At 42.4% G+C, this 72,089-nt stretch overlaps 2 protein-coding genes across 2 annotated transcripts; both read left to right on the forward strand.

Moving 5' to 3' along the window:
* The first annotated feature begins 19,595 nt into the window (after positions 1-19,595).
* Positions 19,596-35,559, forward strand: LOC124021042 (zinc finger protein 664-like). The gene is made up of 2 exons (XM_046336354.1): positions 19,596-20,170; positions 34,076-35,559. Exons 1-2 carry the CDS (start codon positions 19,825-19,827, stop codon positions 35,230-35,232), a joined length of 1,503 nt encoding a protein of 500 aa, XP_046192310.1. The 5' UTR covers positions 19,596-19,824; the 3' UTR covers positions 35,233-35,559.
* Positions 35,560-52,653: 17,094 nt separating this feature from the next.
* On the forward strand, positions 52,654-58,468 carry LOC124021043 (zinc finger protein 2 homolog). The gene is made up of 2 exons (XM_046336355.1): positions 52,654-53,193; positions 55,109-58,468. Exons 1-2 carry the CDS (start codon positions 52,863-52,865, stop codon positions 56,251-56,253), a joined length of 1,476 nt encoding a protein of 491 aa, XP_046192311.1. The 5' UTR covers positions 52,654-52,862; the 3' UTR covers positions 56,254-58,468.
* The last annotated feature ends 13,621 nt before the right edge of the window (positions 58,469-72,089 follow it).

Raw genomic sequence — 72,089 nt, forward strand, 5'->3', positions numbered from 1 at the left:
GACAGTAGATCTAATAATATAATAGAGACAGTAGATCTAGCTGGTCTGTCATAATATAATAGAGACAGTAGATCTAGCTGGTCTGTCATAAATATAATAGAGACAGTAGATCTAGCTGGTCTGTCATAATATAATAGAGACAGTAGATCTAGCTGGTCTGTCATAATATAATAGAGACAGTAGATCTAGCTGGTCTGTCATAATATAATAGAGACAGTAGATCTAGCTGGTCTGTCATAATATAATAGAGACAGTAGATCTAGCTGGTCTGTCATAATATAATAGAGACAGTAGATCTAGCTGGTCTGTCAAAATATAATAGAGACAGTAGATCTAGCTGGTCTGTCATAATATAATAGAGACAGTAGATCTAGCTGGTCTGTCATAATATAATAGAGACAGTAGATCTAGCTGGTCTGTCATAATATAATAGAGACAGTAGATCTAGCTGGTCTGTCATAATATAATAGAGACAGTAGATCTAGCTGGTCTGTCATAATATAATAGAGACAGTAGATCTAGCTGGTCTGTCATAATATAATAGAGACAGTAGATCTAGCTGGTCTGTCATAATATAATAGAGACAGTAGATCTAGCTGGTCTGTCATAATATAATAGAGACAGTAGATCTAGCTGGTCTGTCATAATATAATAGAGACAGTAGATCTAGCTGGTCTGTCATAATATAATAGAGACAGTAGATCTAGCTGGTCTGTCATAATATAATAGAGACAGTAGATCTAGCTGGTCTGTCATAATATAATAGAGACAGTAGATCTAGCTGGTCTGTCATAATATAATAGAGACAGTAGATCTAGCTGGTCTGTCATAATATAATAGAGACAGTAGATCTGGTCCTGGTCTGTCATAATATAATAGAGACAGTAGATCTAGCTGGTCTGTCATAATATAATAGAGACAGTAGATCTACCTGGTCTGTCATAATATAATAGAGACAGTAGATCTAGCTGGTCTGTCATAATATATAATAGAGACAGTAGATCTAGCTGGTCTGTCATAATATAATAGAGACAGTAGATCTAGCTGGTCTGTCATAATATAATAGAGACAGTAGATCTAGCTGGTCTGTCATAATATAATAGAGACAGTAGATCTAGCTGGTCTGTCATAATATAATAGAGACAGTAGATCTAGCTGGTCTGTCATAATATAATAGAGACAGTAGATCTAGCTGGTCTGTCATAATATAATAGAGACAGTAGATCTAGCTGGTCTGTCATAATATAATAGAGACAGTAGATCTAGCTGGTCTGTCATAATATAATAGAGACAGTAGATCTAGCTGGTCTGTCATAATATAATAGAGACAGTAGATCTAGCTGGTCTGTCATAATATAAATAGTAGACAGTAGATCTGTCTGGTCTGTCATAATATAATAGAGACAGTATATCTAGCTGGTCTGTCATAATATAATAGAGACAGTAGATCTAGCTGGTCTGTCATAATATAATAGAGACAGTAGATCTAGCTGGTCTGTCATAATATAATAGAGACAGTAGATCTATAATATAATAGAGACAGTAGATCTAGCTGGTCTGTCATAATATAATAGAGACAGTAGATCTAGCTGGTCTGTCATAATATAATAGAGACAGTAGATCTAGCTGGTCTGTCATAATATAATAGAGACAGTAGATCTAGCTGGTCTGTCATAATATAATAGAGACAGTAGATCTATCTAGCTGGTCTGTCATAATATAATAGAGACAGTAGATCTAGCTGGTCTGTCATAATATAATAGAGACAGTAGATCTAGCTGGTCTGTCATAATATAATAGAGACAGTAGATCTAGCTGGTCTGTCATAATATAATAGAGACAGTAGATCTAGCTGGTCTGTCATAATATAATAGAGACAGTAGATCTAGCTGGTCTGTCATAATATAATAGAGACAGTAGATCTAGCTGGTCTGTCATAATATAATAGAGACAGTAGATCTAGCTGGTCTGTCATAATATAATAGAGACAGTAGATCTACCTGGTCTGTCATAATATAATAGAGACAGTAGATCTAGCTGGTCTGTCATAATATAATAGAGACAGTAGATCTAGCTGGTCTGTCATAATATAATAGAGACAGAGATCAGCTGGTCTGTCATAATATCTATCTAGCTGGTCTGTCATAATATAATAGAGACAGTAGATCTAGCTGGTCTGTCATAATATAATAGAGACAGTAGATCTAGCTGGTCTGTCATAATATAATAGAGACAGTAGATCTAGCTGGTCTGTCATAATATAATAGAGACAGTAGATCTAGCTGGTCTGTCATAATATAATAGAGACAGTAGATCTAGCTGGTCTGTCATAATATAATAGAGACAGTAGATCTAGCTGGTCTGGTCTGTCAGTAATATAATAGAGACAGACAGTAGATCTAGCTGGTCTGTCATAATATAATAGAGACAGTAGATCTGGCTGGTCTGTCATAATATAATAAAGACAGTAGATCTACCTGGTCTGTCATAATATAATAGAGACAGTAGATCTAGCTGGTCTGTCATAATATAATAGAGACAGTAGATCTAGCTGGTCTGTCATAATATAATAGAGACAGTAGATCTAGCTGGTCTGTCATAATATAATAGAGACAGTAGATCTAGCTGGTCTGTCATAATATAATAGAGACAGTAGATCTAGCTGGTCTGTCATAATATAATAGAGACAGTAGATCTAGCTGGTCTGTCATAATATAATAGAGACAGTAGATCTAGCTGGTCTGTCATAATATAATAGAGACAGTAGATCTAGCTGGTCTGTCATAATATAATAGAGACAGTAGATCTAGCTGGTCTGTCATAATATAATAGAGACAGTAGATCTAGCTGGTCTGTCATAATATAGAGACATAGATCTACAGTAGATCTAGCTGGTCTGTCATAATATAATAGAGACAGTAGATCTAGCTGGTCTGTCATAATATAATAGAGACAGTAGATCTAATAGTCATAGATAATAGAGACAGTAGCTGGTCTGTCATAATATAATAGAGACAGTAGATCTAGCTGGTCTGTCATAATATAATAGAGACAGTAGATCTAGCTGGTCTGTCATAATATAATAGAGACAGTAGATCTAGCTGGTCTGTCATAATATAATAGAGACAGTAGATCTAGCTGGTCTGTCATAATATAATAGAGACAGTAGATCTAGCTGGTCTGTCATAATATAATAGAGACAGTAGATCTAGCTGGTCTGTCATAATATAATAGAGACAGTAGATCTAGCTGGTCTGTCATAATATAATAGAGACAGTAGATCTAGCTGGTCTGTCATAATATAATAGAGACAGTAGATCTAGCTGGTCTGTCATAATATAATAGAGACAGTAGATCTAGCTGGTCTGTCATAATATAATAGAGACAGTAGATCTAGCTGGTCTGTCATAATATAATAGAGACAGTAGATCTAGCTGGTCTGTCATAATATAATAGAGACAGTAGATCTAGCTGGTCTGTCATAATATAATAGAGACAGTAGATCTAGCTGGTCTGTCATAATATAATCTAGAGACAGTAGATCTAGCTGGTCTGTCATAATATAATAGAGACAGTAGATCTAGCTGGCTGGTCTGTCATAATATAATAGAGACAGTAGATCTAGCTGGTCTGTCATAATATAATAGAGACAGTAGATCTAGCTGGTCTGTCATAATATAATAGAGACAGTAGATCTAGCTGGTCTGTCATAATATAATAGAGACAGTAGATCTAGCTGGTCTGTCATAATATAATAGAGACAGTAGATCTAGCTGGTCTGTCATAATATAATAGAGACAGTAGATCTAGCTGGTCTGTCATAATATAATAGAGACAGTAGATCTAGCTGGTCTGTCATAATATAATAGAGACAGTAGATCTAGCTGGTCTGTCATAATATAATAGAGACAGTAGATCTAGCTGGTCTGTCATAATATAATAGAGACAGTAGATCTAGCTGGTCTGTCATAATATAATAGAGACAGTAGATCTAGCTGGTCTGTCATAATATAATAGAGACAGTAGATCTAGCTGGTCTGTCATAATATAATAGAGACAGTAGATCTACCTGGTCTGTCATAATATAATAGAGACAGTAGATCTAGCTGGTCTGTCATAATATAATAGAGACAGTAGATCTAGCTGGTCTGTATAATATAACTGAGACAGTAGATCTAGCTGGTCTGTTACATTATAATAGAGACAGTAGATCTAGCTGGTCTATCATAATATAATAGAGACAGTAGATCTAGCTGGTCTGTCATAATATAATAGAGACAGTAGATCTAGCTGGTCTGTCATAATATAATAGAGACAGTAGATCTAGCTGGTCTGTCATAATATAATAGAGACAGTAGATCTAGCTGGTCTGTCATAATATAATAGAGACAGTAGATCTAGCTGGTCTGTCATAATATAATAGAGACAGTAGATCTAGCTGGTCTGTCATAATATAATAGAGACAGTAGATCTAGCTGGTCTGTCATAATATAATAGAGACAGTAGATCTAGCTGGTCTGTCATAATATAATAGAGACAGTAGATCTAGCTGGTCTGTCATAATATAATAGAGACAGTAGATCTAGCTGGTCTGTCATAATATAATAGAGACAGTAGATCTAGCTGGTCTGTCATAATATAATAGAGACAGTAGATCTAGCTGGTCTGTCATAATATAATAGAGACAGTAGATCTAGCTGGTCTGTCATAATATAATAGAGACAGTAGATCTAGCTGGTCTGTCATAATATAATAGAGACAGTAGATCTAGCTGGTCTGGTCTAGATCATAATATAATAGAGACAGTAGATCTAGCTGGTCTGTCATAATATAATAGAGACAGTAGATCTAGCTGGTCTGTCATAATATAATAGACATAGAGACAGTAGATCTAGCTGGCCTGTCATAATATAATAGAGACAGTAGATCTAGCTGGTCTGTCATAATATAATAGAGACAGTAGATCTACCTGGTCTGTCAAAATATAATAGAGACAGTAGATCTAGCTGGTCTGTCATATAATATAAGTAGAGCTGGTCTGTCAGTAGATCTAGCTGGTCTGTCATAATATAATAGAGACAGTAGATCTAGCTGGTCTGTCATAATATAATAGAGACAGTAGATCTAGCTGGTCTGTCATAATATAATAGAGACAGTAGATCTAGCTGGTCTGTCATAATATAATAGAGACAGTAGATCTAGCTGGTCTGTCATAATATAATAGAGACAGTAGATCTAGCTGGTCTGTCATAATATAATAGAGACAGTAGATCTAGCTGGTCTGTCAAATAATATAATAGAGACAGTAGATCTAGCTGGTCTGTCATAATATAATAGAGACAGTAGATCTAGCTGGTCTGTCATAATATAATAGAGACAGTAGATCTAGCTGGTCTGTCATAATATAATAGAGACAGTAGATCTAGCTGGTCTGTCATAATATAATAGAGACAGTAGATCTAGCTGGTCTGTCATATATATAATAGAGACAGTAGATCTAGCTGGTCTGTCATAATATAATAGAGACAGTAGATCTACCCAATAGAGACAGTAGATCTAGCTGGTCTGTCATAATATAATAGAGACAGTAGATCTAGCTGGTCTGTCATAATATAATAGAGACAGTAGATCTAGCTGGTCTGTCATAATATAATAGAGACAGTAGATCTACCTGGTCTGTCATAATATAATAGAGACAGTAGATCTAGCTGGTCTGTCATAATATAATAGAGACAGTAGATCTAGCTGGTCTGTCATAATATAATAGAGACAGTAGATCTACCTGGTCTGTCAAAATATAATAGAGACAGTAGATCTAGCTGGTCTGTCATAATATAATAGAGACAGTAGATCTACCTGGTCTGTCTATTATATTATGACAGACCGACTAGATCTACTGTCTCTATTATATTTTGACAGACCAGGTAGATCTACTGTCTCTATTATATTATGACAGACCAGCTAGATCTACTGTCTCTGTATATATGACAGACAGACCAGCTAGATCTACTGTCTCTATTATATTATGACAGACCAGCTAGATCTACTGTCTCTATTATATTATGACAGACCAGCTAGATCTACTGTCTCTATTATATTATGACAGACCAGCTAGATCTACTGTCTCTATTATATTATGACAGACCAGTTGATCTACTGTCTCTATTATATTATGACAGACCAGCTAGATCTACTGTCTCTATTATATTATGACAGACCAGCTAGATCTACTGTCTCTATTATATTATGACAGACCAGGTAGATCTACTGTCTCTATTATATTATGACAGACCAGCTAGATCTACTGTCTCTATTATATTATGACAGACCAGCTAGATCTACTGTCTCTATTATATTATGACAGACCAGTAGCCAGCTAGATCTACTGTCTCTATTATATTATGACAGACCAGCTAGATCTACTGTCTCTATTATATTATGACAGACCAGCTAGATCTACTGTCTCTCTATGACAGACCAGGTAGATCTACTGTCTCTATTATATTATGACAGACCAGCTAGATCTACTGTCTCTATTATATTATGACAGACCAGCTAGATCTACTGTCTCTATTATATTATGACAGACCAGCTAGATCTACTGTCTCTATTATATTATGACAGACCAGCTAGATCTACTGTCTCTATTATATTATGACAGACCAGCTAGATCTACTGTCTCTATTATATTATGACAGACCAGCTAGATCTACTGTCTCTATTATATTATGACAGACCAGCTAGATCTACTGTCTCTATTATATTATGACAGACCAGCTAGATCTACTGTCTCTATTATATTATGACAGACCAGCCTCTAGATCTACTGTCTCTCTATATCATGACAGACCACCTAGATCTACTGTCTCTATTATATCCTACCTGTCCAGCAACCCACACAGATTCCACTAATCTTTATATTATGACAGACCAGCTAGATCTACTGTCTCTATTATATTATGACAGACCAGCTAGATCTACTGTCTCTATTATACCTATGACAAACATAGATCTACTGTCTCTCATTATATTATGGACAGACAGTTTTTCTGCAAACTGGACTCAGTACGACTGATTTGTGGAAGAGGCTAGAATGAATGGGGCCATGTATTGTGAGATTTTGAGTGAAAACATCCTTCCATCAGCAATGACAGACCAGATAGAAACTGTCTCTATTATATTATGACAAACCAGCTAGATCTACTGTCTCTATTATATTATGACAGACCAGCTAGATCTACTGTCTCTATTATATTATGACAGAAAACTTTGGAGGAGTCTACTGTCTCTATTATATTATGACAACAGCCTAAATCTACTGTCTCTATTATATATGACAGACCAGCTAATCTACTGTCTCAAAATATCAGCAACAGTGTCTCTGAAATATGAAGTCTCTATTATAAACTTACAGAAAACGTTTGATCTCTGTCATTCTATTATATTATGACAGACCAGTAGATCTACTGATCTCTATTATATTATGACAGACCAAATACTATTTTCCATTATAATTTGACAGACCAATAGATCTACTGTCTCTATTATTTTATGACAGATTTTTTAGATCTACTTTCTCTGTTATATTATGAAGTACCTACTGATGAAAATTACAGGCTTCTCTCATTATATTATGGGAGACCAGCTAGATCTGGTGTCTCTATTATATTATGACAGACCACTGATCTACTGTCTCAATTATATTATGACAGACCAGCTAGATCTACTGTCTCTATTATATTATGACATTCCAGCTAGACTAGTGTCTCTATTATATTATGACAGACCAGCTAGATCTACTGTCTCTATTATATTATGACAGACCAGCTAGATATTTATCTCTGTTATATTATGACAGACCAGCTCCATCTACTGTTTTTATTATATTACAACAGACCAGCTAGAAATTACTGTCTCTATTAAATTATGACAGACCAGCTAGATCTATTGTCTCTATTATATTATGACAGAAAAGGTTTATCTACAGTCTCTATTATATTATGACAGACCAGCTAAATCTACTGTCTCATTTATATCATGAAAGACCAGTTAGATCTACTGTCTCTTTTGTATTATGACAGACCAGCTAGATCTAAAGTCTCTAATATATTTTGACAGACCAGCTAGATCTACAGTCTTAATTATATTATAACAGACAAGCTGGATCTACTGTCTCTATTATATTATGACAGACCATCTAGAACTACTGTCTCTACTGTTTTATGACAGACCAGCAAGATCTACTGCCTTTTTTATATTATGAACGACCAAGTAGATCTAATGTCTCATTTACATTATGACAGACCAGCTAGATATACTGTATCTATTATAGTATGACATACAAGCTAGATTAACAGTCTCTAATATATTATGACAGACCTGCGAGATCTACCGTCTTAACTATATTATAACAGTCAAGCTGGATCTACTGACTCTACTATATTATGACAGACAAGCTAGATCTATTATCTCTATTATATTATGACAGACCAGCTACATCTACTGTCTCTACAATATTATGACATACCAGCTAGATCTAGTGTTTCTATTATATTATGACAGACCAACTCGATCTACTGTTTCTATTACATTATGACAGACCAGCTTGACCTACTGTCTCTATTATGTTATGACAGAGCAGCTAGAGATCTACTGTCTCTACTATATTATGACAGACAAGCTAGATCTATTATCTCTTTTATATTATCACAGACCAGCGACATCTACTGTCTTTTTATTATATTACAACAGACCAGCTAGATTAACGGTCACTGTTATTTTATGGCAGACCAGCCAGATCTTCTCTCTTTTTTATTTAATATGACAGACCAGCTAGCTCTACTGTACGTTTTATATTATGACAGACCCGATAGATCTACTGTCTCTATTATATTATGACAGACAAACTAGATCTACTGACTCTACTGTAATATGATAGACCAGATCGATCAACTGTCTCTATTACCCTTTGACATACCATCTTTATCTACTGTCTCTACTATATTATGCCGGACCAGCTAGATATAATGTACGTTTTATATTATGACAGCCCAGCTACATCGACTGTCTTTATTATATTACGACAGACCAGCTAGATTAACGGTCACTGTTATTTTATGGCAGACCAGCCAGATCTTCTCTCTTTTTTATTTAATATGACAGACCAGCTAGCTCTACTGTACGTTTTATATTATGCCAGACCAGATAGATCTACTGTACGTTTTATATTTTGACAGACAGGCTAGATCTACTGTCTAATTCTGGTTGTATTAGGGTCTCCTGAAATAACCAGCAAACCAGGCTGTCATTTTGTGAAACAGTTGGAAGTATAGAATCTAGCTAGCTGAAGAACTTTCTGCAAATTGAATGTACAATTTTGCAAGCTTTCCTTGCGGATATTTGCCATGCAGATAGATTAAATAACTTAGCTAGCTATGGTCTTGCTTATTGTGCAGTGGATGATCAAATACCTGTATGCCCATGGATGTGTAGCTAGATATCTAGCCGATCTGTGTATGGACCCAAACGTTTGATATACATATTAGTTCAGAACCTAGCTATGAACATCAGCTATCATAGCCAGTTGTATAAACTTCAAAAGAAGTTGAGAATGTGAAACGCTTTATTGAAAAGCTCTTTATACAAGTGTTATAAATACAAGTTCAATATGTACTTCAATGCACATCTGTTGTGAATTATAAAAACAGAGGAAAACAGAGGAAGAAAGAGGTGGAGAGAGAGGTGTAAAAGACAGAAAGGGAAAGAGGTAAACACATAGGAGCAGGGAAGGCAGCACATGATTAATGTGTCTCTCAGTGCTACCTAAATATTCTCTCAGTTCATCACAATTACATAACCTTTATCTTAAAAGCAGGTGAGGTGGCTGATGGGACTGGGGGTTGGCATCCTCTCACATCAAAACATATCTGCAAACGAGAGAGAGAGCATATTTAACCCTTGTTTTTTTTTTTTTTATTCTGACAGTGTTAGTCATCAATCAGGAGGTGAAATGTAAAACTGACCTTGGATCATTAACTCTGGGACTACTGCATCTCTATCTGTATTTCAATGTAAAGCATCTCTTTAATAATACTTCCTGTATAATATAAACTGACCTGGGATAACTAACTCTGGGACTACTGCATCTCTATCTGTGTCACGACTCCGACCGAAGGACACTCCCCTTCCCGTTCGGGTGGCGCTCGGCGGTCGTCGTCGCCGGCCTACTAGCTGCTACTGATTATTTCCTCCCCCTCCTTATGTGTTGATTGAGTGCACCTGTTTTGAGTTAGATAGTAAGGCTTTATTAGTCAGCCGGCTCGCAGGGTTCCTTGTGCGGGATTAATTATTGTGACCGTCTGTTTAATGTACTTGTGTGCACGTCTATGGGTTTTTGTGGTTTCCCATTTTGTGGATTTTCCATGGACAGTGTAAGTCCCCCTGTTCGGGGCATTTGTTTGTTCATTACGCCCTGTGTGTTCGTGAGGGTTGGCTTATGTTCGCCGTTTGTCTGTGCATTAAAATAGCACTCACCTGAACTCTGCTTCCTGCGCCTGACTCCTCACCCACTACACTCAGATCGTTACAATCTGTATTTCAATGTAAAGCATCTCTTTTAATAATACATCCTGAATAATATAAACTGACCTGGGATCATTAACTCTGGGACAACTGCATCTCTATCTGTATTTCAATGTAAAGCATCTCTTTAATAATACTTCCTGTTGACCTGACCAAGTGATCTCTCACCTCAGATCATGCTGTGCCCACTGTGTAGCCAGTTCAGATGCAGGAGGGGTTCACCGACACAGCTGATATAACCTAGAGGATTTAGGGAGAAGGGGAGAGAAGGATGAAGTGAAGGAGAGACTGTTATTGAGATAATAAGGTAGTTAAAGCGACAGTGTTCAACAGGAATCTGTGTGGCCTCACCTGGTGTCCACACCACACTAAGTGGCTGCAGAGTACTTTATGCCTAAAAAACATGAACGGACCCACAAGGACAAACAATTTAGCGTAGTTATAGAACTAATGAAGTGTCTTACTATTCTTCACGGTAGCCTTCACACACCTGAATTCCTCCAGGAGGCAGTCCCAGATGACCATGGTCACCCAACCTTGCAGTGCCCTACACGGTAACTGTAGGCAATAGTTTTGAAGGAATCTCCAGTTACAAGGTATCTGTAGGAATATGGAAGACAATGTAATTATTAGACTGTTACATCACCAGGTCATTGTGGATTACTAAAGTATAATATCCCTGATAACAAATCATGATAACATTGGATTGATAGATGCATGGACACACATATGTACATGTGTAGCATGTGACAATAACAGGATCATATCAAGGATGGCATCACAATGAATACATAAATACCACTTGAAGCTTGATGATGAGTTGATCATTTGAATCAACTGTGCAGTGCTAAGACAAAAACAACAATGTGCCTCTGAGTCCCAAGGACTGAGAACCACTGATCTTCATTGGGACCTCTTCATATGTAGACAGGCTTTCATGGTGCTCTTTATCTGAGGACGGAAAACCTCATAAGAAACAGACTTCATTATAGTCAAATTACACCACACTGAATATTATGTTACTATTATCTCCGTCCTCAATTCTTGGGCCAGGAACTACACAAAAGTACATGCCCTTTCCAGAATAGCCTCCGCTCTCACTGTCAGTTGGGGCTGCTATCCTTTCACCCTCCTCCATGGCTGTTAGCTAGCTACCTACAAATGCATTTGGAGTTTGTTTTTTTACAGTGATAAATACATCAAGATAGCTAGATAATATGAAGTTAGTTAGCTAGTGATATTTAATTCACTTAGCTAGCTATCTATACAGTATTTGAAGTTGTCTAGATAGCTCATTTGAGTTAACCTGCACTGTAGCTAGTTAGCTAATAATATAATCGTTTTTTTTTACATTTTCAAAATCTATTTACTTACTTGAATAGGTTCTCCCTGAAATGTGGACAACTGGAAACAGGGCAGCAAAGTTCATCACCAGACTGTTTTAGGGGATATTACTATTGAACTATGTACCCATTTAATAACCAGACCTTCATACAAACTTGCTCTGCTGAATTATTGACAGAGTCACAACGGGCGGCCTAAACCCCATCTCGTCCATCTGCTGACTGGAGCAGTTGAGGAAAATATAGATTTTATTTTCAGACAAAAAGTTAGTGTAGGAAGCTTGATTTTTTACTCACTAGTGTAACAATACAGTGTGGTTCAAGACTTAGTAACTTAGTTCTTATTATGAACACAACAAATAAAATAAAAACAGAAATATACAAACAAGAGTACATAAACCTAAAAAACAGGGGTATTACATATCAAGATTAATTTTCAATTTGTTAAATACTTTTATGGTCCGTATTGCTTTTTTGTTTTTACATTTACTGATCACTTCAAAATAATATTTATATTCTATCTTAAATAATGTGAAGAGGGGATTGATTGTCCACTTCATTTTATGGACAAAGAATCTTCCATGAAAGATAAAGGAACAATTAAAGTTAAATCAGGGTCCATATCATTTGGATCAAAATAAAACATAATATCAGATTAGCATAAATAGTTGCTTATTTTAAAATAAAATCTTCTGACATGAGAGCCGTCCCCCAAAAAATGGTCAAGAGTCTCTGGGTCACAATCACAAAATACACATTTGTTATCAATAGCTATTTTAAATCTGTGTATAATAAAGGTCTTTACAGGGTAGATTCTATGAATGAGTTTGTATGATATGATATTTCTTTCAGCTTATTAGATAGACAATATTTACCAGACAACAACAAGACTTTGTTCCAGTTCGCTTGTCCTAGGGCTGCATTCCAGTTCACTTGTTCTAGGGCTGCATTCCAGTAGACTTGTCCTAGGGCTGCATTCCAGGTCACTTGTCCTAGGGCTGCATTCCAGGTCACTTGTCCTAGGGCTGCATTCCAGGTCACTTGTCCTAGGGCTACATTCCAGTACACTTGTCCTAGGGCTGCATTCCAGGTCACTTGTCCTAGGGCTGCATTCCAGTACACTTGTCCTAGGGCTGCATTCCAGTACACTTGTCCTAGGGCTGCATTCCAGTTCACTTGTCCTAGGGCTGCATTCCAGTACGCTTGTCCTAGGGCTGCATTCCAGTACGCTTGTCCTAGGGCTGCATTCCATTACACTTGTCCTAGGGCTGCATTCCAGTACCGTTGTCCTAGGGCTGCATTCCAGTGCACTTGTCTTAGGGCTGCATTCCAGTTCACTTGTCCTAGCGCCGCATTCCAGTTCACTTGTTCTAGGGCTGCATTCCGGTAGACTTGTCCTAGGTCTGCATTCCAGTACGCTTGTCCTAGGACTGCATTCAACTCACTTGTCCTAGGACTGCATTCAACTCACTTGTCCTAGGGCTGCATTCAACTCACTTGTTCTAGGGCTGCATTCCAGTAGACTTGTCCTAGGTCTGCATTCCAGTTCGCTTGTCCTAGGGCTGCATTCAACTCACTTGTCCTAGGACTGCATTCAACTCACTTGTCCTAGGACTGCATTCAACCTACTTGTCCTAGGACTGCATTCAACTCATTTGTCCTAAGACTGCATTCCAGACACTTGTCCTAGGGCTGCATTCCAGTTCACTTGTTCTAGGGCTGCATTCCAGTAGACTTGTCCTAGGGCTGCATTCCAGGTCACTTGTCCTAGGGCTGCATTCCAGTAGACTTGTCCTAGGGCTGCATTCCAGGTCACTTGTCCTAGGGCTGCATTCCAGTACCGTTGTCCTAGGGCTACATTCCAGTACACTTGTCCTAGGGCTGCATTCCAGGTCACTTGTCCTAGGGCTGCATTCCAGTACACTTGTCCTAGGGCTGCATTCCAGTTCACTTGTCCTAGGGCTGCATTCCAGTTCCCTTGTCCATAGGGCTGCATTCAACTCACTTGTCCTAGGGCTGCATTCCAGTTCACTTGTTCTTGGGCTGCATTCCAGTTCACTTGTTCTAGGGCTGCATTCCAGTAGACTTGTCCTAGGTCTGCATTCCAGTTTGCTTGTCCTAGGGCTGCATTCAACTCACTTGTCCTAGGACTGCATTCAACTCATTTGTCCTAGGACTGCATTCCAGACACTTGTCCTAGGGCATCATTCCAGTTCACTTGTTATAGGGCTGCATTCCAGTAGACTTGTCCTAGGGCTGCATTCCAGGTCACTTGTCCTAGAGCTGCATTCCAGTAGACTTGTCCTAGGGCTGCATTCCAGGTCACTTGTCCTAGGGCTACATTCCAGTACACTTGTCCTAGGGCTGCATTCCAGGTCACTTGTCCTAGGGCTGCATTCCAGTACACTTGTCCTAGGGCTGCATTCCAGTTCACTTGTCCTAGGGCTGCATTCCAGTTTGCTTGTCCTAGGGCTGCATTCCAGTACGCTTGTCCTAGCGCTGCATTCCAGTACGCTTGTCCTAGGGCTGCATTCCATTACACTTGTCCTAGGGCTGCATTCCAGTACCGTTGTCATAGGGCTGCATTCCAGTACACTTGTCCTAGGGCTGCATTCCAGTTCACTTGTCCTAGCGCTGCATTTCAGTTCACTTGTTCTAGGGCTGCATTCCGGTAGACTTGTCCTAGGTCTGCATTCCAGTACGCTTGTCCTAGGACTGCATTCAACTCACTTGTCCTAGGACTGCATTCAACTCACTTGTCCTAGGACTGCATTCAACTCACTTGTCCTAGGGCTGCAGTCAACTCACTTGTCCTAGGGCTGCATTCCAGTTCACTTGTTCTAGGGCTGCATTCCAGTTCACTTGTTCTTGGGCTGCATTCCAGGTCACTTGTCCTAGGGCTGCATTCCAGCACACTTGTCCTAGGGCTGCATTCCAGGTCACTTGTCCTAGGGCTGCATTCCAGGTCACTTGTCCTAGGGCTGCATTCCAGTACATTTTAGCAGAGGGAATAGTAACATATTGACATAGTTTCCTTATATACATGTTATTACATTTCTAGTTTCCTTATATACATGTTATTACATTTATAGTTTAAAATGTCAATTCCTTCTAGTTGTATTGAGGCTACAAAATCCTCAACAGTTGCACTTGGAGTATTGTTATATTCTCCTAAAAGAAGAATAGCACCTTTAGGGACAGCCATAACAACTATGTGATACTCCTTGGGAGTGAATGTAACATTGTGTGTTCTAATAAATTCTGTATAATCATATAGTTGTCCATCATTATTCAATAATGGGGCAGCAGGGTAGCCTAGTGGCTCGAGCATTGGACTAGTAACCGGAAGGTTGCAAGCTCAAACCCCCGAGCTGACATGGTACAAATCTGTCATTCTGCCCCTGAACAGGCAGGAAACCCACAGTTCCTAGGCCATCATTGAAAATAAGAATTTGTTCTTAACTGACTTGCCTAGTTAAATAAAGGTTAAAAATAATAATAATAATAATAATAATAATAATAATAATAATTGTTTAACCCAAATAATGTTGTTGTCAAACCAGTTCTGGAAAATGTCTTTATTATGTCTTTATTATTCCAGATTGTATACCTATGGGGGGAATATTGTGTTTGTACATGAGGTTCCAAGTTAGAAGTACTTGTTATTAATGGAAGTTAGCTAGATTAATTCTACCCATATCAAAGTTACATTACATTACATTTAAGTCATTTAGCAGACGCTCTTATCCAGAGCGAGTTGCATTTGAGTAATAATTCTAGACCACCAATCTGTTGGAATATTAAATTAGGGATTATATTCCAAATGCAATCCTTATTTCTTAAATAGTTTTGTTTCCATTTAATCTTAAATATTATATCAGAGGTTTTAAAATCTAGAGCATTCAGCCCTACCTCACCTTGGTAGCTACATATTACCGCTTTTCGAAAATAATGAGGTTTATTCCTTCATATGAAGTTAAATCATTTAGCATCAACCATTTTAGTTACTGACAGAGGAACATCTAAGGCAAGGGAGGTAATAAACTAATCTGGACCTTCAGATTTTGTTAAAAGTTCACGTCCAGATAAAGACAGATTTCTTATTAACCAGAAGTTAAATCTCTTCCCAATTTTCTCTACAATAGGAGATACATTTAAGTTGGCCCTTTCTTTCTGATCTTTGCTAACTGTAATACCAAGATACTTCATCACATCTTTTACAGGGATATTACATACTGAGTTTAAGTCATATCTTTTCAACGCAAATAATTCACATTTCCTAATATTCAGAGATAAACCTGATACATGTGTGAAGGCATTAATACACTCAATTGCTTTCTTGACTTCATTATGATCTTTCAAAAAAATGGTGGTGTCGTCCAATTGTCTTGTATAATATCTTCGGCATCCATCTTGAAATGATCATCTTCCAACAGTCTACGATTGAGTTTCCAATAACTCTGATTCGGTTTAACTTTAGATCCATTCATCTTTAAATATAAGAATATAACTTTATGATCAGTAAGAATTGATGGTTTAATTGATACCTTGACTACAGAATTATCTAATGAATTAGAAATCAACCAGAAGTCAATTCTTGACTGTCTGGACACACGTCCTTGTTACTCCAAGTGAATTCCTTATTATCAGGATATTTACATCTCCAAATATCGACTAATCCAAGACCAAGACATAGATTATTAAACTCAGGATTAACTGGATCTGTTAGGAGGGGGATATCTGTCAATCGTCACATTAGGTACAGAATTAAAATCTCCACCTAAGATAATTTTGATATCCTGAAATACACCTATAACTCTATTAATTTCTTCTTCAAATTCTTGAAATAATATCCTATTGTTTTATTTGTTGTTGGATGCATAAATATTACCTAATAAAAACATTTCACTGTTGAAATTTACTGTTAAAATGAACCAATAGTCCATCTGTAAACAGCCCATCTATCTACCTACCTCATCCCCATACAGTATTTATTCATTTATCTTGCTCCTTTGCACCCCAGTATCTCTACTTACACATTCATCTTCTGCACATCTACCATTCCAGTGTTTAATTGCTATATTGTAATTACTTTGCCACCATGGCCTATTTATTGCCTTAACTCCCTTATCTTACCTCATTTGCACACACTGTATATAGATTATTCTATTGTGTTATTGACTGAACGTTTGTTTATTCCACGTGTAACTGTGTTGTTGTTTGAGTCGCACTGCTTTGCTTTATCTTGGCCAAGTCTCAGTTGTAAATGAGAACTTGTTCTAAACGGGATATTCGCAGCCGAGTGGAAATGGAGGAAAACTCGCCTCCCTGCGGACCTGGCATCCTTTCACTCCCTCCTCTCTACATTTTCCTCCTCTGTCTCTGCTGCTAAAGCTACTTTCTACCACTCTAAATTCCAAGCATCTGCCTCTAACCCTAGGAAGCTCTTTGCCACCTTCTCCTCCCTCCTGAATCCCCCTCCCCCCCCTCCCTCTCTGCAGATGACTTCGTCAACCATTTTGAAAAGAAGGTCGACGACATCCGATCCTCGTTTGCTAAGTCAAACGACACCGCTGGTTCTGCTCACACTGTCCTACCCTGTGCTCTGACCTCTTTCTCCCCTCTCTCTCCAGATGAAATCTCGCGTCTTGTGACGGCCGGCCGCCCAACAACCTGCCCGCTCGACCCTATCCCCTCCTCTCTTCTCCAGACCATTTCCGGAGACCTTCTCCCTTACCTCACCTCGCTCATCAACTTATCCCTGACCGCTGGCTACGTCCCTTCCATCTTCAAGAGAGCGAGAGTTGCACCCCTTCTGAAAAAACCTACACTCGATCCCTCCGATGTCAACAACTACAGACCAGTATCCCTTCTTTCTTTTCTCTCCAAAACTCTTGAACGTGCCGTCCTTGGTCAGCTCTCCCGCTATCTCTCTCAGAATGACCTTTTGATCCAAATCAGTCAGGTTTCAAGACTAGTCATTCAACTGAGACTGCTCTTCTCTGTATCACGGAGGCGCTCCGCACCGCTAAAGCTAACTCTCTCTCCTCTGCTCTCATCCTTCTAGACCTATCGGCTGCCTTCGATACTGTGAACCATCAGATCCTCCTCTCCACCCTCTCCGAGTTGGGCATCTCCGGCGCGGCCCACGCTTGGATTGCGTCCTACCTGACAGGTCGCTCCTACCAGGTGGCGTGGCGAGAATCTGTCTCCTCACCACGCGCTCTCACCACTGGTGTCCCCAGGGCTCTGTTCTAGGCCCTCTCCTATTCTCGCTATACACCAAGTCACTTGGCTCTGTCATAACCTCACATGGTCTCTCCTATCATTGCTATGCAGACGACACACAATTAATCTTCTCCTTTCCCCTTCTGATGACCAGGTGGTGAATCGCATCTCTGCATGTCTGGCAGACATATCAGTGTGGATGACGGATCACCACCTCAAGCTGAACTTCGGCAAGACGGACCTGCTCTTCCTCCCGGGGAAGGACTGCCCGTTCCATGATCTCGCCATCACGGTTGACAACTCCATTGTGTCCTCCTCCCAGAGCGCTAAGAACCTTGGCGTGATCCTGGACAACACCCTGTCGTTCTCAACTAACATCAAGGCGGTGGCCCGTTCCTGTAGGTTCATGCTCTACAACATCCGCAGAGTACGACCCTGCCTCACACAGGAAGCGGCGCAGGTCCTAATTCAGGCACTTGTCATCTCCCGTCTGGATTACTGCAACTCGCTGTTGGCTGGGCTCCCTGCCTGTGCCATTAAACCCCTACAACTCATCCAGAACGCCGCAGCCCGTCTAGTATTCAACCTTCCCAAGTTCTCTCACGTCACCCCGCTCCTCCGCTCTCTCCACTGGCTTCCAGTTGAAGCTCGCATCCGCTACAAGACCATGATGCTTGCCTACGGAGCTGTGAGGGGAACGGCACCTCAGTACCTCCAGGCTCTGATCAGGCCCTACACCCAAATAAGGGCACTGCGTTCATCCACCTCTGGCCTGCTCGCCTCCCTACCACTGAGGAAGTACAGTTCCCGCTCAGCCCAGTCAAAACTGTTCGCTGCTCTGGCTCCCCAATGGTGGAACAAACTCCCTCACGACGCCAGGACAGTGGAGTCAATCACCACCTTCCGGAGACACCTGAAACCCCACCTCTTTAAGGAATACCTAGGATAGGATAAAGTAATCCTTCTCACCCCCCTTAAAATATTTAGATGCACTATTGTAAAGTGGCTGTTCCATTGGATGTCATAAAGTGAATGCACCAATTTGTAAGTCGCTCTGGATAAGAGCGTCTGCTAAATGACTTAAATGTAAATGTACTATATAGCCTAGAAACCTGGTTAAATGATCATTATGACCTCATGGATGAATTCTAGAATATACTATCTGGCCTACCTGGTTTAAATAAAGGTGAAATAACAGATATGTGATAATTCAACAACATAACTGGTTGTGCTTATAGGTTACCAGATCTTCAATACAACTAAGTTTAAGTCTTTAACCACACTGTATCGTTACACTGGTGAGTAAAAACTCATGCTTCCTACACTTTAACTTGTCTGAATATTAAATATACGTTTTACTCAACTGCGTTACCCACTCCAGTCAACAGATGGCGATGTGGGAATTACGGCAATGCTGCTGGTGTGACGTATGATCTAGTGGACGGAACGCTTCTTTCAACAACAGCAGCAACAACAGTTAGTCAGACACTTCGGTAGCTTGCAAGACAAAATAGACGAACCAATGAAGTTATTTCGACGCTTAAGTGTTTAAAACCACTCCTGTCATCTAGTTAGTTATCCGATTTCATTTCATATTTACGGTGTTGTTATTATTAGTCAGCTAGCGGGCTGGTTAAGTTAGCATTAGCCTAGCTAGCTAACATCCCCGACCATGCGGCCACTAAGCTATTCCCCTGCTAAAGAAGAGAAGGGCTGCTGGACGGAGGAAGAAGAGGCTGTTACAATACAAAAACAAGTAGAGAGTGAGGCTGTTACAGTGAAAAAAGAAGAGAAAGACGTTTCAGTGAAAGAAGAGGAAGACTCGTTCAGAGTGAAAGAAGAGGAGGATGTTACAGTAAAAGGAGAAAAGGATGAATTTTATGGTGTGAAAGAAGAGGTGGAGGAGATGACTGTTACATCCACAAAGGAGGAGGAAACTGGATATCTGGGCCCGGTTTCCCAAACGCATCTTAATGGGTCCAATGGTTCTAACGGTGAACAGGCTCTGATTAACACTAGTAAGTACTGTCTTAAAAAAACAGTGGCACAAACTATACAGTTGTAGAACTGATGTTTGGTGTTAAAGCAGAAATATGCAATTGCTACATCCGTATTGTGACTTTTTGATTATTTATTTATAGCCATTGATTCTTGAAGTGTATTAACACATGCCTCATGAGCTCATGATCTGCTTTACCAAATACGTTTTTTAAAACTCAAGTGTTTAGAAACAATTCCCGCTTTAACACCACTGTATAACCTCAACATGGGGTTAATTAAAACTGTTATGTTGATATCATGGATGGTCAGTCCTTTCATCCATAGGTCTGTCTATGAATTTTGAAAGTAGTTACATTTCTCCAACCCCATCATCTTATTACCAAAATAGTTGTGGAATGACAGATTTGTTATTGTTTGAACTGCAGATTGCTGGGTTGTGTGTTTTTTTAAAACAGCAACAAAATGGCTGCCCAGATGCTTGGTTTGGTAAACAGCTGAGGGATGGGGGAAGGAAAAGTGTTACCACTCTCACATTCATAGGTTACGGTTACTACAATAGCTTTCTCTAACACCCAGCGACCTTGTCAAGAAGTTCAAAAAACTTGGCGTAACAGTTATAAGGTGTTGGCTTAACAGTCACTGGACCCAGGTTTGAGTTCAGCTCAGGACTACCCCCTGAATTCACTACACTATGAATACAACGACTGGCCATCCATGAGGTCAAAATTACTGTTTTAAACAGATTGAGGCTATATGATATATTCTATAAATGTCAGTGTCGATTTCCTGTGGGGGCAAATTATTAGAGCTGTTTAAGTCATTGTATAATATTCAGCTATTTTTTTTCATGCCATTACATTAGATTCAATTACATTAATGAATTGGATTTAAACCCTCAATGTTGGTGCCTTGACGAATTTGTATAAAATGGTTTGTCATGAAACATGTATTTATCTAAATGTAACTAGGCAAGTCTGTTTAAGAACAAAATCTTATTTACAATGACTACCTACCCCGGACGATGCTGGGCCAATTGTGCGCCACCCTATGGGACTCCCAATCACGGCCAGTTGTGATACAGCTTGGATTTGACCCAGGGTGTCTGTAGTGACTCCTCAAGCACTGAGATGTAGTGTCTGCTGCGCCTTCTGGGAGCCCCAAAATCATGTTCTAGTGTTGTCCCCAACTAAAATACATCTTGGTCAACCAAGAGTCATCTAATTTTTACCAATCGCCCAATGTGTTTTTATAAAATCTATATGTACTGAACGTATGATGCTTTATGTACACTGTTTGATTAAATAAGACATACAAATGACTCGGAGGGAGCCAGTCATCAATATAACCTGACTAGGAGGGAGCCAGTCATCGACATAACCTGACTAAATAATTTCAGAGTTTGCTAAATCCAATGGTTTTTAACTGAGTGTCATCTTGTAATCCAAGATGCGTAGCAGTAAGACGTGTTTGTTGTAAATGTTTTTTTTCTTTCGTCTTTTTGTATTAATTGCAATATATTTCAATCTCTTTTTCCATTTTTAAATTAAATATACCTTCCAATCTCTAGTGGCTCCTTATGTTAAGCTGGAAAAACTGTTTTCATGGGAACAGAAATACAAAATAATTTCGTAAGCTCTGGACCTTTGCACTGGAGTGGCTATAGTGGCTAATGCCCTGTCACTCAGTTAAAAACCGTTGGATTTAGAAAGCTCTGAAATTATTTAGTATTTCTGTTCCCACAAACTGTTTTCCCAGCGTAGCATGAGGAGCCACGAATTGATACATAGTTCAAGTGCATTTCAGTATACAAAAAACCGGCTTCCCTGGTTCATATATTTCTATATACTGGACCCTACTTGGCTACATAGCTGATGCCTGCTGGACTGTTCATTAATCACGGTACTCCATTTTGTTTATCTGTTGGCCTCAGCCTCGAACTCAGGCCCTGTGTGTCGTTAACCGACCCTCTCTGCCCGTTCATCGCCATTTTACTCCTCTGTTCCTCGGGTGATTTAGAGGTGTAGAGGCCCTGTGTGTCCCAGGCACTCTCATTTGTTGACTTCTTTAACCATAAAAGCGTTGGTTTCATGCATGTTAACATCAGAAGCCTCCTCCCTAAGTTTGTTTTACTCACTGCTTTAGCACACTCCACCAACCTTGATGTCCTTGCCGTTTCTGAATCCTTTGGAAGGCCACCAAAAATTCTGAAATTTCCATCCCCATCGACAACATTTTCAGTCTAGATATAACTGCCAAAGGGGGAGGAGATGCAATCTACTGCAGAAATGGCATGCAAAGTTCTGTCATACTTTCCAGGTCTACACCCAAACAGTTTGAGCTTCTAATTTTAAAAATGAATCTCTCAAGAAATAAGTTTTGCACTGTTGCTGCCTATTATAGACCCCACCTCTAAGTTCCCAGCTGTGCTCTGGACACTATATGTCAATTGATTTCCCCCCAACTATCTTCAGAGTTCTTTCTGTTGGGTGACCTAAACTGGGATATGCTGAACACCCCGGCCGTCCTACAAACATGGGCACCCTCATGGATATTATCCTGACCAGCTTGTACTCCAAATACACCTCTGCTGTTTTCAATCAGGATCTCAGCGATCACCCCCTAATTGCCTGCATCCGTTATGGATCCGCGGTCAAACGACCACCCCTCATCACTGGCAAACGCTCCCTAAAACACTTCTGCAAGCAGGCCTTTCTAATCAACCTGGCCCGGGTGTCCTCGAAGGATATTGACCTCATCCCGTCAGAAGAGGATGCCTGGTTGTTCTTTAAAAGTAATTTCCTCACCACCTTAAATAAGCGTGCCCCTTTCAAAAAATGTAGAACTAAGAACAGATATAGCCCTTGTTTCACTCTAGACCTGACTGCTCTCGACCAGCACAAAAACATCCTGTGGCGTACTGCACTAGCATCGAATAGTCTCCGCAATATGCAAAACAGAAATGTGCATCCTGTAGCTCGAACTTTAAAAAGTTTTGGGACACCGTAAAGTCCATGGAGAATAAGAGAACATCATCCCAGCTGCCCACTGCACTGATGTTAGGAAACACTGTCACCACCGATAACTCCACAATAATCAAGAATTTCAATAAGCATTTCTCGACAGCTGGCCATGCTTTCCTTCTGGCTACCCCAACCCCGGCCACAGCTCCCCACCACCCGCAGCTACTTGCCCAAGCTTCCCCAGCTTCTCCTTCACCCAAATCCAGATAGCTGATGTTCTGAAAGAGTTGCAAAACCTGGACCTGTACAAATCAGCTGGGATAGACATTCTGGACCCTCTCTTTCTCAACATATCCGCCGCCAATGTGGCAACCCCTATTACTAGTCTGTTCAACCTCTCTTTCTTATTGTCTGAGATTCCTAAAGATTGGAACACTTCCGCGGCCTTCCCCCTCTTCAAAGGGGGTGACACTCTAGACCCAAACTGTTACAGACCTATATCCATCCTGCCCTGCCTTTCTAAAGTCTTCAAAAGCCAAGTTAACAAACAGATCACTGATCATTTTGAATCACACCGTACCTTCTCCGCTGTGCAATCCGGTTTCCGAGCTGGTCACGGGTGCGCCTCAGCCACGCTCAAGGACCTAAACGATATCATAACCGCCATCGATAAGAGACAATACTGTGTCGCTGTCTTCATCAACCTGGCTAAGGCTTTCGACTCTGTCAATCACCGTATTCTTATCGGCAGACTCAACAGCCTTGGTTTCTCAAATGACTGACTCGCCTGGTTCACCAACTTCTTCTCAGACAGAGTTGTGTGTCAAATCGGAGGGCCTGTTGTACGGACCTCTGGCAGTCTCTATGTGGTACCACAGGGTTCAATTCTCGGGCCGACTCTTTTCTCTGTATATACCAACAATGTTGCTCATGCTGCGGGTTATTCCTTGATCCACCTTTACGCAGACGACACCATCTGGTCCTTTTTTGGACACTGTTAATTTCTTGGTGACAGGGGGGCAGTATTGAGTAGCTTGGATGAATAAGGTGCCCAGAGTAAACTGCCTCCTACTCTGTCCCAGATGCTAATATATGCATATTATTGTTAGTATTGGATAGAAAACACTTTGAAGTTTCTAAAACTGTTTGAATGATGTCTGTGAGTATAACAGAACCCATATGGCAGTCGAAAACCTGAAACAAAACCTACCAGGAAGTGGGAAAAACTGAGGTTTGTAGTTTCAAGAAAGTTGTTTGAGGCTTCTATTATGGAAGGGGGTCGAATAAGAGCTGTTTCAACAAGTGGACTAAGCTGTGGCCAATCAGTTGTTTACTGTGCGGTCACGCCGGTCCCCCTTTTTCCTCTGTAATGAATACGCTATTGTCCGGTTGGAAAATTATTGAAAATTTATTATAAAAAAGACCCGAAGACCCTATATTGATTGTTAACATCGGTTTACATGTTTCTACAAACTGTAATGGAATTCTTGACTTTTCGTCTGGATTTTGCACTCGCACATTGTGCCTTTGGAATAGTGAACTCGCCACGCGAACCAAACGGAGGTATTTGGACATAAATATGGATGAAATCAAACAAAACAAACAGTTCTTGTGGGAGTCTTGGGAGTGCTTTCCGACAAAGATCAGCAAAGCTAAGTGAAGATCTATAATGCTCCACATTTTGGCAGGTAACTGTATAGCTTGCTTATGTGGCTGAACACTGTTCTCAGATTATTGAATGTTGTGCTTTTGCCGTAAAGCTTTTTTGAAATCTGACACAGCGGTTGCATTAAGAACAAGTTTATCTTTAATTCTATGTAAAACATGTATCTTTCATCAAAGTTTGAGTATTTCTGTTCTTTGATGTGGCTCTGCAATTTCTCTAGATGTTTGAGGCATTTCTGAACATGGCGCCAATGTAAACTGAGGTTTTTGGATATAAATATGAACTCGATTGAACAAAACATATATGTATTGTGTAACATTGAGACCTCGGAGTGTCATCTGATGAAGATTATCAAAGGTTAGGGATTCATTTATCTATATTTCTGCTTTTTGTGACACCTCTTTGGTTGGAAAATGGCTGAGTGCTTTCTGTGACTAGTTGCTGACCTAACATAATGATATGTTCTGCTTTCGCCAAAAAGCCTTTTTGAAATCGGACACTGTGGTTGGATTAACGAGAAGTGTATCTTTAAATTGGTGTAAAGTGTATATCCAAAAATCTCAGTTTACATTGGCGCATTAAGTGTAGTAATGCTTTGATTCCAAAACATAAGGTGATTCTGCAGAAATACTCATAATAAACATTGATAAAAGATACAACTGTTATTCACAGAATTAAAGATGGAATTCTCCTTAATGCTCTGCTCTGCCAGATTTTTAAAAAAACTTTACGGAAAAAGCATAATCTGAGAATGACGCTCAGAACCCAGCACAGCCAGAAGAATATCCACCATTTTGGAGTACAGAAGTTAGAAATTACACCATAAATATTCACTTACGTTTGATGATCTTCATCAGAAGGCACTCCCAGGAATCCCAGTTCAACAATAAATTACATTTACATTTAAGTCATTTAGCAGACGCTCTTATCCAGAGCGACTTTGTAACACAAATTTTCATAAAGCCCGTCATTTATGTCCAAATAGCCACTTGTTGTTAGCTTGTTCAGCCCAGTAATCCATCTTCATGAGGCGCAGGCACTTCGTCCAGACAAAAACTCGAAGTTCCTTTACAGTCCTTTAGAAACATGTCAAACGATGTATGGAATCAATATTTAGGATGTTTTTAACATAAAACACCAACCGACTAATTCCTTTGTCTGAAGAAAAGCACTGGAACGAGAGGTAACTCTTCTTCTTTTTAATTTTTTTAACCTTTATTTAACTAGGCAAGTCAGTTAACTTCTTGCGTCGAGCCAACCCGGATCCGGGATCATGACTACAGCCTCAAGCCCATTACCATAACGCAACGTTAACTATTCATGAAAATCGCAAATGAAATGGAATCAATATGCTAGCTCTCATGCTTAGCCTTTTGTTAACAACACTGTCATCTCAGATTTTCAAAAATATGCTTCTCTACCATAGCAAAACTAGCATTTAGCGTTAGCATTTAGCGTTAGCATCACCAGGCAACATTTTCACAAAAACCAGCAAAAACATTCAATATATCATTTACCTTTGAAGAACTTCGGATGTTTTCAATGAGACTCAGTTAGATAGCAAATGTTCAGTTTTCTTGAAAGATTATTTGTGCAGGAGAAATCGGTCCGTTTTCTGCATCATGTTTGGCTACCAAAACAAAACGAAAATTCAGTTATAAAAACGCCGAACTTTTTCCAAAATAACTCCATAATATCGACTGAAACATGGCAAACGTTGTTTAGAATCAATCCTCAAGGTGTTTTTCTACATATCTCTTCAATGATGTATCGTTCCTGGAAGTTTGCTTCTCCCTCTGTATCGCATGGTAAAATGAGTGACACTAACAATTGCGCACCAATTTAGACAAAGGACACCTGGCAAATGTAGTCTCTTATGGCCAATCTTCCAATGATATGCCTACAATGACTATGACTCATTGCGAGCTCACAGAACAGGGCTCCGGGCAGCCGAGCGGAAATGGAGGAAAACTCGCCTCCCTGCGGACCTGGCATCCTTTCACTCCCTCCTCTCTACATTTTCCTCCTCTGTCTCTGCTGCTAAAGCCACTTTCTACCACTCTAAATTCCAAGCATCTGCCTCTAACCCTAGGAAGCTCTTTGCCACCTTCTCCTCCCTCCTGAATCCTCCTCCCCCCCCCCCTCCTCCCTCTCTGCAGATGACTTCGTCAACCATTTTGAAAAGAAGGTCGACGACATCCGATCCTCGTTTGCTAAGTCAAACGACACCGCTGGTTCTGCTCACAGTGCCCTACCCTGTGCTCTGATCTCTTTCTCCCCTCTCTCTCCAGATGAAATCTCGCGTCTTGTGACGGCCGGCCGCCCAACAACCTGCCCGCTTGACCCTATCCCCTCCTCTCTTCTCCAGACCATTTCCGGAGACCTTCTCCCTTACCTCACCTCGCTCATCAACTTATCCCTGACCGCTGGCTACGTCCCTTCCGTCTTCAAGAGAGCGAGAGTTGCACCCCTTCTGAAAAAACCTACACTCGATCCCTCCGATGTCAACAACTACAGACCAGTATCCCTTCTTTCTTTTCTCTCCAAAACTCTTGAACGTGCCGTCCTTGGTCAGCTCTCCCGCTATCTCTCTCAGAATGACCTTCTTGATCCAAATCAGTCAGGTTTCAAGACTAGTCATTCAACTGAGACTGCTCTTCTCTGTATCACGGAGGCGCTCCGCACCGCTAAAGCTAACTCTCTCTCCTCTGCTCTCATCCTTCTAGACCTATCGGCTGCCTTCGATACTGTGAACCATCAGATCCTCCTCTCCACCCTCTCCGAGTTGGGCATCTCCGGCGTGGCCCACGCTTGGATTGCGTCCTACCTGACAGGTCGCTCCTACCAGGTGGCGTGGCGAGAATCTGTCTCCTCACCATGCGCTCTCACCACTGGTGTCCCCCAGGGCTCTGTTCTAGGCCCTCTCCTATTCTCGCTATACACCAAGTCACTTGGCTCTGTCATAACCTCACATGGTCTCTCCTATCATTGCTATGCAGACGACACACAATTAATCTTCTCCTTTCCCCCTTCTGATGACCAGGTGGCGAATCGCATCTCTGCATGTCTGGCAGACATATCAGTGTGGATGACGGATCACCACCTCAAGCTGAACTTCGGCAAGACGGAGCTGCTCTTCCTCCCGGGGAAGGACTGCCCGTTCCATGATCTCGCCATCACGGTTGACAACTCCATTGTGTCCTCCTCCCAGAGCGCTAAGAACCTTGGCGTGATCCTGGACAACACCCTGTCGTTCTCAACTAACATCAAGGCGGTGGCCCGTTCCTGTAGGTTCATGCTCTACAACATCCGCAGAGTACGACCCTGCCTCACACAGGAAGCGGCACAGGTCCTAATCCAGGCACTTGTCATCTCCCGTCTGGATTACTGCAACTCGCTGTTGGCTGGGCTCCCTGCCTGTGCCATTAAACCCCTACAACTCATCCAGAACGCCGCAGCCCGTCTGGTGTTCAACCTTCCCAAGTTCTCTCACGTCACCCCGCTCCTCCACTCTCTCCACTGGCTTCCAGTTGAAGCTCGCATCCGCTACAAGACCATGGTGCTTGCCTACGGAGCTGTGAGGGGAACGGCACCTCAGTACCTCCAGGCTCTGATCAGGCCCTACACCCAAATAAGGGCACTGCGTTCATCCACCTCTGGCCTGCTCGCCTCCCTACCACTGAGGAAGTACAGTTCCCGCTCAGCCCAGTCAAAACTGTTCGCTGCTCTGGCTCCCCAATGGTGGAACAAACTCCCTCACGACGCCAGGACAGCGGAATCAATCACCACCTTCCGGAGACACCTGAAACCCCACCTCTTTAAGGAATACCTAGGATAGGATAAAGTAATCCTTCTCACCCCCCCCCTTAAAATATGTAGATGCACTATTGTAAAGTGGCTGTTCCACTGGATGTCATAAGGTGAATGCACCAATTTGTAAGTCGCTCTGGATAAGAGCGTCTGCTAAATGACTTAAATGTAAATGTTAAATGTACAAATACGTCACAATGCTGCAGACATCTTGGACGAACGGCAGAGAGCATAAGCTCGTTCACAGCACATTCACAGCCATATAAGGAGACGATAGTAAAACAGAGCTTCAAAAATTCAGCTCATTTCCTGTTTGAGGTTACATCTTGGTTTCGCCTGTAGCATCATTTCTGGGGCACTCACAGATATCTCTGCAGTTTTGAAAAAATCAGTGTTTTCTTTCCAAAGCTGCCAATTATATGCATAGTCGAGCATCTTTTCGTGACAAAATATTGGGCTTAAAACGGGCACGTTTTTTTTTTATCCAATAATGACATAGCGCCCCCATAGGTTGAAGAGGTTAAGAACAAATTCTTATTTTCAATGACGGCCAAGGAACAGTGGGTTAACTGCCTGTTCAGGGGCAGAACGACAGATTGGTACCTTGTCAGCTCGGGGATATGAACTTGCAACCTTTCGGTTACTAGTCCAACGCTCTAACCACTAGGTTACCCTGCTGCTCTGTCGTCTAGTGGAAGCCGTAAGAAGTGCAACTTTATCCAGATCTCACTCACAGACATCATTCAAACAGTTTTAGAAACTTCAGAGTGTTTTCTATCCAATAATAATATGTATATATATTAGCATCTGGGACAGAGTAGCAGGCAGTTTACTCTGGGCACGCTATTCATCCAAAAGTGAAAATGCTGCCCCCTATCCCAAAAAGGTTAACAAACCCCCAAACGAACTTCAATGCTAAAAAACACTCCTTCCATGGCCTCCAACTGCTCTTAAACGCTAGTAAAACTAAATGTATGCTTTTCAACCGATTGCTGCCCGTACCCGCACGTCCAGCATCACTACTCTGGACTGTTCTGACTTAGAAAATGTGGACAACTATAAATACCTAGGTGTCTTGCTAGACTGTAAACTCTCCTTCCAGACTAATATTAAGCATTTCCAATCCAAAATTAAATCTAGAATCGGCTTCCAATTTTGCAACAAAGCCTCCTTCACTCACGCTGCAGAAAATAAGCTCGTAAAACTGACTATCCTACCGATCCTTGACTTCAGTGATGTCATTTTCAAAATATCCTCCAACACTCTACACAGCAAACTGGATGCAGTCTATCACAGTGCCATCCGTTTTGTCACCATATCCCCATATACCACTGCTCTCGTCGGCTGGCCCTCGCCACATATTCGTCTCCAAACCCACTGGCTCCAGGTCATCTATAAGTCTTTGCTAGGCTGCCTTAACTCAGCTCACTGTTCACCATAGCATAGCACGTGCTCCAGGAAGTATATCTCACTGGTCATTCCCAAAGCCAACCCCTACTTTGGCTGCCTTTCCTTCCTCTGCTGCCAATGACTGGTACAAATTGCAAAAATCACTGAAGCTAGAGACTCTCCCTCGCTAACTTTAACCTCTAGTGACACCCCATCCCGTGAACGGGACCGTTGTCATCACCTCTTTCTAATTAGCATAACGCAACGGACATAAATCTTCCTAGAAAATATTCATATTCATGACAATCACAAGTGAAATATATTGGAACACAGCTTAGCCTTTTGGTAATCACCCTGTCATCTCAGATTTTCAAAATATGCTTTACAGCCAAAGCTAGACAAGCATTTGTGTAAGTTTATTGATAGCCGAGTATAGCATTATGCCTTCCTAGCAGCAGGCAACCTTGTCACGGAAATCAGAAAAGCAATCAAATGAAATTGTTTACCTTTGATGAACTTCGGATGTTTTCACTCACGAGACTCCCAGGTAGATAGCCAAAGTTCATTTTTTCCCAAAAGATTATTTTCGTAGGCGAAATAGCTCAGTTTGTTCTTCACGTTTGGCTGAGAAATCGATCATCGATCGGTCACGACAACGCCGAAAAATATTCCAAATTAGGTCCATAATATCGACAGAAACATGGCAAACGTTGTTTAGAATCAATCCTCAAGGTGTTTTTCAAATATCTATTCGATAATATATCCACCGGGACAATTGGTTTCTCAGTAGAAGCGATTGGAATAATGGCTACCTCTGTACTTTACGCAAGATTTTCTCCGGGGCCATCATGTGACCACTTGCGCAATGTAGCCCCCTACGGGTATTCTTCAACATAAATGCGTAAAACTATGTCACAATGCTGTAGACACTTTGGGGAATACGTAGAAAGCGTAAGCTGGTTCATAGCACATTCACAGCTCAATGGGGACTCATTGGCACGCAGCGCTTTCAAAATATGGGGCACTTCCTGATTGGATTTTTCTCAGGCTTTCGCCTGCAACATCAGTTCTGTTATTCTCACAGACAATATCTTTACAGTTTTGGAAACGTTAGTGTTTTCTATTCAAAGCTGTATGCATATTCTAGCATCTTGTCCTGACAAAATATCCTTTTTTTATTTTTTATGAAAATAGTGCCCCTAGAGTCGCAACAGGTTTTAAGCATCAGCTATCTGAGCAGTTTACCGATCGCTGCAGCTGTACACAGCCCATCTGTAAATAGCCCATCCAACTGCCTACCTCATTTTTGTATTAACTTTTTTTTGCTCTTTTGCACACCAGTATTTCTACTTGCACATCATCATCTGCACATCCATAACTCCAGTGTTAATTTGTAATTACTTCGCTGCTATGGCCTATTTATTGCCTTACCTCCTTACTCCATTTGCACACACTGTATATAGACTTTCTATTGTTATTGACTGTACATTTGTTTATCCCAAGTGTATCTCTGTTGTTCTCTTGTCGCACTGCTTTGCTTTATCTTCGCCAGGTCGCAGTTGTAAATGAGAACTTGTTCTCGACTGGCCTACCTGGTTAAATAAAGGTGAAATAATAATCTTAACTTTATTAGCAACACCCAAATGTATACTGTCATTAACAGTTCTTCAATAATTACACATCATTCTTAATACTGTAGCAAACATTATATTAAGTAGGACATTCAAATGAGCCTTACAATTATAATCCAAAGTAGTGTGAAATGTACTCAAAAGCAACCTGGAAATGGAGGTTGCTCCCCTGAGTTTTCCCGCATTCACATTCAGAATACATTGTGAAAAACTCCAATCTTTGCTCACCATTTTTGCTCCAGGCAATTATACGGTGGGACAAAAAAGCATTTTGTCAGCCACCAATTGTGCAAGTTCTCCCACTTACAAAGATGAGAGAGGCCTGTAATTTTCATCATAGGTACACTTCAACTATGACAGACAAAATGAGGGAAAAAATCCAGAAAATCACATTGTAGGATTTTTAATGAATTTATTTGCAAATTACGGTGGAAAATAAGTATTTGGTCAATAACAAAAGTTTCTCAATACTTTGTTATATACCCTTTGTTGGCAATGACTGTTAGTATAATTTAATGATGCCAATGTGCTTTCATCAATTCAAAGCCCTTAATCTATTTTATGAGAATTTGTAAGATTTCTTGTTTGCATACAATAGACGCAGACCAGTCTTTCAATAATAGGTAATAGAATTTATTCTCGGAGCGCGCGACCACGTAAACACGTGCAGCAGTCTATATACAGATCATGACGTCATTTCACTGCTTTAACAGAATCCCCTCCTCTTGACCGGGACAAAGTAAGGTGAAAAGTTCATTCTAACTTACTAACACACTCCCAGATAACTTTTGACCCCTCAACATTATCGATCACCACTGAACTGACAGTTTTAATTAACAGAAAACATAGGAATGCACTCACTGCCTTATCTAAAAACCCCAGAGCTAAGTTTCAGTAGGGTCAACCATAGGCTAACGACCTTATGTGTTTACACAGTCCACAACCCATTTGTTTCTACCTAGTTGGAATGGTGTTCATTAACTTATTACTCCTTGTCCGTGTCTCACAATCCCTTCTTATGAACTCATATTGTTAATCAGATATAATAAAACAGAGTATATCTTTACTTACAGTTCCATTTAAAATGATTTGTTCAGTCATATTAATCATAATTTCCTAACAATGACATAGATCAAACGTTTTCTGTAAGTCTTCACAAGGTTTTCACACACTGTTGCTGGTATTTTGGCTCATTCCTCCATGCAGATCTCCTCTAGAGCAGTGATATTTTGGGGCTGTTGCTGGGCAACACGGACTTTCAACTCCCTCCAAAGATTTGCTTTGGGGTTGAGATCTGGAGACTGGCTAGGCCACTCCAGGACCTTGAAATGCTTCTTACGAAGCCACTTTTTGTTGCCCAGGCGGTGTGTTTGGGATCATTGTCATGCTGAAAGACCCAGCCACGTTTCATCTTCAATGCCCTTGCTGATGGTAGGCTTTGTTACTTTGGTCCCAGCTCTCTGCAGGTCATTCACTAGGTCCCCCGGTGTGGTTCTGGGATTTTTCCTCACCGTTCTTGTGATCATTTTGACCCCACGGGTGAGATCTTGCATGGAGCCCCAGATCGAGGGAGATTATCAGTGGTCTTGTATTTCTTCCATTTCCGAATAATTCCTCCCACAGTTGATTTCTTCAAACCAAGCTGCTTACCTATTGCAGATTCAGTCCAGCCTGGTGCAGGTCTACAATTTTGTTTCTGTTGTCCTTTGACAGCTCTTTGGTCTTGGCCAGAGTGGAGTTTGGAGTGTGACTGTTTGAGGTTGTGGACAGGTGTCTTTTATACTGATAACAAGTTCAAACAAGTGCCATTAATACAGATAACGAATGGAGGACAGAGGAGCCTCTTAAAGAAGTTATTACAGGTCTGTGAGAGCCAGAAATCTTGCTTGTTTGTAGGTGTCCAAATACTTATTTTCCACCATATTTTGAAAATAAATTCATTAAAAATCCTACAATGTGATTTTATGGATTTCTTTCTTATTTTGTCTGTCATAGTTGAAGTGTACCTATGATGAAAATTACAGGCCTCATCTTTTTAAGTGGGAGAACTTGCACCATTGGTGGCTGACTAAATACTGTCTTGCCCCACTCTACTACGTCCATAACTATCGGTTTCCTCATTAGCAGGGAGGTGTTTCTGCAATCAAATTTTGTGCGCATCGCCCTTGTGCTGCAATTTTATTAAACACAGAAAGGGGCCTATATTGGAGACCAAAAGTCATCTGGCACACTGCTTAGAGTTTCAACAACATGAATAACTTATTTCTAGTCAACAATCATCAATGTCACTACTAATGTGAAAATACGACAAAATGTGACTATTCTTGCTAATTTTAAATAATTTTAACATTCATTAGACCTCAATTGCTGTACAACATCATGGCTACTATGTTGGCCTGACCTGTCTTTTACAGTGTTTTTCTGCTGTTGTGGGCCTTGAATCATCTGACTTTGTTGTTCACACAGGAGAGAGTGGGGACTATCGTGGATCCTGTGGGGATACTCAACAACCTCATGATGCTGAAGAGGCAGAGAAGAGTCTCTCCAGATCAAAACACCTCAAGAAACACCTGCAGAGATCCACAGGGAAGAGAACTCACTGCTGCTCTGACTGTGGGAAGAGATTTACCTTATCAGGCATTAAAATTCATCAGAGAACACACACAGGAGAAAAGCCTTATAGCTGTGGTCAATGTGGGAAGAGTTTTAGTCAATCTGGTGATCTGACAGTGCACCAGAGAATACACACAGGAGAGAAACCTTATAGCTGTGATCAATGTGGGAAGAGTTTTAGTCAATCTGGAGACATGACAGTGCACCAGAGAATTCACACAGGAGAGAAACCTTATAGCTGTGATCAATGTGGGAGGAGTTTTGTTCAAGCAAGCCATCTGACAGTGCACCGGAGAATACACACAGGAGAGAAACCTTATAGCTGTGATCAATGTGGGAAGAGTTTTAGTCAATCTGGAGATCTGACAATGCACCAGAGAACACACACAGGAAAGAAACCCTATATTTGTGGTCAATGTGGGAAGAGTTTTGTTAGATCTGACCAGCTGACATTACACCACAGAACACACACAGGAGAGAAACATTTTAGCTGTGGTCAATGTGGGAGGAGTTTTACTACATTTAGCTATCTGACAGTACACCAGAGAAAACACACAGGAGAGAAACCTTATAGCTGTGATCAATGTGGGAGGAGTTTTACTTCATCAAGCTATCTGACAGTACACCAGAAAAAACACACAGGAGAGAAACCTTTTAGCTGTGGTCAATGCGAGAGGAGTTTTACTACATCTAGCTATCTGACAGTACACCAGAGAAAACACACAGGAGAGAAACCTTATAGCTGTGATCAATGTGGGAGGAGTTTTACTACATCTAGCAATCTGACAGTCCACCAGAGAAAACACACAGGAGAGAAACCTTTTAGCTGTGATCAATGTGGGAAGAGATTTGCTACATCTGGCCACCTGACTCAACACCAGAGAATACACACAGGGGGGAAATCTTATATCTGTGGTCAATGTGGGAAAAGTTTTGGTCAATCTGGCCATCTGATTCAACACCAGAGAACACACACAGGAGAGAAATCTCATAGCTGTGACCAGAGATAAGGAGTTGTTTCATGATTTCAATGAATTAATGTCACAATGTAGAATGTTTTAACATTGTAGTATTTTAATGATTTCACAATGTAGAAGCCTAAACGTTTGCACCCTTATGAATTGGTTTCAACATGGATATTAGCCTCAGGGGGGAAATCCAGGCTCTGAAATGGAAGAGTTCTATTTATGTGATTTAACAAAAGTGGACAAAGAAAAAAAGAGTTCAAATCAAATGTATTTATATAGCCCTTCTTACATCAGCTGATATCTCAAAGTGCTGTACAGAAACCCAGCCTAAAACCCCAAACATCAAGCAATGCAGGTGTAGTAGCACGGTGGCTAGGAAAAACACCCTAGAAAGTCCGAAACCTAGAGAGGAACCAGGCTATGAGGGGTGGCCAGTCCTCTTCTGGCTGTGCCGGGTGCAGATTAACACAGAACATGGCCAAGATGTTCAAATGTTCATAACTTATCAGCATGGTCAAATAATAATAATCACAGTAGTTGTCGAGGGTGCAACAGGTCAGCACATCAGGAGTGTATGTCAGTCGGCTTTTCATAGCCAATCATTAAGAGGATCTCTAATGCTCCTGCTGTCTCTAGAGAGTTGAAAACAGCAGGTCTGGGACAGGTAGCATGTCCGGTGAACAGGTCAGGGTTCCATAGCCGCAGGCAGAACAGTTAACTGGAGCAGCAGCACGGCCAGATGGACTGGGGACAGCAAGGACTCATCATGCCAGATAGTCCTGAGGCATGGTCCTAGGGCTCAAGACCTCAGAGAGAGAGAGAGAAAGAAAGAAAATTAGAGAGAGCATACTTAATTTCATACAGAACACCGGATAGGACAGGAGAGGTACTCCAGATATATAAAACTGACCCGAGCCCCCCGACACAAACTAATGCAGCATAAATACTGGAGGCTGAGACAGGAGGGGTCAGGAGACACTGTGGCCCCATCCGATGATACTCCTAGACAGGACCAAACAGGAAGGATATAACCCAACCCACTTTGCCAAAGCACTGCCCCCACACCACCAGAGAGATATCTTCAACCACCAACTTACCATCCTGAGACCAGGCCGAGTATAGCCCACAAAGATCTCCGCCACGGCACAACCCAAGGGGGGGCGCCAACCCAGACAGAGATCACGTCAGTGACTCAACTCACTCAAGTGACGCACCGCTCCTAGGGATGGCATGAAAGAACACCAGTAACCTAGTGGCTCAGCCCCTGTAATAGGGTTAGAGGCAGGGAATCCCAGTGGAGAGAGGGGAAGGGCGGTTCGTTGCTCCAGAGCCTTTCCGTTCACCTTCACACTCCTGGGCCAGACTACACTCAATCGTATGACCTACTGAAGAGATGAGTCTTCAGTAAAGACCGAGTCTGTGTTTCACATTGGTAGGCAGACCATTCCATTAAAATGGAGATCTATAGGAGAAATCCCTGCCTCCAGCTGTTTGCTTAGAAATTCTAGGGACAATTAGGTGTTTCGACAATTGTTGTCCTCTAACCTACAAATTGTCCTCTAACCAGGGATGTACACATTACTCCCAGATTCCATGTGGGTTTTGAGCTGTTAGTTTTAACAGGACGTGCAACCTCATCTCTCTCCTCTTGCACAAATGATTTTAGCATGATATCGATGAGTGATGACAAATACGTGTTGCATTCCCTTGTTTAGCGACCCCTAAATTTAAACGCATCACTCCAAAATGTAGCTGACTGTCTTCTGCAGGTTGTCCTCTAACCAGTGAGGTGAAATATATCTCCCATTTCCATGTGGTTTTTTTTCAACAACACATACAACCGAATTTCCCCCCTAATCGATATCAGTGAATTATTGCTACTGTCAAAACAACAGCTTTTTTGGTGCTTGTGCAGTCTATAAGGAGCTTGTTTAAAAAATACAAGTAATGTGGTTATTGTGGCAGATGTTTGTGTGTATAGCACATGTTATGTTTTCAATTTATCCCAAACTGTTCCTGCATATTGGTTATTGATTTGGATACGTTAAGTGTTTTGACATTGGGCTATCCCACTTAGCAAAATGTAATTGAAAAGATGTTGAAAGTATGACTATGCAATCAAATATTTCAATTCATGTAACATTTAGTAGTGATATTTATTCATGCAACCAACTGACCATTTTACGGTACAATTATATTGACATTGTTGCCCTGTTTTTAGAATATCAGGGTTAATTCTCATGTGCCAAACCAAATGTACTAGAGCATGACATTGGGGACTGGGCCCAGAGCCAACAACATGCCTATTGAGTGAACCCTGAAAAGAGAGAGAAGCTCCACAGTGAGGTGAAAAGTTACTACGGATATCGCAGGAGTTTCCTCTTGAAATCAGACATGTCCGTGGTAAGGAAAATTTGGTTGCTGAATATCTCTGGGGTCAAAAAGATTTGTGTTTTGCGTTTATCCAGTGTTTTTATTTGGAGTTTTATCTCTTTTTCTTTTCTGTATTGAAACTGCACTGTTGGTTAGGGGCTCGTAAGGAAGCATTTCACTGTTGTATTCGGCGCATGTGACTAATACAATTTGATTTGAGTTTTGTTTCAAGGGGAAGAGTTCTAGAAGCTAGTGAGTTTTAGGAAGACGAGAGTTCTAGAAGCTAGTGGGTTTTAGGATTCTATAGAAAGAAAAGGAGAAAAAAAATATGATTGTTTATTATTATTTAGGAATAGGTGTTGTTTTTCTTGTTTTTAATTGTTGACAGCCAGTAGATGCCATGTTTATATTGGTAAAGCATTGTAGTTGATTATAATGTCAACTGGAAGTTGTTTTCTGTTGGTGATGAGCAAACTTGTCCAACAAAAATATACCATATAAGGGGGAAGGTGTTCCAGGCTTTGGTTTTTCCATTTATGCTTTGAGGTTGGTCTTTCGCGTGTCTTTCTCGTTAGCACGTAGGACGCACTGATCGGTGTCACCTCGTTAGTCGGTATGTGTTACACCTGTGCTGGCTTGTCGGTGGGAAGGTCTTTAACCTGAGCTGATCCAGGTTCTATTTAAGAGTGTCTGGCATCTTAATATTTTTAATCTATGGCATTTTCTTAGGGTGCTCATTAGTCTTCTGTTTGATATTTACTCAATATTTCTGTTTATTTTTATAGTTTTTTCCCCTGTGAAGCCATTGTGTTGCATTCATGTCTGAAATGTGCTGTACAAATAAAGCTTGATTTGATTTCAACAAATGAACCCAATCAACAGACTCCTGGTCCCTCTTAGTATGAAAATCAGTATCAATCCCATGTGAAAGGATTCAACTAACTGAAACAAACAAATGAATCAAACAGATCAATCCCACTTTTCAAGCCTGCTGAAGGCGTGGTGGAGTGGTAAACACCACCCCTGGCTCTACCACGGGCTTGAGGTGGTCTCCCATAGCTCTGCTTATGTCATGTTTACATTTACATTTAAGTCATTTAGCAGACGCTCTTATCCAGAGCGACTTACAAATTGGTGCATTCACCTTATGACATCCAGTGGAACAGCCACTTTACAATAGTGCATCTAAATATTTTAAGGGGGGGGTGAGAAGGATTACTTTATCCTATCCTAGGTATTCCTTAAAGAGGTGGGGTTTCAGGTGTCTCCGGAAGGTGGTGATTGACTCCGCTGTCCTGGCGTCGTGAGGGAGTTTGTTCCACCATTGGGGAGCCAGAGCAGCGAACAGTTTTGACTGGGCTGAGCGGGAACTGAACTTCCTCAGTGGTAGGGAGGCGAGCAGGCCAGAGGTGGATGAACGCAGTGCCCTTATTTGGGTGTCGTTCCCCTCACAGCTCCGTAGGCAAGCACCATGGTCTTGTAGCGGATGCGAGCTTCAACTGGAAGCCAGTGGAGAGAGCGGAGGAGCGGGGTGACGTGAGAGAACTTGGGAAGGTTGAACACTAGACGGGCTGCGGCGTTCTGGATGAGTTGTAGGGGTTTAATGGCACAGGCAGGGAGCCCAGCCAACAGCAAGTTGCAGTAATCCAGACGGGAGATGACAAGTGCCTGGATTAGGACCTGCGCCGCTTCCTGTGTGAGGCAGGGTCGTACTCTGCGGATGTTGTAGAGCATGAACCTACAGGAACGGGCCACCGCCTTGATGTTGGTTGAGAACGACAGGGTGTTGTCCAGGATCACGCCAAGGTTCTTGGCGCTCTGGGAGGAGGACACAATGGAGTTGTCAACCGTGATGGCGAGATCATGGAACGGGCAGTCCTTCCCCGGGAGGAAGAGCAGCTCCGTCTTGCCGAGGTTCAGCTTGAGGTGGTGATCCGTCATCCACACTGATATGTCTGCCAGACATGCAGAGATGCGATTCGCCACCTGGTCATCAGAAGGGGGAAAGGAGAAGATTAATTGTGTGTCGTCTGCATAGCAATGATAAGAGAGACCATGTGAGGTTATGACAGAGCCAAGTGACTTGGTGTATAGCGAGAATAGGAGAGGGCCAAGAACAGAGCCCTGGGGGGACACCAGTGGTGAGAGCGCGTGGTGAGGAGACAGATTCTCGCCACGCCACCTGGTAGGAGCGACCTGTCAGGTAGGACGCAATCCAAGCGTGGGCCGCGCCGGAGATGCCCAACTCAGAGAGGGTGGAGAGGAGGATCTGATGGTTCACAGTATCGAAGGCAGCCGACAGATCTAGAAGGATGAGAGCAGAGGAGAGAGAGTTAGCTTTAGCAGTGCGGAGCGCCTCCGTGATACAAAGGAGAGCAGTCTCAGTTGAATGACTAGTCTTGAAACCTGACTGATTTGGATCAAGAAGGTCATTCAGAGAGAGATAGCGGGAGAGCTGGCCAAGGACGGCACGTTCAAGAGTTTTGGAGAGAAAAGAAAGAAGGGATACTGGTCTGTAATTGTTGACATCGGAGGGATCGAGTGTAGGTTTTTTCAGAAGGGGTGCAACTCTCGCTCTCTTGAAGACGGAAGGGACGTAGCCAGCGGTCAGGGATGAGTTGATGAGCGAGGTGAGGTAAGGGAGAAGGTCTCCGGAAATGGTCTGGAGAAGAGAGGAGGGGATAGGGTCAAGCGGGCAGGTTGTTGGGCGGCCGGCCGTCACAAGACACTAGATTTCATCTGGAGAGAGAGGGGAGAAAGAGGTCAGAGCACAGGGTAGGGCAGTGTGAGCAGAACCAGCGGTGTCGTTTGACTTAGCAAACGAGGATCGGATGTCGTCGACCTTCTTTTCAAAATGGTTGTCGAAGTCATCTGCAGAGAGGGAGGAGGGGGGGGGAGGGGCGGAGGATTCAGGAGGGAGGAGAAGGTGGCAAAGAGCTTCCTAGGGTTAGAGGCAGATGCTTGGAATTTAGCGTGGTAGAAAGTGGCTTTAGCAGCAGAGACAGAGGAGGAAAATGTAGAGAGGAGGGAGTGAAAGGATGCCAGGTCCGCAGGGAGGCGAGTTTTCCTCCATTTCCGCTCGGCTGCCCGGAGCCCTGTTCTGTGAGCTCGCAATGAGTCATCGAGCCACGGAGCGGGAGGGGAGGACCGAGCCGGCCTGGAGGATAGGGGACATAGACTTCTCTCCCCATAGGAATACATTGCCTGCACCTCTAAATTCAACCTGAAGCCTATGTGGGTTATGAATGCCTTATGAACCTGTCTTCTATGACAGTCCATCAGACCACTATGAGGTCTACCTGTGTCGATTCTAAGCTTCCTGGACCAACCGGAAGTGGTTGAAATCACCCTAAAAGTGTTTTTCCATTACCTGCCTGCAGTTTGATAGACATAGTGCATTCAACCCTGTGTAAATCAGTCAATTCATAACGTAAGGACTTAAAACTCAGGATTCTGTAAAAGCATAGCCCAGTGAGGATATGTGTTGACTTATAGCTTACTGTGCCAACCGGAAGTGCCTTAATTGGTGTCTCAGGGGCTGTTTCGAGGGGTTAAAAAAGTCAGATCTGTCCAAAACTTCATATGTGTGATTAGGCAACCCCCATGAACTGTAAATCAGTCATTTTTCCCATAAAATTTCAAAGGAAAACTAAATCACAGACACACAACTTGGAAGGAGGGACGTATTGGGGTTTGTAGAGACAGACAGTGCCTCCAATAGTTAGCTTTGTTCGAGCTAAAAAAGAACCGTCAGACCTAGAGTTCCGAAACTTTAGAAACCTGTTCTAGACCTCGGGTCGATAGTGCGTGGTGAGTTAGGTGGCTCTAGAAGGTTCTCGGACCGAGAAATAGCCTCGTACATTTGCAATGACTTCAATTCATTTTGACCATTACGAAAATGGCGACATTTAGAAAAGTCTCAGAGACACAAGACTAGGTGCATTGAAACCGGCTCGGCACATAGAGACGGACCCCAACGTTTCGGTCCGATAGCTCATTCAAGGACCCCATAGCAAGTCATGGAAAAAAGTGGATTTTCAGCACCAATTAGGGTTTTACTCGGGCACCGAAGGACCTATCGAGCCGAAACTCGGGATTCGGGGTCGCCTCACATAGGCCTTCACATAATGTCCGACCTGGACCCGCAGCTAGAACGTAACTATGTGTTTTACGTTTTTATTATGGTTTGAACCAAAGGCGTTGTGAATTTTGGGCCAGCTCTGCAGTGTGTGATAGTTGGCTACTAAACAGGTTGGAAAAAGTGGGTTTAGTGTCAATTTGTATCAGTTTGGTGTCAGAATGACATCTAATTGACTGGTGGACACTGACTTGCTAGTTGACTTTTGTACATTAGCAATATGTTTAAACGGTGAGGTACCATCACCAAAAGTGACATTCTGAAATCAACCCTAACGAGCCATTGAGATGAACCAGAATCACTGCCCAGGCATCCCGAGTTCATCGGGCCAGTCAATTTCACATTCCTGCAGGATTTTTATAGCATGACAAATTCGTGATGGTACCTGCCCATTGAACCATATTGCAAATGCACAGTGACTTTGCAAAAGTGAGAAAACATAAACAAATGGACATGATGAAATCAACACAACGAGTGATGGAAAGGTACAACTCTCACTGCTCGGCCATCCTGTGTTCATCAGGCCAGTCAATTTTGCATTTTTGAGCATGTCAAATTTCATATGGTAAATGCACATTGAAACATATTGCAAATGCACGTGCATTTGCAATATGATTCTATAGTGTAAAAACATCACAAAATGGACATGATGAAGTCAACACAACGAGCGATGGAAAGGAGCAACTATCACTGTCAGGCCATCCCGAGTTCATCTGGCCAGTCAATTTTGCATTTCTGCAGGATTTTTGAGCATGTCAAATTTCATATGGTAATTGTCCATTGAACCATATTGCAAATGCACGTGCACTTGCAATATGATTCTATAGTGAAAAAACATCACCTAATGGACATGATGAAATCAACACAACGAGTGATGGAAAGCCATCCTGTGTTCCCATAGCGAGCATTAATATCAGAATGACCGGTAAATGCATTTACAAGCATATTTTTGGGGGGGTTACCAGGTGCCTATTTTCAATCACCAGTTGCACAACATGCGTATCCATCAGAATATTTTAAACAGTCCATAAAGCACTCAGGACGGACCCCATAGATAGAGGGCCGTAGTAGGGTACTCCCATAGCGGGCATGGACAATAGGAGTCCCGGTAAATGCATTTACAACCATATTTTTATTTTTGGGTTACCAAAATGGTATTTTTGGGTTACCAATATGGTAAATGCACATTGAAACATATTGCAAATGCACGTGCACTTACAATATGATTCTATAGTGAAAAAAACATCACCTAATGGACATGATGAAATCAACACAACGAGTGATGGAAAGGAACAACTATCACTGCCCGGCCATCCCGAGTTCATCAGGCCAGTCAATTTTGCATTTCTGCAGGATTTTTGAGCATGTCAAATTTCTTATGGCATTTGGCCCACAAAAAAAATCCTTATGCACAATTTAAAAAAATATATAAAAAAATATGATAATAAAATTGGACAAAAGTATATTCATACAGTTCTTACACATGTGTAATTGACAAAAAAATCGAAAGAATTTCAAAAAAATGGTCCAGAAAGCACTTTTTTAAGGGTGTGTGAAGTTTTTTACAAAATTTTGACATTTTTGACTTTTGACTTTTGACTTCCTATGAAATCATATTGAAATTGGACAAAACATATTCCTTATGCGCATATAAAAAAAAAAATGATAATAAAATTGGACAAAAGTATATTCATACAGTTCTTACACATGTGTTATTGACAAAAAAATCGAAAGAATTTCGAAAAACGGTCCAGAAAGCACTTTTTTAAGGGGTGATAAGTTTTTGACAAAAATTTCATTTTTTCAAAATTTTGCTTTTGGACGTTGACTTGGGTTACATTTCCAATATGAAAAACCCCGGTGGAGCTTTTGATCTCCTCAAGAAGCGTTTTACATCCGCTCCTATCCTTGTTACTCCTGACGTCACTAAACAATTCATTGTCGAGGTTGACGCGTCAGAGGTGGGCGTGGGAGCCATTCTGTCCCAGCGCTCCCATTCTGACGATAAGGTCCATCCTTGCTCGTATTTTTCTCATCGCCTGTCGCCGTCGGAACGTAACTATGATGTGGGAAACCGCGAACTGCTCGCCATCCGCTTAGCCTTAGGCGAATGGCGACAGTGGTTGGAGGGGGCGACCGTTCCTTTTGTCGTTTGGACTGACCATAAGAACCTTGAGTACATCCGTTCTGCCAAACGACTCAATGCGCGTCAGGCTCGTTGGGCGTTGTTTTTCGCTCGTTTCGAGTTCGTGATTTCTTATCGTCCGGGCACTAAGAACACCAAGCCTGATGCTTTATCCCGTCTCTTCAGTTCTTCTGTAGCCTCTACCGACCCCGAGGGGATTCTCCCTGAAGGGCGTGTTGTCGGGTTGACTGTCTGGGGAATTGAGAGACAGGTAAAGCAAGCACTCACTCACACTCCGTCGCCGCGCGCTTGTCCTAGTAACCTTCTTTTCGTTCCCGTTTCTACTCGTCTGGCCGTTCTTCAGTGGGCTCACTCTGCCAAGTTAGCTGGCCACCCCGGCGTTCGGGGTACGCTTGCTTCTATTCGCCAGCCTACTCAGGAGCGTGACACGCGCCGTTTCGTGGCTGCTTGTTCGGACTGCGCGCAGACTAAGTCAGGTAACTCTCCTCCTGCCTGTCGTCTCAGACCGCTTCCCATTCCTTCTCGACCATGGTCTCACATCGCCTTAGACTTTATTACCGGTCTGCCTTCGTCAGCGGGGATGACTGTTATTCTAACGGTTGTCGATAGGTTCTCTAAGGCGGCTCATTTTATTCCCCTCGCTAAGCTTCCTTCCGCTATAAAGAGACGGCACAAATCATCATTGAGAATGTGTTCAGAATTCATGGCCTTCCGTTAGACGCCGTTTCGGACAGAGTTCCACAATTCACGTCTCAGTTTTGGAGGGAGTTTTTTCGTTTGATTGGGGCTTCCGTCAGCCTCTCTTCCGGTTTTCATCCCCAGTCTAACGGTCAAGCAGAACGGGCCAATCAGACTATTTGTCGCATCTTACGCAGTCTTTCTTTTCGAAACCCTGCGTCTTGGGCAGAACAGCTCCCCTGGGCAGAATACGCTCACAACTCGCTTCCTTCGTCTGCGACCGGGCTATCTCCTTTTCAGAGTAGCCTTGGGTACCAGCCCCCTCTGTTCTCGTCCCAGCTCGCCGAGTCCAGCGTTCCCTCCGCTCAGGCTTTTGTCCAACTTTGTGAGCGCACCTGGAGGAGGGTCAGGTCTGCACTTTGCCGTTATAGGGCGCAGACTGTTAGAGCCGCCAATAAGCGTAGGACTAAGAGTCCTAGGTATTGTCGCGGTCAGAGAGTATGGCTTTCCACTCGTAACCTTCCCCTTACGACAGCTTCTCGCAAGTTGACCCCGCGGTTCATTGGTCCGTTCCATATTTCTCAGGTCGTTAATCCTGTCGCAGTACGACTTCTTCTTCCGCGACATCTTCGTCGCGTCCACCCAGTCTTCCATGTCTCCTGTGTCAAGCCTTTTCTTCGCGCCCCCGTTCGTCTCCCCCCCCTCCCGTCCTTGTCGAGGGCGCACCTATCTACAGGGTCCGGAAGATTATGGACATGCGTTCTCGGGGACGTGGTCACCAGTACTTAGTGGATTGGGAGGGGTACGGTCCTGAGGAGAGGAGTTGGGTTCCATCTCGGGACGTGCTGGACCGTTCGTTGATCGATAATTTCCTCCGTTGCCGCCAGGGTTCCTCCTCGAGTGCGCCAGGAGGCGCTCGGTGAGTGGGGGGGGGGGGTACTGTCATGTATTGTCATATATTGTCATGTCTTGTCCCTGTGCTTTCTCTTCTATTCGTTTCCCCCTGCTGGTCTTATTAGGTTTCTTTCCCTCTCTCTATCCCTCTCTCTCTCTATCGTTCCGTTCCTGCTCCCAGCTGTTCCTCATTCTCCTAACGACCTCGTTTACTCTTTCACACCTGTCCCCTATTTTGCCCTCTGATTAAGTCTCTATTTCTCTCTCTGTTTCTGCTTCTGTCCTTGTCGGATCCTTGTTTGCTGTGCTGTGTTCTTGTTCCGTTCTGTCGTGTTTTGCCTTCATCAGATGCTGCGTGTGAGCAGGTGTCTCTGTCAGCTACGGCCTGCGCCTACCCGAAGGGACCTGCAGTCTGTGGCCGCTTATCCTGTTATTCCCCTCTACAAACTAGAGGATTTCTGTTATCCCCGTTTGGACATTTCCTGTTAAGGATTCAGGATTTGTTATTTTCTGTTTGGACTTGAATAAACTCAGTTTCTGTTAAGTCGCTTTTGGGTCCTCACTCACCTGCATAACACCACCATAGATCTACATAAACCTAAAAAAATATTTAACTAGACAATACAAAACTAACATACCCACCGTAGTCACACCCTGACCTGACCAAAATAATAAAGTAAAACAAAGATAACTAAGGTTGGGTGTGACACATGGTGTTCTCGCGCCACTTCTGGACAAGACGATTGGCACAGTTTATATCAAATTGTTGTTCCGGTTGCGCTTCGACAAGAAATACTGAGGTTGGCTCACTTTGGTAGTATGGCAGGTCATCTTGGGGTCAACAGATGTCTGAAACAGGATGTTGTGGCTCATTGTAAATCCTGTGGCGTTTGCCAGCGGACAGGTAAACCGAACCAAGCCAAACCAGTTGCACCTTTGCAGCCTCTTCCTGCTTTTGACAAACCTTTCAGCAGGGTTCTGGTGGACTGTGTTGGTCCTTTGTCCAAAGCCAAGAGTGGTATTTCAGTTAACTAGTGATAGACTATTTATAATGCAGACATGATATAGTAGTTCATATGCATCTAGTTGAGTGACATTTTTGGCTTGGATGTAAGAAACAACAACCACACTTTCATACATTTCAGCACAGCAGGCCAATTAGTTCTATGCTCAGGTGGGCGCTCCCTCAACATTATCAGGACAGAGAAACCAGACACGCGCCCCATCAACATTATCAGGACAGAGAACCAGACACGCGCCCCCTCAACATTACCAGGTTACCAGGACAGAGAAACCTGACACGCGCCCCCTCAACATTATCAGGACAGAGAAACCAGACACACGCTCCCTCAACATTATCAGGACAGAGAAACCAAACACGCGCTCCCTCAACATTATCAGGACAGAGAAACCTGACACGCGCCCCCTCAACATTATCAGGACAGAGAAACCAGACATGCTCATTGCTCACATGGAGAACTCCAAACAAAAAGACAATGAAAAAAATGGACGAATCTTGTAAATGATGGTTCTGAAATAAACCAAAACTGGTTTCTCACAAGTGGAGCAGGTTTTGAACAGACAACGTTTCCACTCCGAGAATGACAACGGTAAATGACTGTAATTAATACATGCATTAACAGAAATGACAGTACATTTACTACTGGTAACATTTGTAATGGGGAATTGATCAAATAAACTCAATCAATTCACACATTGAAACAATGAAGGAGCAAGAATTGGTGGAAGCCAGCACCACCAGCACAACCCTTCCCTTCTTCTTGTCTCAACATTTTAAATTATACTCAAATTATACTTCACACATATTTGAGATGCTTTTCACTGACTGCCGCAACTCAATAATCAGCGAAGCATATTGCCACACGCACTGCCCAAATAGGCATAAGCCTACAAGCTTCATTATGGGGTAGTGTGGTGTCAATATACAATTTTGGAAGTCTTTAACTGTAGCAAAGTCTGTGGCCTGTGATGTTGGGACAAATCATAGTCCCTTATTATACAAGAGACAAAATTCACAAATTCTACAGCACAACTGCATAGTCATGTCTTAAGTGTACAACTAACAATGACTCAATAATCCTTCTGGGAATGTTATGACATCATAAAGTTATGGGAGGAGTTAGAATGTTGGCTGTCAGAAGTACAGTTATACAATGTAAAATGACTTTTAATCCGTCTGTCTGTATATTTCAAGATATGGCATATGAGGATGCAATGAGTTACCCAAAGGTTGGATGATACTTTTCTAATCAGTCACCTTAAATATTATAGTTAAAACCTGGAAATCAGCCAATCCTCTGTTGTTAATTCAATAGAATGGTAAAATGCTTTATTATCTAAAAGTTGAAAGTGAGTGGGCGACGGAGAGAAATAAAATGGTGCTGATGCAGGCGCTTGAGATGGAGGTGTGTTCTAGTGGGTCTGTGCAGGTGTGATGTAGTTAATGGAGATGGGGCTGTGTTCTAGTGGGTCTGTGCAGGTGTGATGTAGTTAATGGAGATGGGGCTGTGTTCTAGTGGGTCTATGCAGGTGTGATGTAGTTCATGGAGATAGAGGTGTGTTTAATGTTTGCAAGCTTCCGGGTTGGAGTGAGCGGTCGCATTCCCACTTCGGTCCGCACGTAGTCTACACTGCCATCTGCCCAGCAGCTAGCCAGCTAGCAAACGTCCACTGTCTACCGAATAGCAGCACTGTAGAAACTATTACACTCAACTGAACGACTTGATTAGTGTAGTGTTAGCTAGCTACATAGTTGTCTTTGCTGTCTTCGTATCCAAGATAATTGTGTAGTTTAGAGTGTGTAGTCTTAGAGTGATTATCTTAATTTACAGAGGTTAGCTAGCCAGCTATTTGTCGTCCTTAACGTAGGAGACACTGCTAGCTAGCCAACAGCTAGCCAACGTCTACCGAATAGAACTCAACAACCCGGTCGCATTCCGCTTCGCTCCACAGGTAGTATCACATTTTCATTTCATTTCATTACAGTACAACGGTTGATTTGTTTGATCGTAGCTAGCTACATAGCTAGCTACATAGCCGTCTTTGTATCAAAGATAATTGTGTAGTCTAGAGCGATTTTCTAGGTTAGCTAGCCAGCTATTGTCGTTCTTTTAACGCAAAGTAACGTAATCAACACTGCTAGCTAGCCAGCTAGCCCCCGAATAGCAGCACTGTAGAAACTATTACACTCAACGGAATGACCTGATTAGTGTAGTGTCAACAACGCAGCCACTGCCAGCTAGCCTACAAAGTCAACAACACAGCCACTGCCAGCTAGCCTACTTCAGCAGTACTGTATCATTTTAATCATTTTAGTCAATAAGATTCTTGCTACGTAAGCTTAACTTTCTGAACATTCGAGACGTGTAGTCCACTTGTCATTCTAATCTCCTTTGCATTAGCGTAGCCTCTTCTGTAGCCTGTCAACTATGTGTCTGTCTATCCCTGTTCTCTCCTCTCTGCACAGACCATACAAACGCTCCACACCGCGTGGCCGCGGCCACCCTAATCTGGTGGTCCCAGCGCGCACGACCCACGTGGAGTTCCAGGTCTCCGGTAGCCTCTGGAACTGCCGATCTGCGGCCAACAAGGCAGAGTTCATCTCAGCATATGCCTCCCTCCAGTCCCTCGATTTCTTGGCACTGACGGAAACATGGATCACCACAGATAACACTGCTACTCCGACTGCTCTCTCTTCGTCCGCCCACATGTTCTCGCACACCCCGAGAGCTTCTGGTCAGTGGGGTGGTGGCACCGGGATCCTCATCTCTCCCAAGTGGTCATTATCTCTTTCTCCCCTTACCCATCTGTCTATCGCCTCCTTTGAATTCCATGCTGTCACAGTTACCAGCCCTTTCAAGCTTAACATCGTTATCATTTATCGCCCTCCAGGTTCCCTCGGAGTGTTCATCAATGAGCTTGATGCCTTGATAAGCTCCTTTCCTGAGGACGGCTCACCTCTCACAGTTCTGGGCGACTTTAACCTCCCCACGTCTACCTTTGACTCATTCCTCTCTGCCTCCTTCTTTCCACTCCTCTCCTCTTTTGACCTCACCCTCTCACCTTCCCCCCCTACTCACAAGGCAGGCAATACGCTCGATCTCATCTTTACTAGATGCTGTTCTTCCACTCACCTCATTGCAACTCCCCTCCAAGTCTCCGAACACTACCTTGTATCCTTTTCCCTCTCGCTCTCATCCAACACTTCCCACACTGCCCCTACTCGGATGGTATCGCGCTGTCCCAACCTCCGCTCTCTCTCCCCCGCTACTCTCTCCTCTTCCATCCTATCATCTCTTCCCTCTGCTCAAACCTTCTCCAACCTATCTCCTGATTCTGCCTCCTCAACCCTCCTCTCCTCCCTTTCTGCATCCTTTGACTCTCTATGTCCCCTATCCTCCAGGCCGGCTCGGTCCTCCCCTCCCGCTCCGTGGCTCGACGACTCATTGCGAGCTCACAGAACAGGGCTCCGGGCAGCCGAGCGGAAATGGAGGAAAACTCGCCTCCCTGCGGACCTGGCATCCTTTCACTCCCTCCTCTCTACATTTTCCTCTTCTGTCTCTGCTGCTAAAGCCACTTTCTACCACTCTAAATTCCAAGCATCTGCCTCTAACCCTAGGAAGCTCTTTGCCACCTTCTCCTCCCTCCTGAATCCTCCCCCCCCCCTCCTCCCTCTCTGCAGATGACTTCGTCAACCATTTTGAAAAGAAGGTCGACGACATCCGATCCTCGTTTGCTAAGTCAAACGACACCGCTGGTTCTGCTCACACTGCCCTACCCTGTGCTCTGACCTCTTTCTCCCTCTCTCTCCAGATGAAATCTTGCGTCTTGTGACGGCCGGCCGCCCAACAACCTGCCCGCTTGACCCTATCCCCTCCTCTCTTCTCCAGACCATTTCCGGAGACCTTCTCCCTTACCTCACCTCGCTCATCAACTCATCCCTGACCGCTGGCTACGTCCCTTCCGTCTTCAAGAGAGCGAGAGTTGCACCCCTTCTGAAAAAACCTACACTCGATCCCTCCGATGTCAACAACTACAGACCAGTATCCCTTCTTTCTTTTCTCTCCAAAACTCTTGAACGTGCCGTCCTTGGCCAGCTCTCCCGCTATCTCTCTCAGAATGACCTTCTTGATCCAGCCCGTCTGGTGTTCAACCTTCCCAAGTTCTCTCACGTCACCCCGCTCCTCCGCTCTCTCCACTGGCTTCCAGTTGAAGCTCGCATCCGCTACAAGACCATGGTGCTTGCCTACGGAGCTGTGAGGGGAACGGCACCTCAGTACCTCCAGGCTCTGATCAGGCCCTACACCCAAACAAGGGCACTGCGTTCATCCACCTCTGGCCTGCTCGCCTCCCTACCACTGAGGAAGTACAGTTCCCGCTCAGCCCAGTCAAAACTGTTCGCTGCTCTGGCCCCCCAATGGTGGAACAAACTCCCTCACGACGCCAGGACAGCGGAGTCAATCACCACCTTCCGGAGACACCTGAAACCCCACCTCTTTAAGGAATACCTAGGATAGGATAAAGTAATCCTTCTCACCCCCCTTAATAGATTTAGATGCACTATTGTAAAGTGGCTGTTCCACTGGATGTCATAAGGTGAATGCACCAATTTGTAAGTCGCTCTGGATAAGAGCGTCTGCTAAATGACTTAAATGTAAATGTAAATGTTATGGAACGGTCTGCCTACCCATGTCAGAGACGCAAATGTAAATGTTAAGCTAGATATCGACCTAGTGTGACCTTCCTGGTCCCTCAAGTCCGTGAGTCAACACAGGAAGGTGCAATGGATGGATAGTTAATTTATTTCCAAAGCTGCAATGATGGGACACATACAGTATGGATGAATGATCAGTAGTGACAGGATATAAATAGCACTCCCACGACAATTCTTCATAAATCTGCCCTATAATACTGACAAAAAAAACAGTTGAAATGTCTATCAACGTTATTGTTATCATATAGTGGATTTAACGATTTATACTCATTCATAATTTACTATAATAAAAATAAATACATTATTTCCATGTGTCTCATATTCACTACATCAAAATAAACTGTCATCCATTATAGTATCAAAAATTATCAAATTAACCTGAAAGATTACTCAATGTCCCCCTCTGGTGGCGAAGAAGTATAATATACATAAACTAACAAAACCGGGCAAATAAACTGGCTGGTGATCAAAACCTATACTTCATACATTTTTAATAAATTACCTGCATTGATGAGACACACAGTGTGGATGAACGATCAGTAGTCGACAGGGTAAAAATGGCACTCCTAAAGAAGATGCATTTTCCAGTTTGCTACCAACTTGAAAGAGGAAACTTTAGCATAAAACCCACATAGAAATCTGAGATTCGGCAAGAAACATATCAAGATAGGTTTATTTGACGCCAAACCAACAACAGTAGTTACTCAAACATAAATTGCTAATGTAGGATTTAAAAGTTGGATTTTATGATGTAATATCAACGTTATACATTTCGATCCCAGGACCACGCAATTTTCAAATTCTCCAAAAATCTGCAGTGCAGGTGAATCCCATACCTTTATCACTGAGTGTAATGTAAACACACGAGAAGCGCAGCAGTGTAAGGTACGGCATCTCAGTGCTAGAGGCGTCACTACAGCCCCTTGTTCAAAACCAGGCTGTATCATAACAAGCCGTGATTTGGAGTCGCATAGGGCTGCACATAATTGGCCCAGCATCGTCTCTGGGTTAGGGTTTGGCAGGGGCAGGCCGTCAATGTAAATAATAAATTGTTCTTAATTAACTGACTTGCCTGGTTAAATATATTTTTAAAATGTAACTTCATAACACCGTTACACTGGCATACAAACGCAGAAGCAGAGTTGATCATCCATATGACGTGAAGAAATACAGCATTGTGGGTAGTTTAGAAAGAGTTCGCAAAATAAATTAATACATATGTAATAACCCCAAAACATAATTGTTTGTACTTATAGCTAATCACATCGTGTCTACAGCTAGCTTACTAAGTCTTTAACCACACTGTATTGTTACACTGGTGAGTAAAAACTCATGCTTCCTACACTTTAACTTGTTATCTGAAGATAAAATATACATTTTACTCAACTGCGTTACCCACTCCAGTCAGCAGATGGCGGTCTGCAATTTAAGGCGATGCTGTAGTGTGACGTATAATCTAGTGGACGGGACGCTTCTTTCAACAGCTTTAAGAAGCAATAATATGTTAGTGTGACACCTCGGTAGCTTGCTAGACAAAAAAGCTGAACCAATAAAGCTCTTTAAAAGCTTTCGTGTTTATTAGCTGCTGTGTTTTAAACCCACGTTTGTCGTTTAGTTAGTTATCCGATTTTATTTCATATTTACGGTATTGTTATTAGTCAGTGAGCGGTCTGGTTAAGTTAGCATTAGCCTAGCTAACATCTCCGACCATGCGGTCACTAAGCCACTATCCTGCTAAAGAAGAGGGAGATATCACAGTAAAACAAGAAGTAGAGGGTCAGGCCGTTCCTGTGAAAGAAGAGGAAGACGCGTTCAGAGTGAAAGAGGAGGAGGATGTTACAGTAAAAGAAGAGGATTATGCAGTTTATGGCGTGAAAGAGGAGGAGGAGATGACTCTTACATCGAAAAAGGAGGAGGAAGAAGATGGTGAAACTGGATATCTGGGCCCTGTTTCTCAAACGCATCTTGAGGCATCCAATGGTTCTAACGATGAATTTAGCCATAAGATGGTTTTGAGAAACCGTTCCCTGATTAACACTAGTAAGTACTGTCTTAAAAACAAGAGGCACAAACTCTGCAGTTGAGCTGATTGGTGTTAAAGCGGAAATCTGCAATTGCTACATCCATATTGTGACTTTTAAATTATTTATTTATAGCCATTGATTCTTGAATATAACACATGCTTTATGAGCTTAGTTCAACTGTTGTACCCCATCAGATCCCTACATTTTTTTACTATAACGTTTAGAAACAATGTACATCACCACTGTATAGCCTCAACATGGTTAAAACGTGGTTAAAACTATAATGTTGATATCATGGATGGTCAGTCCTTGCATCCATAGGTCTGTCTGTCTGTAGTTACATTTCTCCAACCCCATAATAATAATAATAATAATAATTTTTTATTCATTTAAATGTAACCTTTATTTAACTAGGCAAGTCAGTTAAGAACAAATTCTTATTTACAATGCCTGCCTACCCTGGATGACTCTGGGCCAATTGTGCGCCGCCCTATTGGACTCCCAATCACAGCCTTTCGTGATACAGCCTGGATTTGAACCAGTGTGTCTGTAGTGAAACCTCAAGCACTGAGATGCCGTGTCTGCTGTGCCACTCGGGAGCCCCAGAATCATGTTCCAGTGCTGTCCCCAACTAGAATACATCTTGGTCAACCAAGATGTATTTGGTTGACCACTGCAACATGTTTGCTCTTGTCAGCTGGCCCTCACTACAAACTCGTTGCCAAACCCACTGGCTCCAGGTCATCTTTAAGTCTTTGTTAGGTAAAGTTCCCTCCTTATCTCAGCTCGCTGGTCAGCATAGCAACACCTCCTCTGACCACCTTTCCTTCCAGTTCTCTGCTGCCAATGACTGGAAGGAATTGCAAAATTAGCTGAAGTTGGAGACATATCTCCCTCACTAACTTTAAGCATCAGCTATCTGAGCAGCTTATCGATTGCTGCAGCTGTACACAGCCCATCTGTAAATAGCCCATCCTACTGCCTACCTCATCCCCATGTTTTTATTTACTTTTGTTGCTCTTTTGCACACCAGTATTTCTACTTGCACATCTATCACTCCAGTGTTAATTTGCTAAATTGTAATTACTTCGCTACTAAGGACTATTTATTGTAGTGCCTCCTTACTCCATTTGCACACACTGTATATAGATTTTTCTATTGTGTTATTGACTGTACGTTTGTTTATCCCACGTGTAACTCTGTGTTGTTGTTTTTGTCGCACTGCTTTGCTTTATCTTGGCCAGGTCTTAGTTGTAAATGAGAACTTGTTCTCAACTGGCCTACCTGGTTAAATAACGGTGAAATACAAAAAGTGTTAACTTTATTGACAACACCCAAATGTATACAGTCATTAAAGCTGTTCTTCAATAGTTACACATAATTCTTATTACTGTAGCAAACATTATATTAAACAGGACATTCAAACGAGCCTTACAATTATAATCAAAAGTAGTGTGAAATGTACTGATAAGCAACCTGGAAATGGATGTTACTCCCCTGAGTTTTCCCCCATTCACATTCAGAATACATTGTGAAAAACTACAATCTTTGCTCGCCATTTTTGCTCCAGGCAGATATAGTACATCCATAACTATCGGTTTCCTCATTAGCAGGGAGGAGTTTCTGCAATCAAATTGCCCTCGTGCCGCAATTTTGGCAAACACATAAAGGGGCCTATATTGGAGGCCAAAAGTCATCTTGCACACTGCTTAGAGTTTCAACAACACAAATAACTCTAGTCTACAATCATCCATGTTACTACCTATGTGAAAACAAGACAAAATATGACTGTTCTTGCTCATTTTAAGACAATTCATTACAGACGCCAACAGCAAAGCCATGATATTGTACAACAATTGACATCACCTTTTACTGTGGATTACTGCTGTTGTGGGCCTTTAATCATCTGTCTGACTTTGTTGTTCACACAGGAGAGATACGGGAATATCGTGGATCCTCTGGGGAGCCTCAACAACTTAATGATGCTGAGGCAGAGAAGAGTCTCTCCAGATCAGAACACCTCAATAAACACCTGCAGAGATCCACGGGGAAGAGAACTCACTGCTTCTCTGACTGTGGGAAGAGATTCACCTCATTAGGCATTAACATTCATCAGAGAGTCCACACAGGAGAGAAACCTTATAGCTGTGGTCAATGTGGGAAGAGGTTTACTCAGTCAACCGGCCTGATATCACACCAGAGAATACACACCAGAGATAAACCTTATAGCTGTGTTCAATGTGGCCATCTGACATCACACAAGATAACACACACAGGAGAGAAATCATATAGCTGTAATCAGTGTGGGAAGAGTTTTACTGAGTCTGGGGCTCTGACTAAACACCAGAGAACACACACAGGAGATACACTTCATAGGTGTGATCAATGTGGGAAGAGTTTTGCTACATCTGGTTGTTTGACTTTACACCAGAGAATACACACAGGAGAGAAACCTTATGCCTGTGATCAATGTGGGAAGAGTTTTACTCAGTCAACCAACCTGATATCACACCAGAGAACACACACAGGAGAGAAATCTTATGCCTGTGATCAATGTGGGAAGAGTTTTACTCAGTCAACCAACCTGATATCACACCAGAGAATGCACACCGGAGAGAAACCTTATAGCTGTGGTCAATGTGGAAAGAGTTTTACTACATCTAGCTATCTGACTCTACACCAGAGAATACACACAGGAGAGAAACCTTATAGCTGTGGTCAATGTGGAAAGAGTTTTACTACATCTAGCTATCTGACTCTACACCAGAGAATACACACAGGAGAGAAACCTTATAGCTGTGTTCAATGTGGGAAGAATTTTGGTCGATCTGGCCATCTGACATCACACCAGAGAACACACACAGGAGAGAAACCATATAGCTGTGATCAGTGTGGGAAGAGTTTTACTGAGTCTGGGGGTCTGACTAAACACCAGAGAACACACACAGGAAATAAACCTTATAGCTGTGATGAATGTGGAAAGAGTTTTACTACATCGACCCATCTTATTACACACCAGAGAACACACACAGGAGAGAAATCTCATTGCTGTGATCAATGTGACAAGAGATACTGATAAAAGACATCTGATCAAACATCAGAAAAAACATACATGAGGGAGTTGTTTCATGATATCAATAAAATATCCCACTTAGTAAAATGTAATTGAAAAGAGGTTGAAAGTCTGAAGTCCAATATACATTCGGTTGAAAGTGAAAGTTGAGAAGATGTTTTTCTGGTCATTTAACTTAATTTCAATGTACTTGCAGCCTATACACATGGACTCAGTATAATATATTAGTATATAATCAATATTAATAACAATCTTACCATCACTCCAGTATTTCTTGACGACATTCAAGTGCTAATTGTCTTTATTCCACTACTGAAGAAGCATGACTCAAATCACCTACTCATATTTCAAATATTCAGTCTGACAAAATATACATGTTTTATTATTCCATTCCTCACCACTAAGTGAATTATTCCCAATATATATTAACAAAGGAGTGTACATTTGGTTTTGATAATTCATATTTACAATTCATGTAACATTTAGTAATCATCATTATTTATGCAACCAACTGACACTTTTTGGCTGCAATTATATTGACATACTTGCCCTGCCTTTTAAAATATCAGAGTTAATTCTCAGATGTGCCAACCCAAATGTACTATAGCATATAGCATGCCATTGGGGACTGGGCCCTGATCCAATAACATGCCTATCTAGTGAACCCTGAAAAGAGAGAGAAGCTCTGCAGTGAGGTGGAAAGTAACTAAGGATATTGCAGGAGTTTCCTCTTGAAATCAGACATGTCTGTGGTAAGGACAACTTGGTTGCTGATTGTCTCAAGGGTGGGAAGTCAAAAATAATTGTGTTTTTCATTTAACCAGTACCATGGATCACAATTTATTTTGACATGTTTTTCGGCGTTGGAGATGGGTTTTATCTCTTATTCTTTTCTGTATTTTGTTGAAACTGAACTGTTGGCGAGGGGCTCGTAAAGTAAGCATTTGTCTACACCTGTTGTATTCAGCACATGTGATTTGAGTTTATTTTGGGTTCCTTCCAAGGGGACGATAGTTCTAGAAGCTAGTGAATTTTAGGATTCTATTCAACGAAAAAGGAGAAAAGATACGAATGTATATTATTATTTAGAAATACGTGTTTTTTTCTTGTTTTTAATTGTTGACAGCCAGTAGACACCATGTTTATATTGATGAAAGTAAAGCATTGTAGTTGATTATAATGTGAAATGGAAGTTGTTTTCTTGTCAATTGTTCAACTGAAATGTGTCAAAGGCACACCGATTGGTGTCACCCCGTTAGTCAGTTTGTGTTACATCTGTGCTGGCTTGTCCATCTCGTTAGTGGGAAGGTGTTTCACCTGAGCTGGTCCAGGTTCTATTTAAGAGTATCTGGCCCAGTGCTCCAGTTGTCTTGATAGATGTGGAGAGTCAACACCTTTAGTTGCTCCACCGTTTTTGATTTGCTTCCTGTTTATAAGTTTGAGGTGGTGGGACGGGTGCGCCATCGTCCGTGAGGAGATGGCGCAAAGTACATCTGGACCGTCGGATACGGGGATTGGACTGGTCAACACGGTGCACTTTTCTTGGCGGGGAAAAGAGATGAAGCCTTGGGGGAGAGAAACCTTCAGGAGGAACATCCTAATGGGGCACCTAAAATTGAAGGTTAAAGATGTTCTATGCCTTCAGGGGAACCCAATGGAGAAGGGGTTTGATGTAACCCTATATTTGGAAGAAAAACACAATGAGATTATGAAGACGGTAACGGAAGGGAAAGAAGAAGGTCCCCTGTGTCATTACACGGTGACCAGCCTGGCAAGAAACAACTTCAGAGTGGTCACCGTAACCATGTACAATCCGCACGTGAAGGACGAAGAAGTGAGGGCCTTTCTGGGGAGGTACATGGACGATGTCTCCTCAGCGAGGTACCTCAGGGACTCCCCTGGGTTTCTGGAATGGGAAGAGAGGTTTCCAGGCGTTACTCAGGGAGTCCCCGAAGAGTGTGGATGGCTACCTCTATCCTCCGGCAATGTTCTCCCTGGGGGCTGACAGGGGAACCCTATACTATGCACGTCAGCCTCCGTTCTGCAGGCGTTGTATGGCCTACGGCCATGACCTGGCCTTGTGCAGTAACAAGAAATGTTGGTTTTGTGGGTCAGAAGAGCATGAGGCCAGGGAGTGTGACGAGCCCAAGGCTTGCCACGGGTGTGGCTCCAGAGAACACCTGTGGCGTGATTGCCCGGCTCGTCACAGGTCATACGCGTCTGCAGCTGGGGGGGGAGGGGGGGATGGGGGGAGGAAAGAAAGGATGCGTGCGGATTGTACGGATGGCACAGGGGAAAAGAGGGCAAGAGAAGAGGATGGAAAGAAGGAAGAAATGAGAAGAAAGAGGCGGGAAGAAGGAAAGAGTGGAAAAGAAGAGGAGAAGGAAAAGAAGGCAGAAGAACGTAAAGGAGTGGTGAAGGGGACAGTGGTGCGAGAAGGAGTGGAAGAGGGAACGGGGACAGTGACTGAGAAGGAGGGAGGAGTGTAGGTGGGAGGGGAGGTGGGGGGACAGCCTGCCAGGCTTCCTCAAGGTCGAGGTTGAAGTTGCCCGAGATGACGCAGTACGCCGACGACACTTCCTTGCTGTTGTGCAAGGACTCGTGCCTGACAAGGTCCCTTCCCATCTTTGGGGATTTCACCCGAGCGTCGGGAGCAGTTCTGAACCATGCAAAGTCTTCCGTCAAGTTTTTCGGAAGATGGCGCGGTAGAACGGATGTGCCTGGGGGGTTATCTCTCTGTGAAGGGGCCCTGAGGATTCTCGGGGTTCATTTTGAGACCTCCGGCTCAGCGACGCTAAACTGGAACATGCGTATCGCAGTGGTACAGAGGAAGCTAGCAATGTGGAAGGCTAGGTATTTGTCTTTTATGGGCAAAGTCCTGGTCCTAAAGGTGGATGTGTTGCCGTCTCTTTTGTATTTGGCGTACATCTACCCATTGCCGGCTTGTCTGAGGAGGCCTCTAGTGAGGCTTGTGTTTCAGTTTATGTGGAGTGGCAGGTGCGAGTGAGTCGCCAGGGCACGCATGATCTGTCCCATCGGGGAGGGAGGTAGGGGGGTACCACATTTCCCCCTCAAGCTGGACTCAATTTTTGTTTCTTTCTTGTTAGCGGAGCTTACTCAGCCAGTGATACACCCGTCCGGTTACCTCCTGTGGGTGTTCTTCTCGTATCAGGCGAGAAGCGTAATGGTGTGGTCTAACGCGGGTCCTCGGGCGGAACAGCTGCCGTGGCACTTTGGTCATGCGGCCAAGTGGCTGCGTGCGCACCCCGAGGTTGAAGTTGCCCGAGTAGGTTTAGACCACAGGCACCTGTACGAGGAGGTCAGGCAGGCAGGGAGTCCTGCGCCCGTAGCGGGCATCTCGTCAGTGGTCTGGGAGGGAGTGCAGGCGCGGGGCCTGGACAACGGGCTCAAGGACCTGAATTGGTTGAGCCTTCATAAGCGTTTGCCGGTACTTTCCATCTTGTACCGGTATAGTTTGGTGCAATCCCCCACCTGTCCAAGATCCTCTTGTGGCAGGGAGGAGACTGTGCGCCATGCCTTCTGGGACTGTGCCTTTGCCGGACTAGTCTGGGCTAGGGCACGGGTGATGCTAGGTGTGGTTAGGAGTGATTTTGTTTTGACATGGGCTAGGCTAGAGAGAGGCGTAGGGAGAGCAAAGGGAACAGATAGGGACAGGTTTCTGCGCTGGCTTCTCATGAGTCTCTTTAAAAAGGGACTGGGAAGCCAGGAAGAATTTAGTCAAGACAGGGAGAGATTGGGGGGGTGGAAGGGATAGTGATAAGGGTGGAAGGTGATTTGAGGGGGAGGATGAAGAGGGAGGAGAGGAAGTGGGGGAAGCATGCGGCAGGCACGGGAGAGGTGGAAAGGGGGTTTAGGGCTGGGAGTGTTAGAGTGAGTTTGGTAAGGGGATAGATTAGGGAAGGGGAGATAGGGAAAGGGTTAGGTATTGGTTAGGTATGACTGGGAGGGACGATGCTCCCCTGAGGTTTGTTTTTGTTTGGTGTTTGGTGATTTGGTTTTGTAAATATAAGTAATTAAGAATGAATGAGAGATATGATTTTGCAAAGTGTGAATGGTATTGATTGTAAATAAATTATTTTAACCACCTTTTTTGTTTGCTTCCTGTCGTTAAGTTTTGTGTGGGTTTTTCCTTTGTTTACCTCTTCTTGGGCAGATTTAGTGGGTCTCATTGTGGGTGTCTTTTATGTCCCAGTTGTTGTTACCAGTCACTTTTCAATTTTCAGTCGATGCCCCCAGTGTCTTTTAGAGCTCCTCCTAAAAAAAGAAGTTATATTTTGGGTTGGATATAGCATCATATTGTTAATATTTGAATCAGTGGCATTTCCCTACAATTATTCTTTAAGTTGTTGTTCTTTGTTTTTTATCCTCAATATTTCTGTTTATTTTCTATTTTTTTCTGTGACGCCATTGGTACAATTAATAAAAATGTGCTGTATAAATAAAGCTTGATTTGATTTGAACATATTGCAAAACCAATTAACCCAATGACTGACCAATCAACAGACTCTTGGTCCCTCTTAGTATGAAAATCAGTATCACTTTTCAAGCCTGCTGAAGGTGTGGTGGAGTGGTAAACACCACCCCTGGCTCTACCAGGGGCTTGAGGTGGTCTCCCACAGCTCTGCTTATGTCATGTTCTGTGGCCTTGCCATTCCATTTCTTGACTGCCCCTGCAACACAGAAAGAAACACATTTAGTCATATTATATAAAACACTCAAAAGTAATGGATGTGGAGCATCTACAGCTTCTGTTACACCTGGCACCTAAATGTCAAATCAAAATCAAATCAAATGTTATTTGTCACATACACATGGTTAGCAGATGTTAATGCGAGTGTAGTGAAATGCTTGTGCTTCTAGTTCCGACAATGCAGTAATAACCAACAAGTAATCTAACTAACAATTCCAAAACTACTGTCTTATACACAGTGTAAGGGGATAAAGAATATGTACATAAAGATATATGAATGAGTGATGGTACAGAGCAGCATAGGCAAGATACAGTAGATGGTATCGAGTACAGTATATACATATGAGATGAGTATGTAAACAAAGTGGCATAGTTAAAGTGGCTAGTGATACGTGTATTACATAAGGATGCAGTAGATGATATAGAGTACAGTATATACGTATGCATATGAGATGAATAATGTAGGGTATGTAACATTATATTAGGTAGCATTGTTTAAAGTGGCTAGTGATATATTTTACATCATTTCCCATAAATTCCCATTATTAAAGTGGCTGGAGTTGAGTCAGTGTCAGTGTGTTGGCAGCAGCCACTCAATGTTAGTGGTGGCTGTTTAACAGTCTGATGGCCTTGAGATAGAGTTAGAGATAGTTTTTCAGTCTCTCGGTCCCAGCTTTGATGCACCTGTACTGACCTCGCCTTCTGGATGATAGCGGGGTGAACAGGCAGTGGCTTGGGTGGTTGTTGTCCTTGATGATCTTTATGGCCTTCCTGTAACATCGGGTGGTGTAGGTGTCCTGGAGGGCAGGTAGTTTGTGAGTGCTTTTGGTGACAAGCCAAATTTCTTCAGCCTCCTGAGATTGAAGAGGCGCTGCTGCGCCTTCTTCACGATGCTGTCTGTGTGAGTGGACTAATTCAGTTTGTCTGTGATGTGTATGCCAAGGAACTTAAAACTTACTACCCTCTCCACTACTGTTCCATCGATGTGGATAGGGGGTGTTCCCTCTGCTGTTTCCTGAAGTCCACAATCATCTCCTTAGTTTTGTTGACGTTGAGTGTGAGGTTATTTTCCTGACACCACACTCCGAGGGCCCTCACCTCCTCCCTGTAGGCCGTCTCGTCGTTGTTGGTAATCAAGCCTACCACTGTTGTGTCGTCCGCAAACTTGATGATTGAGTTGGAGGCGTGCGTGGCCACGCAGTCGTGGGTGAACAGGGAGTACAGGAGAGGGCTCAGAACGCACCCTTGTGGGGCCCCAGTGTTGACGATCAGCGGGGTGGAGATGTTGTTGACTACCCTCACCACCTGGGGGCGGCCCATCAGGAAGTCCAGTACCCAGTTGCACAGGGCGGGGTCGAGACCCAGGGTCTCGAGCTTGATGACGAGCTTGGAGGGTAATATGGTGTTGAATGCCGAGCTGTAGTCGATGAACAGCATTCTCACATAGGTATTCCTCTTGTCCAGATGGGTTAGGGCAGTGTGCAGTGTGGTTGAGATTGCATCGTCTGTGGGCGGTAAGCAAATTGGAGTGGGTCTAGGGTGTCAGGTAGGGTGGAGGTGATATGGTCCTTGACTAGTCTCTCAAAGCACTTCATGATGACGGAAGTGAGTGCTCAGTTACCTTAGCTTTCTTGGGAAAAGGAACAATGGTGGCCCTCTTGAAGCATGTGGGAACAGCAGACTGTTATAGGGATTGATTGAATATGTCCGTAAATACACCGGCCAGCTGGTCTGCGCATGCTCTGAGGGCGCGGCTGGGGATGCCGTCTGGGACTGCAGCCTTGCGAGGGTTAACACGTTTAAATGTTTTACTCACCTCGGCTGCAGTGAAGGAGAGTCCGCATGTTTTTGTTGCAGGCCGTGTCAGTGGCACTGTATTGTCCTCAAAGCGGGCAAAAAAGTGATTTAGTCTGCCTGGGAGCAAGACATCCTGGTCCGTGACTGGGCTGGTTTTCTTCTTGTAGTCCGTGATTGACTGTAGACCCTGCCACATACCTCTTGTGTCTGAGCCGTTGAATTGAGATTCTACTTTGTCTCTATACTGACGCTTAGCTTGTTTGATAGCCTTGCGGAGGGAATAGATGCACTGTTTGTATTCGGTCATGTTACCAGTCACCTTGCCCTGATTAAAAGCAGTGGTTCGCGCTTTCAGTTTCACGTGAATGCTGTCATCAATCCACGGTTTCTGGTTAGGGAATGTTTTAATCGTTGCTATGGGAACGACATCTTCAACGCACGTTCTAATGAACTCGCACACCGAATCAGCGTATTCGTCAAAGTTGTTATCTGACGCAATACGAAACATATCCCAGTCCACGTGATGGAAGCAGTCTTGGAGTGTGGAATCAGCTTGGTCGGACCAGCGTTGGACAGACCTCAGAGTGGGAGCTTCTTGTTTTAGTTTCTGTCTGTAGGCAGGGATCAACAAAATGGAGTCGTGGTCAGCTTTTCCAAAAGGAGGGCGGGACAGGGCCTTATATGCGTCGCGGAAGTTAGAGTAACATTGATCCAAGGTTTTTCCAGCCCTGGTTGCGCAATCGATATGCTGATCAAATTTAGGGAGTCTTGTTTTCAGATTAGCCTTGTTAAAATCCCCAGATACAATGAATGCAGCCTCCGGATAAATGGATTCCAGTTTGCAAAGAGTCAAATAAAGTTCATTCAGAGCCATCGATGTGTCTGCTTGGGGGGGAATATATATGGCTGTGATTATAATCGAAGAGAATTCTCTTGGTAGATAATGCGGTCGACATTTGATTGTGAGGAATTCTAAATCAGGTGAACAGAAGGATTTGAGTTCCTGTATGTTTCTTTGATCACACCACATCTCGTTAGCCATAAGGCATATGCCCCCGCCCCTCTTCTTACCAGAAAGATGTTTGTTTCTGTCGGCGCGATGCGTGGAGAAACCAGCTGGCTGCACCGCCTCCGATAGTGTCTCTCCAGTGAGCCATGTTTCCGTGAAGCAAAGAACGTTACAGTCTCTGATGTCCCTCTGGAATGCTACCCTTGCTCGGATTTCATCAACCTTGTTGTCAAGAGACTGGACATTGGCGAGAAGAATGCTAGGGAGTGGTGCACGATGTGCCCGTCTCCGGAGTCTGACCAGAAGACCGCCTCGTTTCCCTCTTTTACGGAGTCGTTTTTTGGTGGGGGTCGCCGGCTGGGATCCATTCCGTTGTCCTGGTTGAAAGGCAGAACACAGGATCCGCGTCGCAAAAATCATATTCTTGGTCGTACTGATGGTGAGTTGACGCTGATCTTATATTCAGTAGTTCTTCTCGACTGTATGTAATGAAACTTAAGATGACCTGGGGTACTAATGTAAGAAATAACACGTAAAAAAACAAAAAACTGCAGTTTCCTAGGAACACGAAGCGAGGCAGCCATCTCTGTCGGCGCCGGAAGTAAATAAATGTGACTTCTGTCATCTGATCACTCCAAGCTGCATTAGGTCTGGATGCACAAAAGTCACAGTGTGCTACATTAGGTTTAGATCTGCCAGGATGGGCATTGTTTTTGGAATTTCAGTCTGGCCACCGGATATGCATAAGCAATTTAAAATATGGGGTGAATGATTGGGTAAAAGTATATTTGACACAAATTACCTATATAATATCAAAGAACAAATGTGTGTGCCTGAGGGGAAATCAACTTTCATACAGCAAAAAAGGGGTGAGAAATTACACCAATATCAGTGGACAATGTGCACTAATGTAAATAAACATAGATGATGGAACATACTCCCTTCTGCTTACGTGATGAACCGCTAAGGGGACATAAATATTTACCATCTAAACCATGTGTGACCTCTCACCTCTCTGGCTGTAGAAGTCTTCTTCCTAACCAGTCCCTCAACAGCTCTCTGACAGAGCTCCACCCTCACTTGGTCTTCAGAAGGCTGAGGAGGGATGAATGGATCAGTCAGTCAATAAAGTGTAGAGCTGCTGTCTATTCTGTCTGACACAATCACGATTTTAGTAGTTCATTAAGGTAAATACGGCTTTATGACTGCTGAATACCAACTATCAATCACTTAGATCATGTATTTTCAGGTAGAGATACATCCTTGGGATGTCCCTACCCCATTGAAGTTGACATTTAAAATGGTGATGTTTTAGGATACCAGATGTCCCAAGGATCCCTGATTGCATTGACCATTGTGCATTCTTCAGTCTCTTTTACATAGCAGGTGTAAAATAAACAGACAAGACGCGCAATGGATTATGGTCATTGCAGTTTGAAAAATACCATCTAATTATCCCTATCTGTATGCGGGGTTGTTTGAGAAGAATGTGATTGTCAGCCCTAACAATCCATTCTTGCACCTTATCAGGGATGAATTGGACCATCCTGTCCTGCTAAGCATTCTAAATGTAACGAGTACCTTTGGTAGTCAGGGAAAATGTATTGAGTATAAAATACAATAATGTTTTTAGTAGGTGAACGGATGATCTCTACATGTGTGGTTCCCACCGTGAAGCATGGAGGAGGAGGTGTGATGGTGTGGGGATGCTTTGCTGGTGACACTGATTTATTTAGAATTCGAGGGTCACTTAACCAGCATGGCTACCACAGCATTCTGAAGCGATACGCCATCCCATCTGGTTTGCACTGTTTTTCAACAGGACAATGACCCAAAACACACCTCCAGGATGTGTAAGGGCTATTTGACCAAGAATGGGAGTGATGGTGCTGCTCCACAATCACCCAACCTCAACCCAACTGAGATGGTTTGGGATGAGTTGGACCGAAGAGTGAAGGAAAATCAGCCAACAAGTACTCAGCATATGTGGGAACTCCTTCAAGATTGTGGGGAAATCATTCCTCATGAAGCTGGTTGAGAGAATGCCAAGAGGGTGCGAAGCTGTCATCAAGGCAAAGGGTGGCTACTTTGAAGAATATAAAATATATTTTGATTTGTTTAACACTTTGTTTTGGTTACTTCAGGATTCCATATGAGTTATTTCATAGTTTTGATGTCTTCACTATTATTCTACAATGTAGACAATAGTAAAAATAAAGAAAACCCCTTAAATTAGTATGTTTGTTCAAACTTTTGACTGGTACTGTATACAATACCATTCACAGTTTGGGGTCACTTAGAAAAACGTCCTTGTGTTTGAAAGAAAAGCAAATGTTTTTGTCCATTAAAATAACATCAGATTGATCAGTAATACAGTGTAGGCATTGTTAATATTGAACATGACTATTGCAGCTGGAAACGGCAGATTATCATCAACCATCCCTCCTGTGTTCCAATGGTACGTTGTGTTAGCTAATCCAAGTTTATCATTTTAAAAGGCGAATTGATCATTAGAAAACCCTTTTGCAATTATGTTAGCACAGCTGAAAACTGTTGTTATGATAAAAAAGTTGAGTATCTGGAGAATCAGTATTTGTGGGTTCGAATACAGGCTCAAAATGGCCAGAAACAAATTACTTTCTTCTGAAACGCGTCAGTCTATTCTTGTTCTGAGAAAAGAAGGCTATTCCATGCGCGAAATTGGCAAGAAACTGAAGATCTTGTACAACGCTGTGTACTACTCCCTTCACAGAACAGCACAAACTTGCTCTAAACAGAATAGAAAGAGGAGTGGGAGGCCCCGGTGCACAACTGAGTAAGAGGACAAGTACATTAGAGTATCTAGTTTGAGAAACATACGCTTCAAAAGTCCTCAACTGGCAGCTTCATTAAATAGAACCCGCAAAACACCAGTCTCAACGTCAACAGTGAAGAGGCGACTCCGGGATGCTGGCCTTCTAGGCAGAGTTGCAAAGAAAAATACATTTCTCAGACTGGCCAAAAAAAGAAAATATTAAGATGGGCAAAAGAACACAGACAAACTCTGCTGTTCCATAAAGTGTTTTAAAATCTAATTATACTGCTGGCATCAGTTACTTGATGTGGAATACAGTTCCATGTAGTCATGGCTCTATGTAGTACTGTGTGCCTCCCATTGTCCATGTGTAAAGGCTGTAGAGGGATAATTCCAGTACAGTACATGTGTAGAGGGATCATTCCAGTACAGTACATGTGTAGAGGGATCATTACAGTACAGTGCATGTGTAGAGGGATAATTCCAGTGCAGTACATGTGTAGAGGGATCATTCCAGTGCAGTACATGCGTAGAGAGATCATTCCAGTGCAGTACATGTGTAGAGGGATCATTCCAGTGCACTACATGTGTAGAGGGACCATTCCAGTACAGTACATGTGTAGAGGGATCATTCCAGTACAGTACATGTGTAGAGGGATCATTCCAGTGCAGTACATTTGTAGAGGGATCATTCCAGTACAGTACATGTGTAGAGGGATAATTCCAGTACAGTACATGTGTAGAGGGATAATTCCAATACAGTACATATTTAAAGGGATAATTCCCATACAGTACATGTGTAGAGGTATAATTCCAGTACAGAACATGTGTAAAGGGATAATTCCAGTACAGTACATGTGTAGAGGGATAATTCCAGTACATTACATGTGTAGAGGGATAATTCCAGTACAGTACATGTTTAAAGGGATAATTCCAGTACAGGACATGTGTAGAGGGATAATTCCCGTACAGTACATGTGTAGAGGTATAATTCCAGTACAGTACATGTGTAAAGGGATAATTCCAGTACAGTACATGTGTAGAGGGATAATTCCAGTACATTACATGTGTAGAGGGATAATTCCAGTACAGTAAATGTTTAAAGGGATAATTCCAGTACAGTACATGTGTAGAGGGACAATTCCAGTGCAGTACATGTGTAGAGGGATCATTACAGTGCAGTAAATGTGTAGAGGGATCATTCCAGTGCAGTACATGTGTAGAGGGATTATTCCAGTGCAGTACATGTGAGGAGGGATCATTCCAGTGCAGTACATGTGTAGAGGGATCATTCCAGTGCAGTACATGTGTAGAGGGATAATTCCAGTGCAGTACATGTGTAGAGGGATAATTCCAATGCAGGACATGTGTAGAGGGATAATTCCCATACAGTACATGTGTAGAGGTATAATTCCAGTACAGTACATGTGTAAAGGGATAATTCCAGTACAGTACATGTGTAGAGGGATAATTCCAGTACATTACATGTGTAGAGGGATAATTCCAGTACAGTACATGTTTAAAGGGATAATTCCAGTACAGTACATGTGTAGAGGGATAATTCCAGTGCAGTACATGTGTAGAGGGATCATTCCAGTGCAGTACATGTGTAGAGGGATCATTCCAGTACAGTACATGTGTAGAGGGATAATTCCAATGCAGGACATGTGTAGAGGGATAATTCCCGTACAGTACATGTGTAGAGGTATAATTCCAGTACAGTACATGTGTAAAGGGATAATTCCAGTACAGTACATGTGTAGAGGGATAATTCCAGTACATTACATGTGTAGAGGGATAATTCCAGTACAGTACATGTTTAAAGGGATAATTCCAGTACAGTACATGTGTAGAGGGATAATTCCAGTGCAGTACATGTGTAGAGGGATAATTCCAGTGCAGTACATGTGTAGAGGGATCATTCCAGTGCAGTACATTTGTAGAGGGATCATTCCAGTGCAGTACGTGTGTAGAGGGATTATTCCAGTGCAGTACATGTGTAGAGGGATAATTCCAGTGCAGTACATGTGTAGAGGGATAATTCCAGTACAGTACACGTGTAGAGGGATAATTCCAATGCAGGACATGTGTAGAGGTATAATTCCAGCACAGTACATGTGTAAAGGGATAATTCCAGTACAGTACATGTGTAGAGGGATAATTCCAGTGCATTACATGTGTAGAGGGATAATTCCAGTACAGTACATGTTTAAAGGGATAATTCCAATACAGTACATATTTAAAGGGATAATTCCCGTACAGTACATGTGTAGAGGTATAATTCCAGTACAGTACATGTGTTAAGGGATAATTCCAGTACAGTACATGTTTAAAGGGATAATTCCAGTACAGTACATGTGTAGAGGGATAATTCCAGTGGAGTACATGTGTAGAGGGATAATTCCAGTGCAGTACATGTGTAGAGGGATTATTCCAGGGCAGTACGTGTGTAGAGGGATCATTCCAGTGCAGTACATTTGTAGAGGGATCATTCCAGTACAGTACATGTGTAGAGGGATAATTCCAGTACAGTACATGTGTAGAGGGATAATTCCAATACAGTACATATTTAAAGGGATAATTCCCGTACAGTACATGTGTAGAGGTATAATTCCAGTACAGTACATGTGTAAAGGGATAATTCCAGTACAGTACATGTGTAGAGGGATAATTCTAGTACATTACATGTGTAGAGTGATAATTCCAGTACAGTACATGTTTAAAGGGATAATTCCAGTACAGTACATGTGTAGAGGGATAATTCCAGTACAGTACACGTGTAAAGGGATAATTCCAGTACATTACATGTGTAGAGAGATCATTCCAGTGCAGTACATGTGTAGAGGGATCATTCCAGTACAGTACATGTGTAGAGGGATAATTCCAATGCAGGACATGTGCAGAGGGATAATTCCCGTACAGTACATTTGTAGAGGTATAATTCCAGTACAGTACATGTGTAGAGGGATCATTCCAGTACAGTACATGTGTAGAGGGATCATTCCAGTACAGTACATGTGTAGAGGTATAATTCTAATGCAGGACATGTGTAGAGGGATAATTCACCTGTTAGTTCATAACCCATAATTTATACCTGTTAATTCATAACCCATCATTTATACCTGTTAGTTCATAACCCATCATTTATACCTGTTAATTCATAACCCATCATGTATACCTGTTAGTTCATAACCCATCATTTGAACCTGTTAGTTCATAACCCATAATTTATACCTGTTAATTTATAATCCATTATTTATAACTGTTAACCCATCATTTGTACCTGTTAGGTCATAACCCATCATTTATACATTTGAATTCAGGGCTGGTTCAGGCAGGCTGGCACGCTCCTTGACCTTACTTGGCAGGAACTAATGGAGATCCATAATAAACCCCAGGAAGAGTAGCTGCTGCCTTGGCAGAAACTAATGGGGATCCATAATAAAGTTCAGGAAGAGTAGCTGCTGCCTTGGCAGGAACTAATGGGGATCCATAATAAACCCCAGGAAGAGTAGCTGCTGCCTTGGCAGGAATTAATGCGGTTCCATAATAAATACAAATACTTGTATCAATATATTTGTGTCTCTTTACTCTTGGATTCTATAAAATGCTAATTAGCATTAAAGTAGACGACATGCAAGACTACAAATCCCTGCAAGCTCCTGCATGTCATCTCTTGCAGATACCTTTCATAGAACAGCTCACTGAATTGTCCATTGAAATACATTTGGACAATTCAATCATTGCTACATTAAGGCCTGATTGGTGGAGTGCTGCAGAGATGGTTGTCCTTCTGGAAGTTTCTCCCATCTCCACAGAGGAACTCTGGAGGTCTGTCAGAGTGAACATCAGGTTCTTGTTCACCTCCCTGAACAAGGCCCTTCTCAGTTTGGCCAGGCGACCAGCTCTAGGAAGAGTCTTGGTGGTTCCAAACTTCTTCCTTTTAAGAATGATGGAGGCCACTGTATTCTTGGGGACCTTCAAAGCTGAAGACATTTTTTGGTGCCTTTCCCCAGATCTGTGCCTCGACACTATCCTGTCTCAGAGATCTATGGACAATTCCTTTGACCTCATGGCTTGGTTTTTGCTCTGACATGCACTGTAAACTGTGAGACCTTATATAGACAGGTGTGTGCCTTTCCAAATCATGTCTAATCAATTGAATTTACCACAAGTGGACTCCAATCAAGTTGTAGAAACATCTCAAAGGTGATCAATGGAATCAGGATGCATCTGAGCACTATTTCGAGTCTCATAGGAAAAGTTCTGAATACTTAAGTTAAATGATTCAATTTTAGAATTAAGGCTGTAATGTAAAAAAAATGTGGAAAAAGTAAATGCTTAACGAATGCACTGTATACCGCTGGCAGAGTTTTCTACCATTGGCAGTTTTGTACACAGTCACGTGATATGTGGTATAGAAAGGTCCAAACTTAGGAGAGTACATGGGAGGCACTATACTGTGTGTCTGCAGGTGTCTATCTGGTCAAAACCACTGATACAGGTACCCCTCCACCCTCTGGTGGGATGGATCATGTCTACAGAGAAACCTAGATTAAAAGTTAGTTTTCTGTGTATTGAGTATATGTTATGAAATTGATAGATATTACTTGTTAGATATTACTGCACTGTCGGAGCTCGAAACACAAGCATTTCACTATACCTACAATAACATCTGCTAAACGTGTATGTGACCAATAAAATGTGATTTTGAACGACTTAATATAATATTACACTTTTATATCACACATGTATCAGGTTTATCTCAGAATATTAGGAAATGTGAATTGTTTGCGTTGAAAAGATGTGACTTAAACTCAGTATGTTATATACCTGTAAAAGATGGGACTTAAACTCAGTATGTTATATCCCTGTAATAGATGGGACTTAAACTCAGTATGTAATACTGAAAAAATACAAAAACAAGTCTTTGTTTTTCCAGAAATGGTTTGACAACAACATTATTTGGGTTAAACAAATATTGAATAATGATGGACAACTATATGATGATCCAGAATTTATTAGAACACACAATGTTACATTAACTCCCGAGGAGTATCACATTGTTGTTAGAGCTGTCCCTAAAGGTGCTATTCTTCTCTTAGGAGAATATAACAATACTCCAAGTGCAACTGTTGAGGATGTTGTAGCCTCAATACAACTAGAAGGAATTGACATTTTAAACTATAAATGTAATAACATGTATAGAAGGAAACTATGTCAATATGTCACTACTCCCTCTGCTAAAATGTACTGGAATGCAGCCCTAGGACAAGTGAACTGGAATGACGCCCTAGGACAAGTGAACTGGAATGCTAGAGCAGGGACAAGTGAACTGGAATGCAGCCCTAGGACAAGTCTACTGGAATGCAGCCCTAGGATAAGTGAACTGGATTGAAGCCATATGACAAGTGAAATTGATTGCAGCCCGAGGACAAGTGAACTGGAATGCAGCCCTAGGACAAGTGAAATGGAATGCAGCCCTAGGACAAGTGAACTGGAATGCTAGAGCAGGGATAAGTGAACTG

This window comes from Oncorhynchus gorbuscha, unplaced genomic scaffold, assembly GCF_021184085.1.
Source record: "Oncorhynchus gorbuscha isolate QuinsamMale2020 ecotype Even-year unplaced genomic scaffold, OgorEven_v1.0 Un_scaffold_1032, whole genome shotgun sequence".
NCBI classification, from domain to species: domain Eukaryota; kingdom Metazoa; phylum Chordata; class Actinopteri; order Salmoniformes; family Salmonidae; genus Oncorhynchus; species Oncorhynchus gorbuscha.

Bases quoted from the DNA above. Each gene is read 5' to 3' on its own strand.
- LOC124021042 (XM_046336354.1), top strand. From the start codon at position 19,825: ATGCGGCCACTAAGCTATTCCCCTGCTAAAGAAGAGAAGGGCTGCTGG. The intron at 20,171-34,075 runs GTAAGTACTGTC...TTGTTCACACAG, and splicing joins ACAGGCTCTGATTAACACTA to GAGAGAGTGGGGACTATCGT.
- LOC124021043 (XM_046336355.1), top strand. From the start codon at position 52,863: ATGCGGTCACTAAGCCACTATCCTGCTAAAGAAGAGGGAGATATCACA. The intron at 53,194-55,108 runs GTAAGTACTGTC...TTGTTCACACAG, and splicing joins CCGTTCCCTGATTAACACTA to GAGAGATACGGGAATATCGT.